Below are 72089 nucleotides of genomic sequence, written 5' to 3'. Positions count from 1 at the left end.
ACTGGACATCCTTTGATTTACGTTTGAAGTTTTGGGTTTTTAAATGTAATAAGGCCGCTTAATTATTTTTGATGGTTTTAATATGTATTACTAAGATAGGTATTATTTATTTTAACTATTGAAATTGGATAGCTTTAGGGCGCGTTTTCAAAAACAACAATTGATTTCAAAATAACACGACAACAAACAAAGCTTCCGCAATGAAAGTATTTTTCAAAATTAATCACTTTTCCTAAAAATGACTTAATCAAATCGGCTTCCTAGAAATATCCATGACGTTAAGGTGTGGCAATGGCGGTATGCATGTCTAGGATTGGATCCGAAGGGAGCTTGGTACTTAAGCAGTCCGTTGGACTCACCACCTCTTTTCCGGTTTCCTACCTGGTGCACAGCTTCCATTCACTTTAACCTATAATGAAATTATCTTTTAAAACACTAAGTAAGTTTTTCTGGACCAACAATATAAAATGTTTTGAACGCTTCGATGTGGCATGTCGGATCCGGTCATAACGTCTGGGCCGGGTTTAGGGTGCTACATTGCAAGCGAAAACATATCTCTCAGAAACTCTAGCAGCATTGTAAAAGAGTTTTCGGTCCACCCTCCCAAACATTTTAAGTGAAATAGACGAATGTAGAAGGACAATTTCAAATATTTTGATCCCTCATAAAGTTCTTCGTTCATTTCATTAAGTAAATTGTAGAACTTCGCTGCTTCTTCATTTGGCTCCTCATCAAGTGCACTTGTCCCCGTTTCAGTAAAAACATTTCCACCAATATTACAATCATCGAATGTAATAAAGTCAGGTGGAAACGGTTGCTCACCATGACTGTGCATATTAAATGCATCCTGCAACATACCTTCCATGTCATCTTGTCTAACATACTGATGGTAAGCAGTATCAGGATAAGTCAGATTAATCATTGAATAAGTTCCATTAGATGTACACTCTCCATAGAAAATCCATTTTTTATACCCCGAATAAAGCCATCAACAATTAGATGTTCGTAGACAACTTCACGAAAATGCCAATTGATGTTGCCACACCTCTTACACGGGGAAAGAATCATATTCTCTTGGCTTGCATTTTGAAATGCTAAATTTAGAAAAGTTTGAACTCCATTTCGATAGTCGTTGCTTACCCTTGACAAATTCATCCAACTCCTATCCATTTCGTTGTTCTTGAAGTCTAAAGTTGACAATAAATTGCATTTACTAAATAGATAATATAAATCAAGTATAAATTATCTAATGGGTGTTAACTAATTCAGGCAAGTTGCGGGATTTTCAGGTGTATATTTATGTATTACGTAAGTTAAGTAAGTTTTGTAAGTTATGTAAGTTATGATATGATATACATTTATGTAAGGTATGTAAGTTATGATATGATATATATTTATGTATTATGTAAGTTATGTAAGTTATGCTATGATATATATTTATGTATTCTGTAAGTTATTTAAGTTATTATATGATATATATTTATGTATTATGTGAGTTATGTAAGTTATTAAATGATATATACTTATGTATTCTGTAAGATTTGTAAGTTACATAAGTTATTATATAATATATATTTATGTATTATGTAAGGTATATAAGTTGTGTAAGTTATGATATGATATATATTTATGTAAGTTATTATATGATATATATATTTATTATATGATATATATATTTAACATTAAGATAAATATTATTATATGGTATATATATTTATTATATGATATATATATTTAACATTAAGATAAATATTATTTCCCTTTAAAAATTTATTTTAATTAAATAATATTTAAATAAATTAATCCAAATTATTTGTGATAATTTTTAATTAAATATAAAAAAACTAATTAAATATTGTTATTTAATATAAATAAACTAAAACAGTAGACATATATGGAAGTGTAAGAAGGAATGGAAAGTGTTGCAATTTGACAGTGGTTTGAGGGATGGGAGAAAAGAAAGAGCATTTTATTATTCGAAATATAAATAAATTATATTTAGAGCGGAATAACTTAGAAGATATTGAATTTTTTTTGTTTCTTTAATTTAAATTATTTTTTTCATAAAAGAGTTTGATTTGTAATAGATAACAGAAGAAAGAGCATTTTATTATTCAAGGCAAAATAGTTAATTTGATGGAAAAAAAATGCTTAAATATATTAAGTTCTAACATCTCCAAAAAACATTCTCTTTAATTTGTTTCTTCTATTTCAGTCATATACTTTTATCATTTTAATTTCATAATAAACAATAAGATTTATATGAATTTATTTATTTATTTTAAAAATTTTAATTTCCAGTAAACTTAAGAAATTAAATTTTCAAGTTATATAATAAAATTTCCAGTTATAATTAAAGTATATGTACCATATTTAGTATACAATATAATTTTACTTCATATAATTAAAAAATATTATTAAAAATAATAAATAATAAATATAATATATATTAGAGGCATTTGCTTGCTAAGTTACAACTATCTTAGTGTTATTTAAGTATAAAACTTTTTTTAATGTATTTTAAATTTTTGGGAAACATTTATTTTAATGTTTTTAGTGTATTTGATGTATTATATTTTTAAAATTTATTTTTATATAAAAAAGTAATCTAAAAAAATTAATACGAGCAGGCCAAGCTAGCCCGAACCCAGAAAACGAGCCTAAAATTTTGCATAAGCATGACCCTTGATCAAGTCTACTCACAAGGTGAATTTTTTTGTCGATTCCGAACCTGTACAAAGGGTGAAAGTGTTGTGGGTTAAAGATCTTTTAATTGCTAAGAGTGATCGTTGGAATGTCGAATTGGTCAAAGGGTTGTTGGTATCGTATGGTGCTAGGCAAGTGATGGCTATTCCCATCGCATATGATAAGCCAGAGGATGTGTGGTTTAATATTACACTTGTAGATGGGTGTACGAGGTTAATTGAGATATGTCACACCCCAAAATCAGCGAATCCAAAAAGATGAATAATGTATGTATATAAACTATTTGGCGCGTTGTGGTAGCATAATCCGTCACCCTGTTGGCCTGATAGCGAGTCAAAGTATTGGCACATATTGGTGTTAAAGTATCCGCCCGTTGGCGGTACCTAAGGATTTAATTATAGGGTATCTTCAAGTGAAGAAATAATTTACATGATAACGAGTACGCTTAAGGAAGACTACGTCTTAGAGTTTTGGTTAGGCACTAAGAGCCTACCAAGTGTGTGAGAATGCTACAGGAGACTTAATTGTCTTTAAGGCTATGTCATACACAAGTCATCGTGAAAAGTATAGTATACTCAGTTTGCGTGACATAACAACCCGTTTTCCATTGGTATAGGAAATAGTGATTTCTGGACTACAATTCTAACATGTCAGTTCGTAAATATTAATTATTTAATATTTACAAGGTCATTATAGTTCTATTAAAATTTTGGTTAAGAAATTTCAACATTTAGATAGTTAATTAAGTAAAAAAGACTAAATAGTAAAAATTTTAAAAAGTTAGTTTTAATAGTTAAATGTGTTAAATGGTTATTGAAATATGAGTGGATGGACTTGAATGGTAAATAACTCATATAAAAATTTAGTAGACAAATATGAACTAAGTTTGGTTAGTTATTAAGTTATATTATAAGGGCAAAATAGTAAATTAATAATTAAGAAAAACATAAACTAAAAGTAATACAAAATTTATCACCATCTTCACATTACCAGCAAAACAAGAAGGGAGAAAACATTTGAGTTGAAGAAAAAGGTTTGGCCAAGCTAGTTGATATGCATGTAAGTGATTTTTGGTCTCATTTTTAGTAATTTTTATGTTTTTGTAATCGTTTTAGCTTAATCTAGCTAACCCAAGGTTAAATTATAAAAATGTTAATGTTTTGGAAGATCCCATTGATGAGTTTGATGTGTTTTTTGAAGTTTAATGGTAGAATATTAAGCTTGGTTGTTAAATAGAATTATTTTGTAAAGTAATTTTGCAGAATTTTTAAGTTTAGGGATTTAATTGAAAATAATTGAATATGACATGTTTTTCTTGTGAGAATTTTAGCTTCTGAGGATTCATTTAGGATGGTTATGAACTAAATTCAATGGATATAAGGTTTAATTGTGAAAATAATCATATTTTGGTCTTAAAGATCAAATTGAATAAAATGTAAAAGTTGGGACCAATGTGAAAAATTAGTAAATAGGAAATCATATGCATTAAATTGAACATTATATGAAATTGGGGTTAATAAGTTAAAATAAACTATTTTATAGATCAAGAACAAGTAGATATTCGGGAAAAAGGAAAAGTTACATATTAGTCCCTGAACTTTCACTAATTCTGTAATTTAGCCCTGGTAACTTCATTTGGTTCATTTTTGGTATAGTTTGAAATGTTGTATTGATTGTGAAATTGGTTATTGAATTTTTGGTATAATTGGTTGGTAATAAAATGTTGAGAATTGAGTAAGTAATTGTTTTGAACGTTACTAAAAGATGTGATGTTTTGAGCTAGAGGAACGTAGAGTAGAGTACAATTGGCATGCTAATAGGTTATATTGCATGTAATATGGGATTGACTTGTGATGAGATAATGATTATTAACTTGTTACTGTCCACTGAATTTTTCGAAGTCCAGCATTTATTGTGAACTATCGTATTATATTTACAGTGATTATTGCGTGTTACCGGGGGCGGATGTAAAGCCTTTGGGCTTGGTAGTTGGTTCCCAGGCGTGTTTTCGGAGGGATGATAGCCTACGGGATAGGCACTTGGTGCCAAGGCGTGTTTTCTGTTGGATTGGCTTGTTTGAGCTTTCTGTCGTGTTTTAGGTGGATAATTGCGTACTTGTATCTGTTATATCATTCATCAGGTATTTTTCCAGTGGTAAATGACTTGATACTGAATTGTATAATGGATTGTATGATTTTTCGATATTATAATGACTTGATTCAGATTGGCTCTCCATCTTGAACTTGAAAAGATTCACAAAGTTTTTCATGTTTCGATCCTGAGGCTGTATAGGTCAGATCCTTCATATGTGATATCTTCCAACAAGATTTAATTACAGCAAGATATGTCGTATTTTGAAGAGTTGCTAAGAATTTTTTCTTACAAAGTAAAAGAACTTTGGAATAAATGAGTACCGCTATTAAAAGTTTTGTGGCATCAGCACGACATTGAGGAAGCTACCTAGGAAATTGAGGAATCAGTGAAACCATAATATCCAAATTTATTCTCAGGTAACAATCTCAGGAACGAAATTTCCTAAGGCAGGAGAGTTGTAACACCCTATTTATCAATGGTATCAAAAATAGTGGTTTCGGTACCACAATTTCAACGTATCAGTCTGTAAATATTAATTATTCAAAATTTACAAGGTCATTAGAGTTATATTAAAATTTTGGTTAAGAAATTTCAATGTTTAGATAGTTAATTAAGTAAAAAGGACTAAAAAGTAAATTTTAAAAAGTTAGTTCTAATAGTTAAATGTGTTAAATGGTTATTGAAATATGAGTGGATGGACTTGAATGGTAAGTAAACCATATAGAAAGTTAGTGGAAAAATATGGACTAAGTTTGGTTAGTTATTAAGTTATATTATAAGGGTAAAATAGTAATTTAATAATTAAAAAAACATAAACTAAAAGTAATACAAAATTTATCATCATCTTCATGCTACCAGTGAAACAAGAATGGAGAAAACATTTTAGTTGAAGAAAAAGGTTCAACCAAGCTAGTGGGTGTGCATGTAAGTGATTTTTGGTCCCGTTTTTAGTAATTTTTATGTTTTTGTAATCGTTTTAACTTAATCTAGCTAACCTTAGGGTTAAATTATGAAATTTTTAAATGTTTTGGAAGATGTCATTGGTGAGTTTGATGTGTTTATGAAGTTTAATGGTAGAATATTAAGCTTGTTTGTTAAATAGAATTATTTTGTAAAGTAATTTTGTATAATTTTTAAGTTTAGGGATTTAATTGAAAATAATGAAATATGACATGTTTTCTTGTGAAAATTTTAGCTTGTGAGGATTGATTTGGGAAGGTTATGAACTAAATTTAATGGGTATAAGGTTTAAATATGAAAATAATCATATTTTGGTCTTAAGGATCAAACTGAATAAAATGTAAAAGTTAGGGCCAATGTGAAAAACTAGTAAATAGGAAATCATATGCATTAAATTGAATATTATATGAAATTGGGGCTGATAAGTTGAAATAAACTATTTTATATATCACGAATAAGTAGATATTTGAGGAAAAGGGAAAATTGTTGATTAGTCCTTAAACTTTCACTAACTCTGCAATTTAGCCCTATTAAGTTTGTTTGATTTGGTTTGGTATAGTTTGAAATGTATTATTGATTGTGAAATTGGTTGTTGAATACTTTGGTATAATTGGTTGGCTATAAACTGTTGTGAATTGAGTAAGTAATTGTTTTGAACGTTGCTGAACGATGAGATGTTTTGAGCCAGATAAACGTAGGGTGGAGTATAATTGGCATGCCAATAGGTTATATTACACGTAGTATGGGATTGGCTTGTAATAAGATAATGACTATTGACTTGTTACTATCCACTAAATATATCAAAGTCCAACATTTGTTGCGAACTATCGTGTTCTATTTACAGTGGTTCTAGCGTGTTACCGAGGGTGGCTGTAAACCCTTTGGGTTTGGTAGTTAGTGCCCAGGCATGTTTTTAGTGGGATGATAGCCTATGGGCTAGGCACTTGGTGCCAAGGCATGTTTTCTATTGTATTGGCTCATTTGAGCTTTCTGGTTTGTTTCAAATGGATAACTGCATACTCATATCTGTTATATCATTCATTGAGCAAATTTCCAGTGATAAATGACTTGATACTGAATTTTATAATGGACTGTATGATTTTTCGATATTATCTTGACTTGATATTGAACGATCTTATGTGATTGAATATATTATGCAACTCTGTAACACCCAAAAATTTTAATTTTTGATTTTGTGTATGTGTGACACACAATTGAGTATTTGCTTCAGTGGTTAAGTGTTCTGGGTGTGTGTGAGAGGTCCCAAGTTCAAGCCTTACTTGGGAAAATTTTGGTATTTTTATATATAAAGCCTTAACCTTGTGCAAAAGGCTTAAGTTTAATTGTCGGTAAGTTTATATTAGAATGGGCCTGCTAGTTTGGTGGTTAAGTGGAGTGTTGGAGTGTTGGAGGTCCTACGTTCAATTCTCTGTGATGGCGTGGAGAGAGTATTTTTGCTCCAATTTCTGCTAACAGTTGTGTTGGGGCAAAATTTTGAGTAATTGTGTTTTAGTGGGTTAATAGGGAGTGATTTTAGGAGATAATTGAGGAGAGGTTATCAGAAAATAGTCTGATTATCTTTTTGTTGCAAAAATAATAACAATAGAGTTTCGATTTTTCTCTCCAATTCCCCAAACTTTTTCTGACATTTTCTTCTTTTTCTTCTTTTTTTCTCTCCTCTGTCGATTCTTTCCCCTAGTTGCTGCCGAAATTTCCATTATTTTTCCCCTTTCGTTTCTTTATTTTTTTTCAATTGATTCGGTTGTTCATTGTTGGTTGCGCGTGTTCGATAAGTAACGGTTTTGTCTATTGTTAATCGTTCTTGGTTAATATCTAAAAGGGGGATTCCTTTTTGGTGTTTAGGAGTTCATCAAATGGCTGGTGGTTTTGAATCGACGCTGTGACTGTGTGAAGTCTTGGTTACTCAAGCGAAGTAAGGGTTTTGTTAGGTTTTTAGTCGAGTTCCTTCGGAAATTGGTTGATTAAAAATGAATTAAGTGATTAATCTAGAGATATGTTGATCGATTTTTAGGTTCTGGAGGCTTAGGAGTGCTTACGCATCAGAAACGATACCAGATGTGTACCCAAAATGTAGAAAACAGGATTCGGCAAAAAGCCAAAATTGATTGCTGTCAAGAAATAAGAGAAATAAGAGAAAATGATGCAAAAAAAATTTGTAGAGAAAGGAAATAAGGGTGTTATAAACTTGGAAATCAACATTTTGCACTAAAATAGTTTTGGACAGCAGTAGTAGTCTAAATTTGAAAAATCATCAAAAATAGTGGAAATTGAGTTAGAGATTTAATAAAATATGAAATTAAAGTTTATTGAGTCTAGTTTTTCATGGAAGAAACAATGTAAGCAATGGAATTGTAAATTATGATATATAATAAATTTTGTGAGACAAGGTTAGAATGATTTCGGGTTCCCCTATTCTGACTTTGGAAAATCATAAAAAATTGTAAAAAAAAATTAATTATGGGCTTAAATTTATATTTTTAAAACCTTAATGAGTCTATTTTCAAGAGAAACAAACAAAAACATCATCCAAATTCCGTACTAAGAGATAAATAATTTTTAGTAAGGAAAGGTTGACGCTGTCAAACAATAGAATAGGGATAAATTTGAAGATTTTACTGTACTTATTTGATAAACTATAAATTCTGGAAATTTTATGGTAGAAAGTTATTTGAGTCTAGTTTCAAAAACATCAAGCGGATCTTAATTTGGAATTCTACAGCTCAAGATATAAATAATTTAGTAACAATGACTCAAGTAGACAGCTTTGAATGAACATATAAGTAAATAGTGAAAACATATATGAATATTTAGCTAGCATGGGTTATATTAAAAATGGATCACACGGCCAAGGCCAATTTGGGTCGAGTAGGTCACACGGGCAGATCACATGGATGTGTGAGCCCATTTTTACCGAAATGTTTCTAAGGTTGCACAGGTCGTCCAAGTCGACTGTGAACCTACTGTAAGGTTGGTAAGCGCTACTTAGACCCCTAAATGTGTGAAATTGACTGAATGATATCTGTCCTGAGCATGTTAATATCTGAACTGAATATATGTACTGAAATTGCATAATAGCATGTGACAAACTCGTATATATACATGTATAAACTCACCTACTGAATGACTGTGGTTGGCAAGATTTATTATTTGTTAATCTTGATAATGTAATTACTATGTTTATATGTTAAGTTTTATCATTTTAACTGTTAAACTTACTAAGCTTTATAAAAGCTTACTTGTGTCATTTTTCCTATTTCCTTGTAGATAACATTTTGTGGAATCGGACGATCTGATCAACTTGAAGATCACACTATCCAAAGATTTATCGGTAGATTTTGTCAAGTTTATCTTTAGGTTATATGGCATGTAATAGGTGTCTTGTATGTGTTTTGAATACTTATCCATTATGGTGCATTTTGTACTTGGACAATGTTGTGTTAACTTGGTTTTTGGCTCAATTGTATATGTCTTTAGCTTTTGGTTTGTAAAGGTCCATATATATATATAAGTTTTGGTCGTTTTGGTTTATGCTATTTGAGAAAGAATAGGTTATGGTGGAAGTAGATATGAATGGTATGGATGGATTGTAAGTTTGGCATGTGTTTAAAGTAAGTACTTGTGATCTTTGATTGTTTATTAGTTGGTGTATAAAGTGTGGTGCCATTGAGGGCATATTGGTTAGGCACTTAGGTTGAATGTTTTTGGCATGTTTTAAGCTTGTTTGAATGTGTTTTGAAGGCATGTAAAAGAATGATTTTGGTTTTGTAATAGCCCAAAATAGGGTTTAAAAGTTTTATGAGTATTTTAGGGATTATAGCTTTAATGTGTTCAGGAATTTTGTTAGCATGGTATTTAGAAATGTTTTTGTTTATGGTATTTGCAAAAACCAATCAATTTCTAAAAATGAGTTTTAAATATCTTTAATTTTGAAAATAGGACTGATTTGTAAAATAGTCAAAACTTAGAGTTTTTAAAAGAAAATAAGACCAAATTTTAAAATCCAAACTAAAAACTCTATTTATAGTTTTATTTTCACATTAGTTTTTCTCCATAACTTGTTCTTGCTGTCCCTTTGTTCTCCCAATTCTTCCATTCAATTTTTTTCTAAACCTAAATTTCTTTGATTCCTATCGTTTCCAAAATATTAAACCTCCATAAAATTCAAGAAAAACACCAAAAAAAAACCAGAGATTCCTCCACTGTCAATCTTGTGGATTTTTTGGGTTCTCGATCAAACGCTTGACTTTTCATCAACTAAGATAATGATTCAATTCCTAATTAATTTTAAATGATATCTGGTTTTTTAAACAGAATTTTTAGCCATTAAATCGTATCTTTGAAATTAAAGTCAAAAATTGGATCATTAATGGTGGATTTCGAGATTTTTGGTAAAAACATGGTTTCAAAGTGTTTTTCGACTTGTTTTAACATGATTATAAGTTTTCTAAACATACTTTAAAGTTTCATTAAGGATTTCTAAGGTTTTAATGAGTTTTCATGAAAAATGCGTATTGTACATCGAAAAATTTTGATACCATGAATTGAATAGTTTTACAAAGTTTAAAGGTTGAGAATCAATCATAGATAAATAATTAGATAAAAGAAATTCGTTTCAGGCAAAAAGATTAAGTATAGACCGAGATATTCAAATTTTAAGTTTTCTATGTTGAAGGTTTCAATTACATGAGAACATAGCTTAGGCTTATGTATTTGATTGTTTGTGGTGAGTCCTTAAATAATTCTTGAATTTATTGTTATGTGGCTTATTGTGTTGAAGGTTTCGATTCGCTAGGACAGTCTACGACTTAGGAAAAGCTAGTTTGAGCTTTCAATATTTTGGTGAAAGGAAATTAGGTGAGTGTTTGGAATAATTGCTTCTGAACATGATTCAATGCATTATTTGGGAATTTAGTTGTAGCCTAAGCCCCTACTCTAAATTTCAAGTGTAAGCTTCATTGTGCTCATGTTTATCTTGTGGAATACATGCTTGTGTTATTATGAAAATGTGAACTAAAATGAGATGTTATATATGTGTTATATGTTCATGATTATTGTTGTGAAAGAGTAAATGTAAGCATGTCATACATGATAAATGACAGTGATAATATTGATGCAAATGTGTTGTAATAGCAAATGGAAATCGATAAGTAATATATGTGTTTAAACATAAATATTTGGCTTTGTAATTCTCGAGACCATTGGATATAATTGGCATACCATAGGATTGTGAGTACTCACCTATATGTCTATGTGATTTGGGCGTTGAAGTCCTAGGACATGTTTGGAGAGATAAGGGAATGCGAGCTAAGCTCCATTCAACGGGACATGTTTGGTATGTTGGAGAGTGTTAGCTTTATGCTTCAGTTTTGGGACATGTTTGACTTTATGAGTCTATGTGGTGTGTTGGAGACCTGTGTATTCGATGAGTGGTAATAGTGCCCACTTTTACGTTTCATAGCTCAAGTGCCAAATTATCTATAAAATATGTTTGTATGTATTATGATGTATGCATGAAAATGTATACGATGACTTAATGTATAAACTATTAATCGTGCATGAGTAAGTGAAATATGAAAATAAGTTGAGATTATTCTAATTATGTTATGTATGTGTTCCACTAATGCTTGATGACATGTTTGCACAGTAGTTGTTCTAGGCGTTCACTGAGCTTGTTAGGCTCACCCATTCCCTTCTTAAACCATTGTAGATTATTTTGTATCGGTGTGAGCGGTGTGGTTCCAAGGGGTAATCCAAGCAGGTCCATTTCGCTTTTCTTAGGTGTTTATTATTTATTCAGTTATGTTTTGGGAATAAGGCAGTAGTAGACTTTGTGCTAGTTTTTTCTATGATGTTTTGGACATTCCATAGCTTATTTTCTCTTAGGAATTTGATATTTAAATTGTGTTTTGTTGATTACTACTCGGACTGATTTTTTATGTTGAAAATATTATTATGGTCATTTTGACATTTATTTGATAAGGTGATAGTAGCATGATGAATTGATATAAGTCAGAGTGATCATTATGCTTATTTATGTTCTATTTTTTTGGTCTGAAGTAGGGGTATCAATATTTGTTGACAAAATGATACCTCTGTGATTTTGAAATGTGCAGGAAGTCAGAATTGTAAATTGGTATCGATACCCTATCACGAGTATTGATACTCAGGGTAATTTTACCGATACTTTTTCAATTGTACCGATATTTTCTTATATTTTACATTCAGATGAAAAAAATGTTGATTTGGTATCAATTTTCCATACGGTGTTGATACCGTGTAACGCAAATATCGATACCCATGTTCTAATATTAATACCTACGTAGCCAGTTTCGAAATTTTGTTAAATGGACCTTATGCATGTTTAATTATTAGTATAAGACTATTTGATGTATGATTAGCATGTAACGATGATAACTAAAGAGTAAGAGTGACTTAAAACCTATAGGAATGATAATATGAAAGAAATTTCTTTTAGAATAAGCTTTTATTTGTTGTGTATGACATGAGGCAGTGGTGTGACATCCTAATATTCGAGCTCAACGACTGGGTCAGTTATAAGGTGTTATAGGTTTGGCTTGGTTACTAAGAAATGGTTAATTATTTGGCTTGTTTTAAAAGTCTTTTTAGGTGCACACGACCTAGGACACGGGCTGTCACACGATCGTGTGCCACACATGGTCAGTCCATATAGCCATGTGTCATCTTGATTTTCAGGAACAGGATAGTTCACATGATCATAGAGAGTTACACGGCCTGATGACAAAACCGTGTGACCCTGAGTTACACAGGGGCAGTTCGTTACACGGTTTGGGCACACGGTCATGTTCGTAAGCCACACGACCTGGGCTCTATCACACAGCCGTGTGACCCCTGTTTCTAAAACTTTCAAAATTTTCTTTTTTATTTCAGATTAGCCCCTAATTGTTACCAAACTATTTCTAAGGCATCGTAAGCTCGATTTAAGGTTCATAAATGTAATTATGCTATGAATGAAATTTTGACTTGAATATTGTTATTTAAATTAATAAATTTATGGTTTAATGATGTTAATTATTTTGATATGTGTCGTAATACTTTGTAACCTTAACCCGACAACAAAAACGGATTAGGGGTGTTACACTTGAGCACTATCCAAGTTGGTTCTCGTGACGAGATTAGTTAGGAGTTGGTTGGATTTGATTTGAACCTTCCCATGACTGGTCGAACAGTAATGAAGATCTTCACCGAATTTTCTTTACCTTCCCCTAGATTTTTTTGGGAAAACCAGGAGATTGGGTTAGGTAAGCATTGTCACTTGTCAATGTCCATAGTAGGGGGATGGGGAGTTTATATCTAGTGAAGAGGGAAGACATTTTGGATGGATTTTATTTCTACTCTACGTTAGAGTCTTTTCTAACCAAAATGTTCTCTTCTTCTTCATTAAGTTAAAGCTAAGATTCACTTATCTAGTGGATGATTCAACCTTCTAATAAGTCTTATAGCTCTGTATGTTACGACTATTGAAGAGTAATGATGTTAAAGGGTGTAAAAATAATAGAGTATGAGCGGAAAGCCCTGCTTGGGGGTCGCATATGGCTGAACGATAGTAAACTATTTGTAATGGAGATTCTAATGGAAATTTTATGATCTTTTAAGCATTTGATGCTGCTAATTTAGGATGGACGATCGAAATAGAAGCTTTAGATCGAGGTAAAGGTGAGTCTCTAGACTCGTCTCCTACGTGTTATGTTATCATGATTCTTTTTCTGATTGTCGTACATATAGATAAGCATATCTTCTTGAGGAGTCGTAGTATGTATACATGCTTGGGTGTTATCTGTAAAGCATTTGCATGTATGTACTAACGTATATGATGTGCTGTATGAAAATGACAATATGTGGTAAGCATGTATAGAAAATAATGTGTTGGGAAGTAAGATTATGTTAAGAGTACAAATGAAATCTATGTAGATGTGTCCATTAAGTTATTCGAGTGATGCACAACAAAGTATGGTTGGTGATAAGAGGGTTTGGGTGGAGTGTCAAAAAACTATGTGATACAATAATGGACCCTATGGTGGTGTTTTGATGACATCTATCGAGAAAGTAAACACGAAGGCCAGTATGGCAAAATGTAGTCTGTTGGGACTATAAACACGAGGTCTATCGGGACAACAAACACGAGAAAAATCCAGTGTGACAATTATGTGAAAAGAACATGGCAATGGCATATTCTGGAAATGGCAGATGAGTCGCAATTGTCTACAAGGGCAAACCTCAAGTGATGTTGAGTTTAGGCAAATTCATATCGTCAAACACAAAAGTTTATGTGAAGCTTCTGTGGCGAGTCACCTGTAAAGCCTTTGTGGCGATTTATTTGGAAAGCTTTTATGGCGAGTCTCCTATAAAGCCTTTGTGGTAATTTATTTGGGAAGCCTCTGTGGCAAGTCCCATGTAAAGCCTTTGTGGCGATCTATTTGGGAAACCTTTGTGGCGAGTCATTGTAAAGCCTTTGTGGCAGGGTACTTGAAAAGCCTATGTGGCAAAATGTTTGGAAAGCCTATCGGACGAATTCCGGTACGCTTAAGTGGTGAGATGTTAGTTTGCCTTTGTGGCGAGATTTGGATATGCCTTTGAGGTATTTCTTGAAAGAGTTTTAGGTAGTATACTCAACAATGAATCTGTTATAGTAATTCGCTAGTTTAAAAAGGGAGCTTGGCATATATGTAACTATGGATGGCGTAAGTGTCTGCCAAATCTAGAAGTTTTCACATTTTGTATCAAAGTCATCTGAGTTCTATTGGGTAACCTAAGATATTTCCTTCATCGAACCAAGTTCGTCGTCTAGATCGACTTAAAGGTACGATGTAACTGGCAATATGACAATCGCTAGAGCTGGTATAAGAACCCGTCGAGAGTAGAGTTTATATGCCTATCATTCCGAGAAATGTATCCAACCTCTATCTCTAGGCGATTGAGAAATAGGAGTCGCTATAATGTGGGAAGCCTGTGATCCGCCAATATAGTGGAGTGCATATAAGGTGGTCAAGTTAGAGGTTGGCGTCTAGTTATCTGCTAGGAACGAGAGACATATCCTCCAAAGTCTGAAAGGAAGTCCATAAATTCCTAAGTTGAGGAATTCAACAATACCATCTAAAGGTAATAATGGTTGGGAATCACTAAATTCTGTTGAATTTACAGACGTCTATTTTTTATGCAAGATTCTAGAATAGAACCAGTGTGCCAGGAGGGACCAAGCTAGCAATGCGCCAGGATGGCAGGGTGATATTATGCATACAAAGGGTTATTTTGGATATTAAGCGAACAATATTCTACACCATGATTATTAAGTGAATTTAACAAAGTTTTAAGTTGTAATATATTAAACTATTTTTTTAAAAAAAAATATTGTATTTAGTACATGTTGCTTTTAAGATCTTTTGACTTAGAAAGATTATAAACTAATAAAAAGTATGTTCAATTAGTTTTCGCCTAATGAAAAATTTTGTTAAGTATTTATGTTTGGTGGCATCATATATTTGGGTCCGGTAAATTAGATCAGATATAGGGTGTTACAAGATATGTCCTGGCTTTAAATTGTATGTCGCCTACCATGAACTTGGGAGTGGATTGCCCATGATTTGCTTTATTGAAATTGAATGTCCCTCCTAAAGTGAAAGATTTTTGGTGGCAGTGTCTGCGTCGTTTTCTTCCATGTAAGGAATGGCTGGTCGAGAAAGGCTAACCAATAGAATCAATGTGCATTAGATGTGGCGCGATCAAGAGCTTTGAACATGTATTAATGCAGCGTTTGATTGCTTTCGATGTTTGGAGCTATTTTCGGACTTGCTGTAGATGTTGGGACTATTGATACTTTCTTTTCTTCTATTCTGAACCTGTCTAATTCTTCGATTTTGCGGCGAGCGTTGACAGCAGCTTAGAGCCTATGGTTTCACCGCAATCTCCTCTGGAAAGGAGTCACGACCTTGCATTACACAATTATCTTGGTAGCAGACCAATTTTTGCAAGATTAGGCAACAACTCGAGATGCGTTTGGTAGAGTGTAGCAGCCCGTTGGTGCAGTTCAGCCTTCGATTGTAAATTTGATTCGACAAGGGCGAACTTTGCTCAAATATAATGTCGATGCAGCAGTGCCTGCACCGCAATGAGCTTCCTTCTTTGCTTCCATTCTACGAGATTATGCAAAGAACTTTGTACAAGGTGTTTCCGGTTTGTTTCCAGTTACCTATGAACTGCACATGGTTGAGCTTCTCGCTATCCGCAACACTCTCTAGTGGCTTAAGGAAAAAGGGTATTAGTAATGTGGTTATTGAATCAGATTGTAATGATGTTATTATGGCACTCAATTCATCTAGTTTAAACCTTTCTGAGTTTGGTCTAGTTCTTCATGTTTGTATTTTGTTGCGTGGACATTTTCAGCATTTGTCCTTCCAGTGGAACACAATGGACTGCTAATAAGGCAGTTCATGAGCTTGCTTAGGTAGCCTTGTTCTATGCTGATCATCAAACATGGGATATTCCTCCCCACTCTTTTCGTCCTATTTTAGATTCGGATCGTTATGCTTCTGCTTCTAGTAATTTTATGAGATATAAGTTTAGGTGTATGGGACAAACCTATCGACTTAAAATTTAGAAGTCTCACAATTATTGAATATATTTGTTTTGTTATTCATTTTATTAATAAATTTTACCTTAAAAAAGCTAAGATTTAACATTATAAATATATACATTAGTAAGACATTTACATTCAAATATCATTTAGAGAATCACCAGTAAAAAAATTAGCTTTTAGTATTATTTGGTAGGTTTTATTTCATCATAAAAAAGTTCTACTTTCATTGTTTGAATTTCATTATTTTATTATTATTTGATATTTAATAATAATTTTATTATTTAATACCAACAATATTTTGTTCTTATGAAGTTGAATAAAAGAACTGAAATTAAAATGCAGTTAATTGAATTAAAAATTAAACAAGTTGACATAAAAGAATCTCCCTTGATGGAAGATGATGATGAAAATAATAAATTGAATAATATCAAAGATTAAGAACCTGACCATGTTTTTGCAATATTATTAGTTTTTATTTTTTAATTAAAATTTATTTTTATTGTTTTGAAGAAGTTGAATGTTTGAATTTGGTCTTAATATAATTTGTTTTTAATTTTTTTAGGAAGTAGAAATTTTTATTTATAAAAAACAGGAAGTTGAATTTTTTATTTAATTTATATCATATTTTTATTTTTTTACATTTTAACTTAATTATGGTTATAACATTTAATTTAAAAATTAATTTTTTTATTACCTCCCTAACTTTACTCATAATTTATATTATTTTTTAATATAATGTTTTCAATAATTAAAATATATAATTTTATGATAAATTCTGTGGAACGCGAGAGTAGCGACGAAGGAGAACCTGCAACACGTTCGACAAATAAGGTTCGTATCAGGGAGACAGAGAGAGATCTGGATGTGGCAATGGATTTAGCTCCGATTACAAAGAAACCTTTGTCATGGAAGGATCGTTTAATAGGGACTGGCCTTGCCAAAGGGCAGACAACAACTTCGAATGTTTTTTTTTTTTTATGAAGGGGAATTCGAGTTATTTGAAACATACGTCGTGCGTTCTTCAATTAATGGTATTCCATCGATTAGTTTCTTTGAATGGGTAAACTAGATCCTAATTAACAACATGGCTCATACATTGGTAGTTAAGCTTCTGGGAAGAAGCATTGTGTATATTGCGCTTCATAATAAAGTCCATTCTTTGTGGAAATCGTCTTAACCGTTTTGCTTTATGGATGTTGAAAATGGTTACTTCTTGGCTAAATTTCAGAACCCAGAGGACTTTAAGAAGGTCCTATGTCAAGGACCTTGGATTGTTTATGGGAAGTACCTAACCTTACAACCTTGATCTATGGATTTTAACACACCACAACCTTACCTCCGTATGGTCATGGCGTGGATTCGGCTTCCTAGATTGCCAGGGCACATGTACCAATGGAGAATCCTGTAGGAAATAAGAGGATTAGTAGGGAAAGTAGCGAAACTTGATTTCAATATGGATAATGGGGTTAGGGGATGGTTCGCAAGGATGGCGGTATAAGTAAATCTGGAGAAAACATTGATCTTTCAAGTTCTGGTCAACGGAATACTGCAGAGTGTTGAATACGAGTATCTACCCACCATTTGTTTTTCGTGTGGCCATTATGGCCACATAAAAGAAATTTGTCCTAAAAGAGTGAATAAACCAAAAGAATTTAAAGAAAGTGTTGCGCATGGAGAAGGAAAACAAACAAGAAAAAAAAACTTCAAACACGGATGACTCACCAAAGAATTCAGATGATTATGGCCCTTGGATGCTAGTGGAAAGGAGACGTAGATGACCGCCAAGGACAACCAAGATAAGTGGCAGACAGGACCTTGGACCTACAAACAATTCAAGGTTTCATGCTTTGGAAACCCTAATTGGAGATGAGGGTATCCAAAAACAAGGTTTTAGACTAGGGACTGAAATGGGCCAAAGGAAGACAGGCCCAGATGTTTCACTCATAATGAAAAAGGTAGGACCGTCACATATAGGTTTGGGTCAGCAAGGGAATATTGTGAGTAGCCCATGGCATAGAGAATTGACTCGAAGCAGGTCTATTGAAGATAGTGGGTTAGGAATTACTATGGGCCATAGAGGAGCGAGCCCTGTTGATTTGGATATATGGGAAGAAGCGGGTGCAGCCAACCGAAGCTTGGGGCAATGTGGACTAAATGGAAAGAGTCCCCTAGTTATAGGGTTGGATCACATAAGCCCGTTGAAGGGATAGGACCCGAAGAAAGACCTAAAGAAGAGATTGGTGGAGGTGGCTGGAGAGGGCCAGTCCAGTCAAAGAAGGCTTAAACATGTTACAGTTAGGGTTAGAGGGAAAAGGGAGACCTACTTGGTACACGGTGGCGGCGCCTTGACAGAAGAAAGAATCTTTCCCAGTTCATTGGAGTCTGATGTTGAAGAGAAAAGGAGATCGAACCGAGAGGGGCATGCACGAAGTACAGTGCTTGTTGGGGAGAGGGGAGAAGAGAAGACGAAAGAAAAACACTTTGCAGGGGTCGTAGTGGAAGCTCGCTCTCATTCTAGTTAGCAATCGAGACCTGATGGACTGTAGGAGGTGATGATGTCCACAATGAAAGACATATTGGATTCAGGTTGGCATTCGGTGGTGGCATTTAAGGGAAACATTAGCCCCGATTCTTCAACGGGTTTACCCGTAGGTAGGCTTGGGGTTGTGGGTCATCGCATAGTGCAAGGAATTTCACGCTCTGGATGAGGTAAGTCTAGAGGGAATAGGCAGGGCAAGAACATTAATAAAATTATTAGGGACAAGGGTAGTCCTTTCAATGCCTCTTCCTCAAGAGTCCCCTAGGTTCTTCTGGAACTTTTACAAAGTCAGTTCCTATAAGGTTTGGTAACTGAAGTATCTAAGGAGTTGGGCGCGAGCCTAAATGTTCAAGAAAGTGAACGATAGTAGGAATTGAAAGTATATTATAGGATTATTTTTTTTCTAATGAATTCCAATTTATCTTTATTCACTTGGAACTGTCAAGAGTGCGCAAGTGCAAAGTTTTCGCACATTTTTAGAGAGTACAGTATGGAATACAAGCCCGATGTCGTTAGTTTGCTAAAAAAAGAGTCAGTGGCTGTAGAACATATGAGATAATTGCAAACTTAGGATTCCAGAATTCACATTGGGTTGAAGCACGAGGATTTTCAGGTGGAATTTGGATAGGTTGGAAGGATACGGCTCGTCTTGAAATTGTTCAAAACCACCCTCAATTTATTTTGACAAGGGTATTTATAGGGACTCCCGTATAGGTTGTTACGATTGCTTTCGTATATGGAAGTTCGAATAAAACTAGAAGACGATTGCTTTGAAAGCATTAAAAGAAACCATCCTTAATACTTCTACTCCCCTAGATGGCAATAAGGGACTTTAATGTTATCCTTTCCAAGAGTGAAAAAAAATGAGGCAGTATTGTTGGGAGACGTTGCCCTTATTTTGGAGAAATTTTTTAGTCCAATGAGCTACAAGACTTGAGGTTTAGAGGGTTGTCATTTACCTGGAAGAAAGATGGGACCTTTGAAAGACTAGTTTGAGCTTTGGGGAATTTGGCTTGGATTCAAACTTTTCCAAGGTGTCACATCTTGTAAGAATCGAGTCAGACCATTGACCTCTTTTTACTAACCTCTGTCCAGAGATTAACTTACTAAGAGGATGTTCTTTCCGCTTTCTGGCCGGATGCACCCAGCATCAAAGGTTTTTAAACATCATAAAAGATTTGTGGAACTATTGCGGAGACATGTCTGACACTTTAGATAAACTCACTGTGGCCCTCAAAGAATGGAATAAGAATGTGTATGGGCATATTAGAGTTTATAAATGGAAATTAGTACAATCCTTGAGTCAAATTTAGAAGTAAATGGAAAGGTCGTTCAAACACGTCATTAAAAAGGGAGATGGATATGAGAGAGGAACTTGAAGAGGTTTTAAATCATGAAGAGTTACTATGGAAGCAAAAATCAAAGTGTGATTAGCTCAAGTTAGGAGATAGGAACACAATTTTTTTCTATAGTCGTACAATGTATAGAAGGAAAGTTAATTGCATTAATGCCCTATGTAGTAGGAATGGTGAGTGGTTGTATGATTCAAACGAAATTCAATCTGAAGCATTAGGCTATTTTCAAAAACTATATAGGGAGTTGCCAAGTAAGACGGGGGAGTTACCTCCTAGCCGCTTTCCCCGATTAGAGTAGAATAGCATTGGATTGCTAGGGAAAGAAGTCCCAAATGATGAAATTAAAATGACACTTTTCAATATGACACCATTAAAAGCACCTAAAAGTGATGGATACCATGTGGTCTTATTCCAGAATCAATGGGATAGTATTGGGGGTACAATTTGCGAATAACTTAAAGTTTTTAAAGGTAGGCCTATTGATCAAGATTTAAATGACACACTCATTGTTCTTATTCTAAAGATTGGCTAACCTAAGGAGATCTCATAATTCTGACCTATTAATCTTTATTTCATACTCTATAAACTGATTATGAAAGTTATAGAAAATAGTTTCAAGGTAGTATTCCTTAAGATAATTGCATAAGAGCAAGTTGGTTTCATCACAAGACGAAATATCTCTGACAATATCATCATTGCTAAGGAGCTAATTCATTCCATGCGAGGGAAAAACAAGAAATGAATGACTATTAAAATTGACTTAGAAAAAACGTATGATAGAGTTAGATGGTAGTTCATAGATAGCTCTATCCAAGCAGTAGAAATACCATATTTTTTACGCAAGGTAATCATGTCTGCCATTTCAACATCCACTATACAAGTTTTATGGAATGAAGTTCCTACAACAAAATTTAAACCTGCAAGAGGAGTGTGTAAAGGATGTTCTCTATCACCTTACTTATTCGTTTTATGTATGGAACGACTAGGGCACAGTATCAAATCGGTTGAAATCTCCGGTGAATAGAACCCTACTAAGCTAACTAAAATAGGGCCAACTTTATCACATTTATTCTTTGTAGATGATTTGGTGATCTTTTCAACAACAGATATAAAACATGGCTTGTTGATAAAGGACATTCTGGTTCGTTTCTATAGCATTTCAAGACACCGTATAAATGCACAGAAAACTAATATGTTCTTCTCTAGAGGGGTTGATGACACTTTAAGCAATCGATTAAGCGAGCTTCTAGGATTTCAGTAGGTTCAAGAGTCAGGATCATACCTATAAGTTTCGCTTCTACACAAATGGGTTACTAACTCTACCTTAGGGTTTGTAATAGAGAAAGTCAGAGCTAAATTATGTAATTGGGATGCAAAACAGTTGTCTATGGCAGACAAAATTACATTAGCTCAATCAATCCTTCTCTCTATTCCGAACTATTTTATGCAGTCCATGCGAATTTTGAAAGGGGTTTGTAACAACCCTCACCCGTATTCAAAGTCGGAATAGAGTTACGGAGTATTAGCGGACTTACAACACATTTAAACATTCAATTCACATATAATTTTACATTTCATGCAAACATTAATCAAACTCAAGCATATTGTCCCTGTAACGAGCCTACAAGGCCCTAAACATACATTGTGAGTAGTTCGGGACTAAATCGATAGCTCAAGAAATTTTTACTAAACTTAGAAAATTTTCCTCAAAATAGGGGACATAAGCCCTTGTAGCCCGGCTGTGTGTCTCACACGGCCACCAGACACGCCCGTGTCACAAGCCGTGTGGGCATTCGAAATGGGAGCACATTACCGTGTCCCAGCCCGTGTCCTACCCCATGTAACTCTCTGACTTAGGTCACACGGCCAACAAACACACTCGTGTGCCCTAAAAATGGCCATACACGCCTGTGTACTAGACCGTGTGCTAGGCTGTGCTAAACCTGTAGGGTATACTGACTTATGCCACACAGCCAAGTCACACGCTCGTGTGTGAGGCCGTGTGAAACATACTGACTTGATTTCAAATTCAACATTAGGGACACACGGCCTTGTAACACGATCGTGTGTCATACACGGCTGAGACACATGCCCGTGTCTCTGCCCGTGTGGACAAAAATGCGCTATTTACCAAGCCATTTTTCCACTTCAAACTTGCATGTACTTATACAACCTAAAACAACCACAACCAAGGCTAAAATGTTCCATTTCAATATCAACAACTAACATACTTAATATACCATAATTTGCCTACTCAAATCATGCTAATTCATATTTCCAAAGCATTAATGTGTACCACATCAACTAAGTATTTCTTAGCCTAAAACCACAAGCACAACCATTCTCAATTCATCAACCATTAGCTACTTTAAATGTTGCATTCAACAAGCCATTCTCAAGCAAACATGAACCACATCACTAGAAGACATTAATACATATATATACATCACATAATTGCAAAAATAAGCCAACTTACATGGCTAACACAAAACCAAACACTTATTATCTACGAGCCAACACAAATGACCAAAACCATGCTATATATACCAAAATGACTCAAAGTCCCTATACATGCCATATACTTAAAATACCAAAGTTCATAGGTACCGAGTGATAGGTGGATAGTGTGAAGCAATCTCCAACGATCCCCGAATCTGAGCTAGCTTGATAACACTATAAAACACGAGAAAAATAAACAAAGTAAGTTATAAAGCTTAGTAAGCTCTTATGACATAAATTCAATATAATCATAAACACATAATTCAACAATTGATCATAAGTATAAGAATTCACATCAACTAACAAACCTTTCAATTACTCATTCACAAAACTATATACTTTCTTCACTATTTCTTCAATTCAAAGCTAATATGGATTATGAACATACCCGTACCATCTCGTTCTAATCTCATACATGTTCTCATCTTTCATTTACCCGTTGAACCATTCAGAATAGAAGTCGGACGCTCAAGGGTCTCACACGATAAGTACCTATACCATGGTCCGTAGCCAAATCAAGGTAGCTTATCTCCGATATACTGATATCATGGCCCAAAGCCAAATCAGCGATATGCATGGCCCGAAGCCAAATCGGTATAACTCGCACTTGAAGTGCTATATCAAGGCCCGAATCCAACTCAATGTATCCTCTAATGACATGTCACTAACATCCTAAACTATTCCTAAGGTTCAATTGGGATTTCAAATATCGAATCGTCGTCGAATCACAATCATTTATATCCACAGTCTCGTATTCAAAATTTATAATATCAAAGCATATGAAATACATTTGTATTGAAATTTATCACATACGAACTTACCTCGAATGTGGAAACGACGAAATAAATCGATTAGTCGATAACTTTAGTTTTCCCCCGATCTAGATCTGAATTCCGTATTTCTTAATCTAAATATATTCAAAATTAACTTATTTAATCATCTATCTATTCAATCCAATCCAAAATATAAATTAGGGTTATTTTACACTTTTGCCCCTAAACTTTCATATTTTTACAATTTAGTCCTTATTACACAAAATCACAAATTCATGAAATTTCTTCAATACCCATGATAGCTGAATTACCATAATGCCCCTAGCAACCCATATTTATGAAATTTTCACACATTTAACCATACATTTTCACATTTTCACAAATAAATCCCTATTTTGCATTTTCACTAAAAATTATTTAACAAAACTTGTATATTTCACAACAAACATTCATAATCTATCATCAAACATCAAAACATGTGCTTATTCATCAATGGAAACATTCAAAATCTTTAATTTTTTTGCAAAATAGTCTTTGGGCTAGCTAGACCTAGTTGCAATGATCTCAAAAACATAAAAATCATTAAAAATTGAGCAAGGAAACACTTACATACATGGACTGTTATGGTCGAAAGCTTCAAACCCTTTCCATGGAGTTTTCAAGGTTAATTTTTGATCAAATATGGACAAACAAAGATGATGGCTTTGTTTTTTAGTTAATTTACTTAAGTCATTTTAAAAATTACCATATTAACCTTGTTTAAAACATTAAAAATCACTTAATATATACCCATAATTGATCATAATTAAAATGGTATATTTACCACATAAAGACTTCCAGTATTCAATTTCATAGGCATCTGATACCTTTAGCTAATAGAACAGCACTTTTACACTTACGCGATTCAGTCCTTTTTATCAAATTAATCAACCAAATGATAAAATTTCTTAACGAAACTTTCACACAATCACATTATAATGCTGTAGACATTAAAATAGTAATAAAATAATATTTTTACTTCATATTTGTGGTCCCAAAACCACTGTTTTGATTTGACTAAAAATAAGCTATTACAGGGTTTGTGAAGAGATTGAGTGATTGGCAAGGCAATCTATGTGAGGGTCTAATTCGTGGAAAAGGAAAGTAGTGTCAGTTGATTGGAATTCTGTATGCCAACCTTGAGTATGTGGCAGCTTGGGCCTTCGATATTTAGAAGACCAAAATGTTTTATTCCTTCTAAAATTATTGGTTTAATCTCGTCTTCAAAGAAGAAGCCCTATCGGTTAGTGTGTTGTGCTCAAAATATGAAGTGAAAGAGAGGATCCCTGATAGCATTGTACAAGGGAATTGTGCAACCGCTTGGAGAGGGATTGCAAAGGTATGGTCCTTGTTGAAAGAGAATATGTGTTGGTCAATTGGAACAAAAATCTCAGTCCACTGTTAGGAGGATTCTTGGATCCCTAAAGTAGGACCGTTAAAAACATACATACCTACCATTGACAGACCAATCATAGATTTCTCTCTCAAAGATATGGTAACAGATGATGGAGCATGGAAAAAACCTGTTGAGAAACAAACGAGAAAGATCAACCAAAGTTGTAATAGACCCAGGGGGTAGATAAAATAATCATTCCTTAGCAGAATCTGCTAGGGAAAAAAGGAAAGAACGCAATTTGATTTGATCCTCAGTTACGCCTTGAGGTTTCATGCTGAGACAAATCATATGAAAATTTTTCAGATGTTTGTGGGGATTTTTGTTTTGCAATCCACGAAAATTTGACAATAACTAGATTAAACCTGACTTCAGTTCAAAATCAGTATCCATAGTAGGATATGCAATGCACAATGGCAGTTGTTCTGTAGGAGCTTCGGCCAATTGTTGAATCGTTTAAGCCATAGGTTGATGTGCTAGATTTGGGTTTTCGTTAACCCTAACGTTAAGCACTTCTTCTGGTAGATCGACTCCTACTATTTCGCTTTCAAGTGTTTGAGTAAGGTTTTTGTTAACCCTAGACTCAAGTTCATCGTCTACTTCTATTTTCGGCAGTGGGTTACTCTGAGTCCTTACCGCCCTTGACTTTTTTTTTGTAACTTCGTTTCCTTGCGATTGGCTTTCGCAGTCTTCTCTATTTCTGAATCAAATGCTAGAATACCTAGAGTAGATCTGGTCATAAGAAATAAAAGAAACAAGATTAGTACGTTACCAGTCCCTGGCAACGGCGTCAAAATTTGATACATCGTTGAGAGCACCAAAAATATCCTATCCCTATAAAATAATAAAAAGAATAGTATAAGGGAAGTAGGGTCAAATATTCAGGGATTGGATTTTCACAAGTTCCTGTTCCTCAAGATCCCGGACAGAGTCGTACCCAAGAAAACCTGCATACCTGGGAAAAAATAAAAAAAAAATAAAATTAAAAGTTTGATTGAATTGAAAATGCGAAAATTAAAATTAAAATTGTAGAGATAAACAAAGTTAAGGAAAAAAAGTTTTTTATGGAGAGATCCCAGCCTCCAGTTGTCTCGATCTGCCTTGGGTTCAATCCTAGGCTTTTCGGTGATCCTTCTCGAATAGAATAAACTAGTTATAGTGGAAGAGAACGCCTACGACCACCATTTCCACTTAGATTTTAGACTTACGATTTATAGGGACCTGATTCTAGCCAACCGTCACTTTTGTGGAATCATCTTACGCTAGATGATCAATTCTCAATGGCGAATGCCACGCCATTTTGTCTCTTAGGCTCAACAACCACCGACGTAGTAAGCTAACGAATCGACTGTGCAACCTTCCCAAAACATACAAAGTGGTCGTTCTTTGCACAAGTTGAAAAGATCACCTTTGAAGGAACATGGACGGAAGTGTCTGCCCCGTAATGCAGAGAAATAATGAATACTTGTTGAAAAGGCTAAGTGCGGATTCTAAGCCTCATAAACCCTTTTTGGGGAATTTCGACAACTTTTGGCTAGATAAATTTAGTGGCTCATGCTTTTTGGGGAAAAAGAAATAAACGTAATGAAAATGGAATTTTTATTGAATAATATGAAAGGAACAAATGCTAAGCTTTTTGGGAGAGGGAGTGTTTACAAAAAAGATGAGTGAGATTTGTGTCACTCCGTCCCCTATTTATAATACTAGGAAACCTAATCTATTCCTAATTGAATTCTAAAAGATAAATAAAAATAAATAAAGATAAAAGCTAAAATTAAATCTAAATAATAATCTTTAACAATTATCCTAATATAATTAAAATTTAAATAGAGTCTTATGTTTATAAAATCTCTTCTTTGCACTTTTGCCCCCAAGTCTTCCACACTTTGCATTTTTAGCACCACTTATTTCCTATTTCACATGTTGTCCCATTTTATCTTTAAATTCACGCTTTTTGCCCCTAAATTTTCCTTTTGTCTTTCAATTTAGTCCCTACAAGATAAAAAACCATAAATAGCTTAAATTAGTAGGATCATACTTAAAATAAATATGTAATTAATATATAAAAATATGTCATTCTAGAGTATTATCAGACGATGGAGCATGGAATCTTAAGGCTTTTAGCGAACATCTGCCAGAAGAAATCGTTAAAAAGATTGCAAACATTCCTCCTCCGTATCCACTTGTTGGCCTAGATAAAATCTTCCAAGTACATACTATGAATAAGGGCTTTTCAGTTAAGAATGCATATCGAATGTTAAAAGAAGACACATGGAATGTCCAAGATGCTAGATGGAGAGTCCTTTGAAAGTACTAGGGACTGCATCGAGTACGCTTCTTCCTATGGCTTGTTTGTAAACAACGATTGCTTTCTAATCTGGAATGTGTACATAGGGGTTTTGGACAAAATATATCATGCTTAGTCTACCAACATGAGACAAAAGACATTTTGCATGTCCTTAGGGATTGCCCGATTGCTAAAGATGTTTGGAAGTACTTTGTGCAGGAAGAATACCAACCCTAGTTTTTCTCAAGCAACCTTTCAAATTGAGTTAGGGTAAACTTGGCGAACTCAATGTGGATAATGAGGAATGGAGTTCCTTGGCCTACTCTTTTTGGTTTCTTGGCATGGCGCATATGGAAGAACAGAAACCATTTTGTTTTCCAAGGTCTATCTTGGAACTTTTTAGAAACTATTAAGATATCCGTATGTTAGGCGAAACAATTCAGCAAGGCACATGGCTGGGATCAAAATAGAGAACACAATTTTGTTTATAGATATTCCTTAGGAAATAGTGGAATGGTAGGGTAGTTTCATGTTAGTGTTAGGAAATTAGTTTAGATAAGGTTTTTTTTTTTACCAAAAAATATAATTTTATTTTAATATAATATAATAATTATTTTTTAGCAAAAACTATAAGAGTTGAAATCATTGCTAAAATTTTGATCTTATAAATTTAAAATTTTCAAAAATATATTATTATTATGTTATATATTGTTAAAAAATATAAAATATAAAATTATTAAATATATTTAACATAAAAGATAAAATAAGTCTAATTCCATAAATTTTAAAATATAAAATTTGAATCTCAATTTTTTTTTTTACTATTATTCCATCAAGTCATTTACTCTATTTCAATTTAAAGATGTCTATTTTCACTTTCACATTTTTTCAATAAATATGGATGATAATAATAAAAATATTAATTAAAATAACATATTAAAAATTACTTTAAATATAATTCTATCAAAGTAAAAATATTTCTCGATGTTTATGATAAACCCTCAAAGTTTAAATAAGAGGATAAAAGTGTTTCATCACGTTAAAACTCACGTTCTCTTACAATGACAATAATGTCAATACCAATTGAGTTAAGACTTAATCAATTACAAAATGTTTATTTTTTGAAGTATAGAAATGCAAATTTTAGAATACCTGTTGTATTTTACTCATATTTTGATAATTAATTACTTATATTAATTATTTAAAATTAAAATATTTCATTAAAAATAACAATAATTAAAGCATATATTCATTTAAATAAAAAAACGTAATAAAGCATCTTTTAATTTGGATATTACGGTGATTTATTCTGCTTATCACAGGATGTATAAAATGATGAAATATTGGATTTAATAATATTTCATTATTAAAATAAGAAAAACGAATTAGATTAGCAAAAACTTAGAAAAAATTTCATCCGGAATCAAAATGATCGATCATGAAAAACCCAGTGATTTTCTCGAAAGCCCAGTAAGTTACTAAACCCAAAGATCAGATATATATACGTACATATATGGATGCTAAAAACGCTATGATTGGGCCTTATCTCAGTTATGTAAAACGGCGTCGACGTCAATTTACCATCCGAACCAAATCCTGGAACGAAGATTTTGGAGGAGAAGGGCGGTTTAAGGACAAAATGGGAAAAGACAAGTATAACAAAATCAAAAAGAAAAGTCTAGAACCCGCGCAAAACCAAATTCCAAGACCTTCCCGTTACCCTCTCTCTCTATCATATATATTTCGTCTCTTACTGCTCTTTCTTTCAAGATAAAATCCAAAGCGAAATTCAGAAAGAATTTTCCCAGTGTCATCTTAAATCGTTCTCTCCATTTATTCTTCTTAATTTCCCGATCGTTTGATCTGAAAGTGATGGCGGACGTGCATATGGGATCAGAGTCGGAGACGTTCGCATTCCAGGCGGAGATCAACCAGCTCTTGAGCTTGATCATCAACACTTTCTACAGTAACAAAGAGATCTTCCTTCGTGAGCTCATCAGCAATGCTTCTGATGTAAGTCCATGTCCTTAATGTCTCCTAATTGTTTCTACTTTCCTGTTTCTGCTTCTTTGCTCTGAGAGAATAAAACAGAGGAACATAATGTTTTCTTTGGATTTGCTTGTTTTTATCGTAGCTTTTAGTTAAATTGGTTCTTACGTATTACCATTTCTTGTTTGGTTATTTTCTTTACTTCAAATCTGGATATGGAGAAAATGGCAATATTTGGAACTAATTTGTATCATGGTTATTTGTAGATGTTAAACAAAAGCTTTCTTCTTTTTTCTGTCTTTTTTGGCTAGCAAGAAAGAACTATTTGTTATTTTCTCTTGTTTGCTTTTTCCGGTTAGAGAAGGATTGATATGTTTGATTTAGAGTATGAAATGCTTTTGGTTTTGGTTTCTCATAGGCATTGGATAAGATCAGATTTGAGGGCTTAACAGACAAGAGCAAGCTTGATGCTCAGCCGGAGCTCTTTATCAGAATCATCCCTGATAAAGCAAATAAAACTCTCTCTATTGTCGATAGTGGTGTTGGCATGACCAAAGCGGGTACGTACTTAATTAGTTAACAATCTTTTCAATTAGAAAGTATAATTTATTTTTCACCTATTCGAATTTGGGATTGTAACTTGGTATTTTTGTTCAGATCTGGTGAATAATTTGGGGACAATTGCAAGGTCTGAAACAAAGGAGTTCATGGAGGCATTGCAGGCGGGAGCTGATGTCAGCATGATTGGTCAGTTTGGGGTAGGGTTTTACTCGGCTTACCTGGTAGCAGAGAAGGTGATTGTCACAACAAAGCACAATGATGATGAGCAATATATTTGGGAGTCTCAGGCTGGTGGGTCTTTTATTGTCACCCGGGATTTGGGTGGTGAACCTCTCGGCAGAGGCACTAAGATTACCCTCTTCCTTAAAGAAGATCAGGTGAGTTATAATTTGTTGCTAATTTGGTGGTGCATTTAATAATTCTTTGCATATGACTCTTGTTATTGATGTCTTATTTTTGTTTATATATTCTAGTTGGAGTACTTGGAGGAGAGGAGGATAAAGGATCTTGTGAAGAAGCATTCGGAGTTTATCAGCTATCTAATTTACCTATGGACTGAGAAGACAACTGAGAAGGAGGTCAGTGATGATGAAGATGAGGAGACGAATAAGGAAGAGGAAGGGGAAGGGGACGTGGAGGAGGTAGACGAGGACAAAGAAAAGAAGTCAAAAAAAAGAAGGTTAAGGAGGTAAGCCATGAGTGGCAACTTATTAACAAACAGAAACCAATTTGGTTGAGAAAGCCGAAGGAGATTACAAAGGAGGAATATGCCTCGTTCTATAAAAGTATCACAAACGATTGGGAGGACCACCTTGCCATGAAGCACTTTTTTGTCGAGGGACAGCTAGAGTTTAAGGCTATCCTCTTTGTACCCAGGAGAGCCCCGTTTGATCTTTATGACACAAGGAAGAAGTTGAACAATATTAAGCTCTACGTTAAGAGGGTGTTTATCATGGACAACTGTGAAGAACTCATTCCTGAATATCTGTCTTTTGTCAAAGGCGTTGTGGATTCTGATGATCTTCCTTTGAATATCTCTCGTGAAATGCTGTAGCAGAACAAGATTCTTAAAGTGATTCGAAAGAATCTAGTGAAGAAATGCATTGAAATGTTCTTTGAGATTGCTGAAAACAAAGATGACTACAAGAAGTTCTACGATGCTTTCTCCAAGAACATCAAGCTGGGTATTCATGAAGATAGCCAAAACAGGGCCAAGCTTGCTGACTTGTGTTGAAGTTAGTTCCCATTCAGCCCATGCAGATTCAAGCACGTGAAAATTAATGCACTTATGTTATCGGGGTAAAGTATGTGCAAGAATTCATACACACAAGTTACCCGGGTAAAATACATGCAACTGAAGGGGTTGATGCTTCTTTTCCGTCTCAGTTACATTTTGTTACCGTTTAACTATGCTTTTGTAATCTAGTTCATTTTGAACTTAGTTTAGTTTATGTTTGATGTAATTTGATGGTGATAGAGCTGATCACCAGCTTTGTTTATGTTTGCAAGCAAAATCACCTAGTCCCTATGTAATTAGTGGAGTTAGGTAGTGTTTAGGTAAAGGATTTGTTAATCTTTTGACCAGCCAAATGACTGGTATATGTAATGGCTTTAAGCCAATGTTTCAATGAATGAAAATTATCAGATTTTCTTCCATATGCTCCATCTTTCTTTGCCTTCTAAAAACTTCTAAGTTCTGTTCTTCATTCTTGACAGTAGCTAAAAGCTTGAACTTCAAGCATTTTTCCTTCATATTTTATCCGGGTATAATACGTTGCTGCCGGTGCTCTGTTTGAAATTCTTACTTTACTCGGTTAAAGTGTGTCAAAAACCCAACAATTGGTATCAAGAGCTTTCATCTTAGAGGACCTGTTGTTGAAAATTAAATGGCTTCATCAGGCTTTTCTCCTGCTGCACCACCAGTCTTTAATGGTGAAGGGTTCCACATATGGCAGGTTAAGATGAGGACTTACCTGCAGGCCTTCGATCTGTGGGAAGTTGTCAATACAGATGCTGAGCCAGCTCCACTCAGAGCCAACCCAACAGTGGCTCAAATCAGACAACATGCAGATGAGAGGACCAAAAGGCACAAGGCCATGTCATGCATTCAGAACTGTGTTTCTGATGTTATCTTCACTAGAATCATGGCTTGTGAGACTCCCAAGCAGGCCTGGGACAAGCTCAAGGAGGAGTTCCAAGGCACTGAAAGAACTAGGCAGCAGCAGTTACTAAACTTGAGAAGAGATTTTGAAAATCTCAAGATGAAGGAAGAAGAGACAGTGAAGCAGTACTCAGACAGGATAATGGCTGTGGTCAACAGCATAAGATTGCTAGGAGAACAGTTCAATGAGGCAAGAATTGTGGAGAAGGTGCTCTCAACATTGCCTGAAAGATATGAGGCAAAGATCTCATCCTTAGAGGATTCGAGAGACTTGGCAACCATCTCTCTAACAGAGCTCATTAATGCTCTTTATGTTCAGGAACAAAGGAGAGCCAGTAGAATGGAGGAGCACCAGAAGGGAGCTTTTCAAGCCAAAGCTAAAGCAACCTCAAGTACCACTGCCTATAAGGGCAAGAAGAACTGGAAAAATAGGCCTAAGCCTGATGCTGCAAGAGGAGGAGATCGACTCTGTAGATTTTGCAAAAGACCTGGTCATCCAGAGGCCAGATGTTGGTTCAGACCAGATGCTGTGTGTCAACACTGCAAAAAGAAAGGCCATGTTGAAAGGGTCTGCAAAGAAAAAGGCAGACCTGGACAAAACCAACAACACAAGGCTGAAGCTCGGGTAGCTGAAGAAGGCAGTGATAATGAGGAGCAGGTCTTTGCAGTCTCCTGCTCAGCTGCTCAGAAGAAAGACTCAAATGGTTGGCTTCTTGACAATGGCTGCACCAACCATATGTCACTAGATGCAACTATTTTCAAGTCCTTAGACAGAAGCTGTAAAACACAAGTTAAAGTTGGCAATGGCCACTTTATCAAGGCAGAAGGAAAGGGAGATGTGGTTATTCACACTCCAACAGGTAACAAAATCATTTCAAATGTTTTGTTAGTTCCTGAAATTGACAGAAACCTGTTAAGTATAGCTCAGTTAGTTGAAAAAGGCTATACAGTGGTGTTCAAAGGAAATGAATGTCAGATTAGTGATCCAAGTGGATCCATGCTCATGTCAATAGCCATGACAGAAAAGAGCTTTGTTGTGGACTGGAATAAAGGCTTTGATAATGCCTATGCTGTTTCTTCTGAAGACTCCAAGCTTTGGCACCAAAGGCTTGGGCATGCTAACTTTAAGTCTATGGCTCGGATGGTCAGTAAGGAAATGGTTGAAAACTTCACCAAGACAGTTCAGAATGAAGATGTTTGTGAAGTCTGTCACATGGGAAAGCAAGCTAGGCTTCCATTTCCTGCAAACACCATCTGGAGAGCATCAAGCAAGCTGGAACTAGTGCACACTGATGTTTGTGGCCCCATGAGAACTGAGTCACTTAGTGGCAACAAGTACTTTATTCTCTTCATTGATGATTTTACCAGATACTGCTCGGTTTATTTTTTGAAGCATAAGTCTGAGGTTGCTCAAGTGTTTATGAAGTTCAAAGCTGCAGTAGAAACAGAAGTAGGCTGCAAGATAAAGACCATTAGGTCAGATAATGGAACTGAATACACTTCAGCTCAGTTCCAAGCTTTGTGCAAAGACGCTGGCATCAAACACCAGCTAACAAATGTCTACACACCCCAACAAAATGGGGTTAGTGAAAGGAAAAACAGGAGATTGATGGATATGGCCAGATGTTTATTGTTTGAGAAGAATTTGCCCAAGACCATGTGGGCTGAAGCTGTCAACACTGCTGTCTACATTCAGAATAGGCTTCCAACCAAAGCACTTGCTCACAAGACACCTTTTGAAGCCTGGTTCGGGTTCAAGCCATCATTGGCTCATATGAAAGTCTTTGGTTGCCTATGTTACAGCCAAGTACCAACTGTTAAGAGGGACAAGTTGTCCAAAAGGGCTGTTCCTGGTATTTTAACCAGGTATAGTATGGTAAAAAAAGATTATAGGATCTTGGATCCTTTAACCAACAAAATCCAAGTGAGCAGAGATGTAGTGTTTGATGAGAATGCTTGTTGGAATTGGGACAAGAATGAACCTGAAGCTGTCTCTGAAGAACTTGTGGTTGATCAAACAAAGTCTGAAGAAAATAGTCCTGATATGGACATTGATGACATGCCAGTCAGAGGCACTAGACCTTTGGCTGAAATTTATGAAAGGGCTCAAGTTGCCATAGTGGAGCCATGCAGTTTTGAAGAAGCTGAAGCTGATGAAGGCTAGAAACAGGCGATGGTTGATGAAATTGCCATGATTGAGAAGAACCAGACATGGGAATGGGTTCCTAGACCAGCCAAGAGGAAGGTTATTGGAGTAAAGTGGGTCTATCGAGCCAAGCAAAATGCTGATGGGAGCTTGAACAAACTGAAGGCCAGGCTTGTAGTCAAAGGATTCAGCCAGAAATATGGTCTGGACTACCTGGAAACATTTGCACCAGTGGCCAGGCTAGACACCATTAGATTGCTGATTGCCTTGGCAGCTTAGATGCAGTGGAAAATCTACCAGCTTGATGTGAAGTCTGCATTTCTTAATGGCTTCCTTGAAGAAGAGATCTACATTGATCAGCCACAAGGATTTGTTGTGTCTGGCAAAGAACAAATGGTGTACAGGCTTAAGAAGGCATTATATGGCCTGAAACAGGCTCCCAGAGCCTGGTATGCTCGAATTGACAGCTACTTGGTCAGTTTGGGATTTAACAGAAGTGTTAATGAGCCAACACTATATGTCAAGAAGAATAAAGCTGAAATACAGCTTATTGTATCCCTCTATGTCGATGACCTTTTGGTGACTGGAGGAGATCAAAATATATTGGTTGAATTCAAAGCCAAAATGATGAACATGTTTGAAATGTCTGACTTGGGGCTAATGAAATACTTTTTGGGAATGGAGGTGCGCCAAATAGAAGGAAAAATCTTCTTGGGACAGAGAACATTTGCCTTGAAGGTTTTGTCCAAGTTCTCGATGGAGAATTGTAAGCCAACAAGCACTCCTATTGCTGTTGGAATGAAGCTGTCAAGCCAAGGAGATCATGAACCAGTCAATGAGTCTACTTATAGGAGCCTAGTTGGCTGCTTGTTATATTTGACAGCAACTAGGCTAGATATCTTGTTTGCTGTAAGTATGTTATCAAGGTTTATGCATTGCTGTAATGTCCAGCACTTTCAAGCAGCAAAGACAGTGCTAAGGTACATCAAAGGCACTCTTGACTATGGTGTGTTATTCAACAAAGCTGAAACCTTGAAGTTGAAAGGCTATACTGATAGTGACTGGGCTGGTTCAAGTGATGATATGAAAAGCACCTCTGGATATGCTTTTACCCTTGGCTCAACCATGTTTTGTTGGAGCTCAAGGAAACAATCGATGGTGGCTCAACCAACAGCAGAAGCTGAATATGCTGCAGCTACAAATGCTGTGAACCAAGCCATTTGGCTAAGAAAAATTCTAGCTGATCTTAACCTATATCAAAGGGAGGCAACAGAGATCTTTTGTGACAACAAGTCTGCTGTTGCAATTGCAAAGAATCCTGTTTTCCATGGCAGAACGAAGCACTTCAGCATCAAGTTACATGTGATAAGGGAGATGGAACAAGCTCGAGAGGTGGAGCTGATTCATTGCAATTCAGAGGAACAAATTGCTGATATCTTCACAAAGGCCCTTGGTGTGTCAAGGTTTATAAAACTGAGAAAGCAGCTAGGTGTTACAAGCATGGAAACTAAGGAGGAGTGTTGAAGTTAGTTCCCATTCAGCCCATGCAGATTCAAGCACGTGAAAATTAATGCACTTATGTTATCGGGGTAAAGTATGTGCAAGAATTCATACACACAAGTTACCCGGGTAAAATACATGCAACTGAAGGGGTTGATGCTTCTTTTCCGTCTCAGTTACATTTTGTTACCGTTTAACTATGCTTTTGTAATCTGGTTCATTTTGAACTTAGTTTAGTTTATGTTTGATGTAATTTGATGGTGATAGAGCTGATCACCAGCTTTGTTTATGTTTGCAAGCAAAATCACCTAGTCCCTATGTAATTAGTGGAGTTAGGTAGTGTTTAGGTAAAGGATTTGTTAATCTTTTGACCAGCCAAATGACTGGTATATGTAATGGCTTTAAGCCAATGTTTCAATGAATGAAAATTATCAGATTTTCTTCCATATGCTCCATCTTTCTTTGCCTTCTAAAAACTTCTAAGTTCTGTTCTTCATTCTTGACAATAGTTAAAAGCTTGAACTCCAAGCATTTTTCCTTCATATTTTATCCAGGTATAATACGTTACTGCCGGTGCTCTGTTTGAAATTCTTACTTTACCCGATTAAAGTGTGTCAAAAACCCAACAACTTGCTAAGGTACTATTCTACGAAGAGTGGTGACAAGATGACCAGCTTAAAGGACTACGTTACTAGGATGAAGGAAGGTAAAAAAGATATCTACTACATTACTGGTGAAAGCAAGAAAGCAGTTGAGAACTCACCTTTCCTTGAGAGACTCAAGAAAAAAGGGTACGAAGTGCTGTTCATGGTCGATGCTATTGACGAGTATGCTGTAGGGCAATTGAAGGAGTACGATGGAAAGAAACTGGTCTCCGCAACTAAAGAAGGGCTAAAGCTCGATGAGGAGTCGGAAGATGAGAAGAAGAAAAGAGAAGAGAGAAGAAGTCGTTTGAGAACCTTTGTAAGACGATTAAAGAGATTCTAGGAGACAAGGTTGAGAAGGTGGTTGTGTCTGATAGAATCGTCGACTCTCCCTGCTGCTTGGTCACCGGAGAATACGGATGGACGGCCAATATGGAGAGGATCATGAAAGCCCAGGCTCTGAGAGATAACAGCATGAGCGCTTACGTGTCGAGCAAGAAAACAATGGAAATCAACCCAGACAATGGCATAATGGAGGAGCTAAGGAAGAGAGCAGAAGTTGACAAAAATGACAAATCAGTCAAGGACTTGGTACTTTTACTATACGAGACTGCTCTTTTGACTTCTGGATTCAGCCTGGATGATCCCAACACATTTGCAGGAAGAATTCACAGAATGTTGAAGTTGGGTTTGAGCATTGATGAGGATGAAATTGCTGTTGACGACGTTGACATGCCATCTTTGGAGGAAGAGACCAACGAGGAAAGCAAGATGGAAGAGGTCGATTGAGTAGTTAAATGACATATATAGTACATGGAACACCCCCCCAAAAAAAATATAGTCGGTAAATATGCGTGTCCAATAGTTTTATGTTTCGAGTGTAAGTTTATCGGTGGTCATTGTGGGCGGTTTGTATTGGTAATGTTACTACCTAGTTTTGTATTGGTGGGTATGTAAATGCAACATCTCAGTTTACAATACGAAGTTATGTTTGGCTTCCTTTTTTTTCTTACCATTAGACAAGTAACATTAGGCCTCTCGATTCTTGCTTGGCTGATGGTTCGGTTCCGGGATTAAGTATACTCATATTTTATTTTTATTTAAATTTGATCCGAATTAAAACATGAATTTAAAATTTTATCTAAATTTATTTATATTTGTAAAAATTAAACTAAATTTATTTTATGCTGTCTATATAATTTTTTTATTTTTTACAAAATATTTATATGATTATATTTTAATATTTAAAATTTTAATTTTTTTATTTATCAAAAATCTTTATATATTATCTTAACATGATTTTTTATGTGTTTTAAATAACATAATATATAAAAATAATATATTATATTATATTATAAATTTAAAAAAGGATCAAATTAAATTAGACTCAAGTTTTAAATGTTTAAGTCTATCTTGGATTGATGTTTTAAATAAATTTAATATTTTTGTTTAAATTTATTTTTTAAATTTAATGTTTTTGCTTAAATTTTGATTTTGGAGTGGTATAAATTTTAAATTTCGGGCGGGATAGTCTAATTATCAGGTATAAACTGAAATAAGAATCTTTCTCTGGTCATTGGTTGTAAAATTCTTGGCTGTTTCAGATGATCACTGTGCAGAGTTTGCCTATTCTCCAATTTCCTAGACAAGGAAAGAAAACTCAGGATAACAGCCCTTATCGATTGCGAAATTCATTATCAAGCCGTAACTTGTCGTATCAGCTTTTAGCTCTTGATTCTGTTTCAATAGTCCAATTATTAGGATCATGCACTGGTTCCAGGAATTTAGAATTGGGTTCTTGCATTCACGCCGTAGTACTGAAGTCTAGGTTGCAAACAAGTGTCTTTGTTAACAACTCTCTTCTGGATATGTACACGAAATGTGGATGTATTGAAGAAGCCAAAAATCTGTTTGATAATATGCCTGAGAGAACCGTGGCATCATGGACATCGATGATTTCAGGTTACTGCTACAACGGGTTGCCTGACGAAGGGGTTTCCACTTTTGTTCAGATGCTGGAGAATGAGTACCCCAACGAATTCACGCTAGCAGCTGCTTTACAAGCTGTTGCACAACATTTCAATCCTAGTTTCATCTGTATTTTACACGGTTACATAGTCAAGAGTGGACTTCTCGAAGATAACTTTCTGCAGAACTCTTTGATTAGTGCGTATGCAAAATCTGGTATTCTAGAAGATGCGATTAAGCTCCTTGAGAGATTTAGTTCCAGGGATGTTGTTTCTTGGACTAGTGTTATTTCAGGTTCTGTGCTACATGGATTCATGCAAGAAGCGCTTCTAGCATTCTTCAGGATGCAAGAAGACGGCGTTATGCCGAATGAGGTGACAATTTTGAGCATTATACATGCATGTTCCTTCATTGGACGACTGCAGATAATACAATGTGTTCATGGGTTGGTTTCAAAACTGGGGTGGTGTCGACAGGAACTTGTATTGAATTCTATGGCTGAGATGTACTTAACTAACGGGTACTTCAGAGAAGGAATACAACTTTTTTCAGGATATTGTTTTTATGGTGAAGAACAATATCTTAACCCGGCGACAATGGCTACTCTCCTGCAGTTTTGTGGTCATTCCAATAATTTGAAGCTGGGGAAAGAACTCCTTGGTTACCTAATCAAGCATAGATTTTCTTCTTGTGTTGTAGAAAATTCCCTGATCGACATGTATGCAGAAAATGAGCAAAACGATTCAGTCATTCGAGTCTTTGCAAGGATGAATGAGAGAGACATTGTTTCCTGGAATTCATTGATTACGTGTCTCATAAAAAATGGTGAATTCCATGAAGCCTTAGAGTTATTTAAACATATGCACTGCAACGGTAGAGGAGAGATGCGTCCAGATTTCATCAGCACATTGGCATCCATTCAAGCTTGTTCAAACTTGTCTTCACTCATGCCAGGGCAAATTATTCATGGTTACGTAACAAAAGCTGGATTAATATCTGATATCTTCATTCAAAATGCTTTGATAAACATGTATGGAAGATCAGGCAGGTTGAGTTTAGCACAGAAAATCTTCAAGGAAATGCCCGCAAAAGATCCAAGTCCATGGAATACATTAATTGCTGCATACGGAATCAATGGAAATGGGAGGCTTGCTCTACAGGCTTTCTCCAAGCTGAAAACATCCAGTCCGTACAAGCCTAATGCTATCACCTTCACCAACATCCTTTCTGCATGCTCCCATACAGGACTGGTTGAAGAAGGCTACGAAATCTTCAACCGCATGCAGAAAGAGTGGGGAGTGGAACCAGGTATGGAACATTTTGTTTGCATGGTGGATCTGTTAGGGAGGTCGGGAAAACTTGAGGAAGCGGAAGCCTTTATAAAGGAAATGCCTATTACACCAAGCAATGATGTATGGTATGCTTTATTGGGTGCATGTGGGTTCCATGGAAATATCTGCATAGCTGAAAGAGTAGCAGAGAAGCTGTCTATCCAGGATCCCGAAGGCATAGTTTGGAGGGTAGCATTATCAAACATTCATGCTAGCAGGGGCCAGTGGGAAGATGTTGTCAAGGTTAGGGCTCAGCTTAGACAAGGTATGAAAAAGGATGGCGGATGGAGCACTGTTGAGGTAGAAGGAGTGATGTTCAAGTTCATGGTAAATGATACAAGACACCTAGAGAGTAAATCTATCTATGCTGCTGTAAATGGAATCATGAAACATGTAAAAGAATGCGTTATAAATTGATTGTATGCGGTTCAACAGCAGCATTCATGAAACATGTAGAATTATATGTTTGATGAGAGCAGGATTCCATAATGTTACAAGCTTGAATGAAAATTTCAGTACTACAGTGCAACAAACACCACAAAATGTGTATGATCAAATAGCAAAGAAAACATTGGTCCTAAATTCCTTTCGGATGAACCGAAGAGTAGCAATATTTTATAAGCATCAAATAACTAAATTGAAAAGCATAACACAAACTTCTATCAACTTCAACAACCACCTAGACTGACAAAACTATCTGTCATGAAAAAGCATCCGTCTCAAGGAAGACCTGCACCACCTGCAGGTCCAGCACCACCATAACCACCACCTCCTCGACCAAAGGCAGGCCTTGTTCCAGGGCCCTGCGAGTTCACATGTAAGAAATTATATCAGCCTTTATATTATTAGAAACATAACCTCATCTATCATCAATGGGTACACATGTTTTCAAGCAATCATATAAACATTTCATCCTTCAAAGTGAAATAACTAGCATCTAACAGGCGCAAATCTTCCAAGAGCAGCCACAAAAGTAACATTAACATCACAATGAAACTAATCTTAAGCCACCAACAAGCAATCACAACTAACCATGACTATGCGTACTTCTGATCAAATTTGAGATGAATAGAGTTCAGAAGAGGCAAAAAAAAAAAAAAAATGGTTCCAAAATGGACAAAGAAACTCAGATAACTAAGATAAACACCATAAATCATTATGTACAATCCAACACTTCGCATGCATTTGAACCATCAGCTATTCATACGTAATAAGTTAAAAATTTATAAAAGCAACATTACCCTGAATGAAGGCTGATAGTCAGCCGGAGCTCCTCCCTTGTCACCAAAATCACCTCCTCCTCTTGGACCTCCACGGTAGCCATCTCTGTCACCAAATCTCCTCTCGCCGTCACCAAAGCGAGGAGGACCACTGATTCATAACCAACAAAACCCACAATTACAAAGAGAGAAATTTTCATCAAATTCTATATGGAAAAGAAAAGCCTAACTTTTTCATTAAATAAAAGAGCAAAGAACTCCAAAACTATTACCGTGGGCGGTCACCAGGAGGGCCCATGGGACGACCAGCGGGCTTAGCTTGTTTCTTCAAAGTAGCGGGAACAATCTCAGAAGGAAGATTCAGATATGTCCTAAGGAACTCAATGCCATCATTGGTAAGGTACCAGTAATAATGCATCCATGCAAAAGTTTCACGCACGTATTCTTTTGACTTGAAGCTTTGCATCAGCTTTATTACTTGAAGATTGGGAACATCAATTTCTGGGTGCTTCGCCAAGTTGTAATCTTTCTTTGCATAGCAAACACCCTCTAGAAAACAAAACATAAAATCCCAGATTTTAAATCCAAATATCCAAATGAAATACAAAATTCGAAATCGATATGGGAATTATTTTTTTATTTGGTTACCTTGAAAGAGGTACTTGGAGATCTCGCGGCGGTTCTTCTCTGGAATGATCTAGGAAGCAACAAAACAAACGTATTAAAGACATTATTTTGCAAACATTCTAAAAAAGCAAAGGAAAGAAGTAGAAAGCGAGAGATAGTACCATGGCTGCTATGAGATAGGAGGAAGAGGAGGCGGCGAAGATAGTCTGCTAAAATGGAAATTTTCCTTTTGCTTTATTCCATAACAACAGAAAAAAAAAACCCTAGCATAGGCTATTTTCCTTCTTTTATTATATTAATTTTTCGGCGTTGGGTTTTATTTTGGGCTATTAATTAGCTTTTATTATCAGGCCTAAAATTGGAATTTGGGCTCAATGTTGGAGAACCACCACTATGATCTAGCCTTATGTATGATAATGATGATATAAAAAGATCATGACACACCCATAATGTCCATAAAAAATTATGTAAAAATGAGATATGACATACCTATAATGTCATTAAAAAATCGATGTAAAATATATTTTGATTGAAATGATATGGTTGAGTCTCATCATCAAAGGTGAGTATTTATTTAAAATTTATATAAAGAAATATAAAGATAAAAATATTTTTATAATAATATTTGTTATTTAGAATAAATTTTAAATTTATATATAAATTTTAATCTAATATATAATGTGATACACTAATTTTAATTTGGTGTAATTATGTATATGAGATCTTAATTTTGACTCAATTTTCACATTCTACTGCTATTTATGTAGCATTACTTTTTATTATGTTACATGGATAGTTTATTAAACTAAAACATAAACGAATAAATTTAAATTAAATATACACATTTTTATTATTGTAGTAAAGGGGAAAATAGTTTAAATTTATGTGAAAATAATTTAAATAATTTCTCCAAAAAGTAATATAATTTAAATTTATATGCATATAATTAAAATTTACTATTTTATTTTTTAATTTAATAAAATTCCATATCATCAATTTTCATGTGATTTAAAGAAAATAGTGTCACATAAATAAGTTGATAGTTTTTTTTTAAAGTTAGGAAAGTGAAGATTATTTATAAATTTACAACATCAGTCAAGATAGGTTGGTGAACACATAAAAAGGGTAATCAAGGTTTTAGTACATGTTAATGGGTGAACCAAGACTAATTAGTAACTTTGTTTCCATCCCTTCTAGTAACAACCTTACAAACATTAAAGGAAGACACAAGCTTTTTACAACCATCAAGGATCAATTTAAGCTTAGAGAAGTCTTATTCGAACTATTGAGCCCTTTGATGATGTGTAGTCCGTCATCTTCAAAGATGATATTTGATAGCCCTAATCAGTTTCTAAAGCCATATAAGCAGCCTTAGCTTCAACTAAATCTTCGCAATTAACATAGGATAATTTGAGAGTAGTACATCCTGAGATGAAGCCTTGATGGTCATGAAAGACAATCCCAACTCCTCCGCATTTTTGAGATGTGTTAAATTTAGTGTCAAAGTTCACGTTGATGATATAGCTTCTTGAAGCTTTCCAAGAACATCTCGTGGCTCTTTGTTGATTGACCTTGTAACACCCCTTACCCGTATCCGAAGCCGGAACAAGGTTCGAGGCGTTACCGGATTTAAACATCCACAAGCATGCAAAACTGGGCCATAAAATTTTTGTTCAAATTAAAACTTTTCAAATACATGTATATCGTCCCTTATACGGGCCTTCGAGGCCTAAAACATACATCGGGGTGGTTTGGGACTAAACCGAGAACTTTTGTTAAACTTTGGACAACTTAGCAATTTTCTTGCTTTGGAGAGTCACACACCCGTGTGTGTTGAACCGTGTGATCACACACGCCTGTTTGGCTTGTGGCACGCCCGTGTCCTCAACCCGTGTAACTCTCTATTTGTGACATCAGCAAAACAATTTGAACCACATGGCCAGGCCATACGCCCGTGTGTTAGGCCTTGTCCTCCACACGGTTGAGGCACATGGTCGTGTCTCTACCCGTGTGGCTAACACTTAGGCTATTTTCCAAGCCTTCATGTTTCCCATAAACCCTTACAACTATATATACATCAAACTCACAACTCATGGCATCATTTTAGTGATTAAACACCGGTTATAAGACACATTCAACATTAGCTCGTCATTATACATATGTTCCACCTACTTATGATAAACATGTCTAGCTACATTATTACACATTCATTTGACCTTGTCATCTCATTAATCACTTGTACCATTAAAATATGGTTAATAACTTATACATCAAACATCCATGTTCAAGGCACTATCATCTTATTACCATATTACACGTTTAATTCATGGTCATGACCACCTCGATTGGTCATAAAACATGCATTCAACACCCATGACATTACCAACCATGCATGGCAAACAAACATATTTATATAATCACATCATATGCATTAAAATGTAACATGATTAGCTAGACTTACAAACCATAATCAATATGAGCCACCTCTCATGGCTATATACAATAGCTCGATATAGGCTAATACATTTAGCCTAATCATAATAACACATGTCATAGAACTAGGTCCCTATACATGCCACTCACTTGATATTTCTAACATATGTATCAATACTCCAGAGGTATTGGCTTGATAGTGTGATGCTGCCTCCGACGATCTCCAACACCGAGCCGACCTGACAACACTAAAAGAAATGGAAAGGAGGGAGTAAGCTGTACGCTTAACAAGCTCGCATGAAAAATAATAAGCAATGTATTAACATGTTATTTTTCAATTCCTCTCTATTTATTCAAAGTCCAGTTAAGCTATTTTCTAGAGTCATAGTCACTAAATTATTTATATCTAGAGCTACAGGATTCCAAATTGAGAACCACTAATTTTCCCAAAAACTAGACTCACATATCTTCTTACCAAAAATTTTTTAGAATTTTTGGTCTAGCCAATAAGTATAGTTTATTCTTTAAATTTACCCCTGTTTTACTATCTGATAGTTCCAACCTCTCTTCACTACAAATTAATTATCTCATAGTACGCGACTCGGATGATGCTCCCATCTATTTCCCTTGAAAATAGACTCATTAATGATTTTAAGCATTTAATTTATAACCCATGATTATTTTTGTAAAAATTCTAGTGATTTTCCCAATTCGGAACAGGGGATTCCAAACTCATTCTGACTCTATCTCACAAGAATTCAAATATCTCATAATATGAAATTCTTTTTCTTACAATGTTTCCTTTATATGAAAATAGACTCAATAAGCTTTTATTTAATATCTTATTCAACTTCTAATTCGATTTCCACCATTTTTTGTGATTTTTCAAAGTCACATAACTGCTGTTGTCTAAAACTGTTTTATTACTAAATTTCACTCTTTCATGTTTTCTTTGTAGTAACTTTCATTGTAACATTTACTCCATATCAATCTTACCAAAGTTCGATCACATATCGAGCACATTGTTCATAAGTTTACACATACAAACCTTCACTTATTCACCACATAGTCATGTTCATATGTATTTTCACTTAGTAAATTTCCCGTTGAACTCATCGGAATAATAACAGATACCCGGTGGCCCGTACATATTAACACCCTTGTAACTGAAGCTCTCTGGTACGCATAGTAGCCTACACTTAGTACTACACATGTGACCTAACAATCTGGTACACGTAGTAGCCTGCACTTAGTACTACACACGTGACCTAACCATCGGAAACACATAGTAGCCTGCACTTAGTACTACACACGTGATCGAAGCTATCGGGTACGCATAGTAGCCTGCACTTAGTACTACACATGCGACCTAACAATCTGTAGCACGTAGTAGCCTGCACTTGGTACTACACACGTGACCTAAAACTGTCTTAAACACAAAGTAGCTTGCACATAGTACTACACATGTGTTCTCAAAACGGATCATTCATATCTTTTCTATTCCGAAGGCCCAATCGGGAAATTCTTCACTTTTCAACATTTTACTAATTCATTCTTAGTCAATTTCAATTCGTAATTTACATCAAATGATCATTCTATAGGCAGCTACATATCATATAATAATAAAAGATAATAATATAAAAAAAGAATCGATATATTATTTACTTACAAACTTACCTTCCTTTTCACTCTTTCACAAGTTATCCAACTTAATAAAACATCATGTTATATCAAATTCTCAATATATTCAGCTATTATATAGCAAGCCATCAATAATTGAACCATTCAACATTTCATGTGCTACTAGTCATATATCATTGTTCTTACAATTTTTATATACCATTCTTTTATCACTTTTCAATATATTAAATCATGCCATTCGTGCAATAATAATATAGAATTTTCAATTCAAACATAGCATTGCAATATTATTGACACACGAACTTACCTCGAATGCGAGCACGGCTATATATTTCGATTTAGTCCATAATCTCATTCATTTCCAATCTATGCCCGAATCTTATTTTCTTTGATCTATAATATCACATTTAGCTTACTAATTAGTCACATTATTCTTATGGGTCCAAAAATCATATTTTTACAAATTTGCATTTTGACCCCTAAACTTTCATATATTTTTACTTTTCCCCCAAGGCTTGTAAGATGATTTTATCCAATTTCCTTGCATTTTAAGCCTAGCTGAATCATTTTCATAACTATAGCAGCCCATAATTTCCACTAAATCACACTTTGATGACAAATTTTGTAACTTTTGCAAAACGGTCCTTTTTGACAATTTCACTGAAAATTACTTAGTAAAAGTCGTTTATTACACATCGAGCATTCATTTTCTACCATTAGACATCAAAACACATGTATGTCATCCATGGGTAAATTTTTAAACACAAACCCTAGCTCAAAATATGGGTAGAAATGAGTAGATCTTGTTACGAGGATTTCAAAAACGTAAAAATCATTAAAAACGAGGCTAGAACAGACTTACAATCGAGCTTGGAAGCTTGAAAAACCCTAGATATGTCTTCTCCATGCAAGTTTCAGCCATGGGGTAGAAGATGGACAAAAATTGGCTTTAATTTTGTTTTTAATTCATTTTAATTACTAGATTACCAAAATGCCCCTAACTTAAAAATATTCTATTCCAAACATTTCATGTCCATTTTTGTCCAAAAAATTATCCAATGGTCTAATTACCATTTAAGGGCCTCCAATTTAAAATTTCATAACAATTAGACACCTTTAACATGTAGAACTCAACTTTTGCACTTTTTACAATTTAGTCCTTTTGACCAAATTGAGTGCCCAAACGTCAAAATTTTCGAACGAAATTTTCATGAAATCATCCCGTGAAATTGTAGACCATAAAAATATAATAAAAACAAATTTTAATGTGTCAGATTTGTGGTCCCGAAACCACTATTCTGACTAGGCCCTAATTCGGGATGTTACAGACCTCGATTATTTTCTAGGCTTCTTTATATTCATCAAAGTAAGCATTGAATTGAGAAAAAAATTGATATTGGAATCCATAGGAACCATTAAAAAGTGGTAAGTTTATCAAAATCAACTTTACCAAGAATAAAAGCACATTTCTCAATCCAATTCGAGCTGTTGAAAATTGACTCTTTTGTTAAAGCATAAAAAAAATCCACATCTTGTTAAAGCTTTCTAGGCAAATGGACATTCTTTAAGGGCATGAACAGAGCCTTCATAGGTAAAATTACATCTACCACACAATGTATTAGCTCCCACAATTCTAGAGTTGATTTTCATTCTCGTGGGTAAGATGTTACTACAGAACCTCCAAATGAAGATCTTTATCTTATGAGCTGCTTTTGTTTTCCAAATAAACTTTCATACACATATTTGTCGCTCATGTTTAGTCTCCCTTTTAAGTAAGTAATGATATCCACTTCCTATGAAACATTTATCATTCTTGGAAAAGTGCCAAATAATTTTATCTCTTGTATATTGGCCATTTAGAAGGATATCTTGGATAATAGTAGCTTCAATAATAAAGAATTTTGATTTAAGCAAGTTCTCATTCCAATTTTGTAATACCCTTAACTCGATCCGAATAACTGGATCTGGATCTTGGGTATTTATCAAACAAATACAAACACAAACTTGTTCTGCTTATATAAATTACAATCAATTATGACTTACTTAATTACAAAATTTCTAACTTGAATACATAAGCATATGCAAGAAGTAAATGCAACTACAACATGTGGTAATTAAAAATACAATGATATTCGAATTGAAATCTTAATCTATAATAGAAGCCCCAAGTATGGAATTCTCAGTGACAATTTAGACTTTGAATACACTACCAAACTTGCTCTGTATGCATAATAACTCAATACATCCTTTCTTTTGATGTAGTCTTGGTATCGTTCCTCCTGGCGTATACTCACATTCAACTAGAAACAAATGTATAAACTCATGTAACCTCATAAGAACTTAGTGAGAGAAAAGTCTTTTACCTATGCAATAATTGCTCATTATGACTGGTGAATCGTTATATGATGATCTTATTGTTCTTTTCCTTCAACTTGTCTCCGACGAATGTTTTTCTCAAATTTTGTTCTTCATTCACTACAGATTAACATGCCTTACTCTGAAATCATTATTTACCCATCAACATCTTTGATACATCACTTACATTCTTAAATTTGATCTTTCATAAATCTTTATCCATTTCCTTTCCAGAAGGTCTATACAACTGAAACACAGTTACTCTTGCATACATAACTCTAAGCCATCGTTTTATCACAACTCATGAATGGTCATGTACACATATAGAAAATACTTCCTTCAAATATCAAATTTGGAATCCTTAATCAGAAATCACTTTTTTTATGTTAAACCTATCACCTCTCTATATTTCTTCAATTCATTATTCATAATTGAACCATGGTCTTGTATGATACTTTACCATAGCCCATAGAGACACGGTGCCTTACTGATCTTTCTAATCACACTTATGAACCATATTGAACTAGTCGAAATAATTTAATATAGAATGTGTCATAAGAATTGTTCCTTTAGGGTACACTATTGAAAGCCTTACTATGTACGCCACAAGGGCACTATTTTCAAAATTTGCCATGTAATTCGTTCCTTTAGAGTGCCCCATAAGGGTTTATCTCTCAAATTATCACCATAAAAGTTATCATTGTAGGATTTGCCACAAAAGCTATCATTGTAGGGTTTGCCACAAAGGCTATCCCTTCATAATTCATCACAAAGGCTTTTCTTTCATATTTCGTTACAACGATTTTTTTTCATGTTTCGCCACAAAATATTTCTTTCATGATTCACCACAAAGAATTTTCTTTTATATTTTGCCACAAAGGCTTTTCTTTCATGATTATCACTATAAGGCCATTCGCTCAAGAGTTTGCCATAATGGCAGTTATTAAGAGTGCGTCACAAAGGCATTCCTTACGGAGTTTTCCACAAAGGCTTTTCCTTTTCAGATGTGTTTACAATCTGTATTTTTCTAAACTCACATTATGTGAAGTGTGCCCGTCATCGTCTTGGGACATACAAAGAACCTTATTGGGTAATCACCATCCTTTGGTTTCTTTAGAGGGTACCGTGGCCATAGACTTTTCCTTCAGTGGTTCATATAAGAGATCATGTTTTTAGTCCCGATGGACCCCTTTAGACTCCAACGTGGTGAATAGACACAGACTCACTTGATAGGCTCTTCATGAAGTGACATCATCTAAGATTCGACACTTTTGTTCACTACATCACCTAAACTATTTTGCAACTCATCGTATATATTCCAGATTTACCCATACAACCATATTTCAGCATGAGGTACTTATCACATACTCAAACTTGTCAACGTCCATATAAATTATACATGTAAAACCCAGTAAACATTCATACAATAGCATGATCAACATACTATAGTTATCTAGATTTGGTTTCATAGTCTGATCAAATTCCACATAAGTTTCTCGTATGAATAGCAGATTCAGCTTAAGGACTCACCTGATTCTCATCTACTGCAATTCAAAACTCCAGATCCAGACTTCCATCATGCAATCAACAACAACTACTTCTACAAAATATGGAAATCCATCAAGATCTATTCATATTCCACTTTCCCCCATAATTTCTAACATTGAAAATCCCCAAGCAAGGCCTTATATCTTTTTTTTTACTGATCTACCAAATCTAACAGACTTACCCTTTCACAACAAAACATGCAAAGTCATAAATCTTACCTTGACATGGAGTAATCACTAGTAAAAATCCAGATCTACATCTTCTACTTGAAGGAGGAAGAAATGTTGTAAGTTCTCTAAGATTCAGATATTAATACTTCTTGAAGAATGAAGAAGAAAAAATCCTCCTTTTTCTATCCTAAATATACATATATAACCTAAGCCCTTATTGGAACTTGACATGTGTCACAACTTTCTAAACTACCTTTATAAATGGTTTAAAATTATGAAAACCCAATATTTTTATATTTTTGGTTCATCTATCTAATTAGCTTCTAACCAAATCATCTATGATGTAACTAGCACAATAACTCAATGAACTGGGCATACAATACCTTCGGCGATAACCCCTACCTACAAGGTTTTTACCAATCTCTTCTTCTTTACTACTTAATGCATTCTGAGAACAATCCTTGCATAATATTCTAATATCTGCTATGCACTTGGTCTATACAATAAAATAATAATTGGGCGGATATGTTGCGCCTCACAAATTACTCTCAACCTACTCACCAGAACTTAGAACCTGCCAGAATGAGGGTGTTACAAATTCAATCTATTTGTTTCCATTAGCACAATAACTGTAGCATCTTGGGATAAATTGGGACATAATGAGGTGACGGTCATATTATTTGAACATGGAAGTGATAACTCTTGAAAAGAGTTATATGTTAGGCCTCTAGATGGAATTAATTATTTGAAATTAAGTAAATACATCTGCATTTTTAGGATAATTTTAGAGCATTGATTAACAAAGCTTGGATTGCGCTACATTGGCCATTATTTGTTTCTTTTATCACTTGGGGAGGAAAGGTATGGTTCTGTGTGAACACAGGTGCAGGTAGAAGAAGAGGATGAAGAGGATGTATAAAGAAAATAAGGGAAGTGAAACATTGTCATGGCAATTGGTAAGATTGATTGGCAACAAAATTGCCATAGCAATTCTAGGAAGATGACTGAGCACTCTATCCATGTCACTCACAGCCAGCTGGATGTGTACTAGAAAAACCAACCTGAAAAGATGAATGAAAAATGTGTGCTGAGGTGAGACGGATCTACCCAATAAAAGATGGAGAGAAAAGAAGAAAAAAGATTAGAGGAGAATCAGCGTGAGAAAGAGAATGGTGATAACAATTCTCTCTCTTTCTGGGCAAAGAAGAACTCCATTGGAGAATTCCAAAGAAAGAAAAGGTAGAAACTTAGAAGAGAACAGAATACAGATGTGAGGAAGGGGAAGAGAAATCTATCCTGAATTCATGTACAATCGGAAGATAAAAGATAAGATGGAATGTGGAATTAACTTCCTACAGTTCTTTTTTATTTTTCTCGATTGAATTAACTTCATGTAGTTCTTCCTTTATTTTTCTAGATTGACTTTTCTGTGGTTCGAAATTAATTGAGAAATGTTGATGAATGATTCTATTTTGATGTGTACTTTTCCACCCATGAACTAAATCTTTTCTGGGTTAGAGTTGTTTGGGTGAATGTTTTATCATTTTTAATGCCTAGGATTTGATATTGTCTATATCATTGTTATATTCAATTCATGCTTATTTTAAATACATGTATGCAAGCTCTAGACATATTTGAACGTATGTTGTGTTCTTAGGTGTTTTTAATTTTGAAAAGGTTAAGAATACTGGATCTTGAATCGTTTGATGCAAGTGAATACTCGACAGAATATTCGTAACACTTTATACATAAATGCTGCAAGTTGTACAGAGAGGAATTTCATTGTAGTTATCAATCCTAAATTCTGTAGACATACATGAACTTAGATTTTTAGCTTAAGATCTAGCTATCGAAAGAGGCAAGTCACAGTAGCAAATCTTTACGCAGTAGAGTAGACAATGTTTTGCCGTAGCATTATCTTGATATGAACATTTGTCTTGCATAATTCCAACCTTATTCATTCAACAATAGAAATACTCTTGATATTCTCTGTGAATTTCCACATCATTTTATTTACCATATCACTTCTTTGTTCTTTATCATTTATTTTCAGTAATTCATTATTCTAGTTTCTTATTCATTCTGAGATTATTTCTTGATATTGTGGTATAATTAACTGTATTTTAATAACATACTCAATTTCTTACCAATTTCCAATCCCTGTGGAGACAATACTTACTTATCACTTTATTACTTGAATGACATGTACACTTGCACAATTGCATTAGTTATTTTACTCGCAACAGGAAGCCAATTATCATTTCGTAAGTTTACAAATCTTCTATTACCAATATGCCCTTTGATGCAATGGATAATAATAGATTTTTCACTCCAAATGCATATTAAATGAGCAACAATCAGTTTCCAAGTTGGAGTTCATAAAAGAATCATTTGGGAAATACTTAACCTTCAGGACTTTGAAGAATAATGTGTTAGGGTTCTAAATTAATCTCCAGCCTTGTTTAGCTAGAAGTGCAAGATTGAACAAATGGAGATCACAAAATCTTATTCCTCCTAAGGCTTTAGGCTTACAAACTTTTTTCCACTTGAGCCAATGCATACCTCTTCCCTCATTTTTGCTTAGCCATTAATGTCTTCTAGCAACATTGGTAATGTCATCAAAAAGAGTTTTAGGTAGAAGGAAGCATTGTATTACATACATGGGTGTAGCTTGAAGAATGATTTGATGAAAATTTCCTATCCTCCAAAAGAAAGAAGTTTCTTAAAACAACTCTTACCTCGATCTTTGACTTTATCTATAATTTCTTTGAAAGCTATTTTCTTCCTTGCCTTTAATAATGTCGGAAGTTCGAGATACTTATCTAGACTAAAAATAGTTTGAATATTGAACATGTTTTGTATATCTTGATATTCTTCTAGGCTGGTTGGGATAAAGAAAAGTGGACTTCTTATAATTTATTAGTTGACCTGAACTTTCTTCGTACACTTTGAGAAGTTCCTTGAGTTTCTCTCCACTCGCCTTGATAGATTTTGCAAAAAAAAAAGAGACTATTTCCTACAAAGAAAATATGGTTAACACGAAGATAATTCTTACTTGCTTGAACTCCTAAACTAAGCTTGGACTCATGATTCTTTTTAACTGAGCCAAGAGAGCTTTTGCACAAATAACAAACAAAAACGAGGGAAAAATCCCTTATCGAAGGCCTCTAGAGGGAGAGGAGGAATTAGAAACATAATTTTTCACAATAATAGAATACAACACTAATAGAGATACAATTCATAATTAACTTGTCCTACCAATTTGAAAATCCCATTTTTTCCATAACCGCCTCAACAAAGTTCCACTCCATTGTATGTTAATTTTAAAGCTTATAAAAATTTAACAAAAGAACCTTTGTAGTAGAAGAGTCTGTATATAATTTTTTTTATGAATTTAACCTTCCTTCAAGAAATGATGCTATTGATCTTAATGATGTAGAAATTTATCAAGTAGATCCTAGCATAGCATTACATGAAGAACAAGATCTAGAAGAGATGGTTCAAGAATGCAAAATTGATGATCTCTAAGAACCAACTCAAGTTGAGAAGGAAACTAACCACCCAAGGGAGCTATCATACGTTAAAGATGATCATATTATTAGTGATCCATCTAAAGGGGTAATTACTAGATCTTCAATTTGAAATACTTATAATTATGTTGCTTTCATTTCTTGTATAGAACCTAAGAATATTGATGATGCTTTGAATGATGATTTTTGGGAATTAACTATGCAAGAAGATTTGAACCAATTTAAAAGAAACCAAGTATGGACTCTAGTTGAAAGACTTAGTGATCACCCAACCATAGGAACCAAATGGGTATATAGAAGCACACTTGATGAGAGTGGTAATTTAGTTAGAAATAAGGCTAGACTAGTTGCCTAAGGATATAACCAAGAGGAATGCATAGATTATGATAAAACTTATGCACTAGTAGCTAGGTTAGAAGTAATTAGAATGCTTTTAGCTTTTACATGCTTTCATAAATTTAAGCTTTTTCAAATGGATGTTAAATGTGAATTTTTTAATGATTTTATAAATGAGGAGGTTTATGTAGAACAACTTTCTAATTTTGAAAATCCACTTTTTCCTAATCATTTCAAATTTTCCAAAGCTTTATATGGTTTAAAACAACCTTCTAGATCTTGGTATAAAAGGCATTCAAAATTCTTAATTGAAAATAAATTTAATAAAGGCAAAGTTGATACCATCTTGTTTATAAAGACCAAAGGAAAAGACATTTTAGTAGTGCCAATATATGTTGATGATATTATATTTGGTGCTACTAATGAATTACTTTGTTAAGAATCTCCTAAGATTATGCAAGGTAAGTTTGAAATGAGCATGATGGGAAAGATCAATTTCTTCTTGGGGCTCCAAATCAAGCAAACTAAAACTGATCACTAATTAAGTTAAATACATCAAGGAAATGCTCAAGAATTTCAAAATGGAGGACTTGAAGCCTAAATAAACTCTAATAAGCACTTCAACAAAGCTTGAAAAAGATGAAGGAGGTAAATGTGTTGACACTAAACTTTATAGGTCAATGTTTGGTTCATTACTCTATCTTACTGCTAGTAGACTAGATGTAATGTTTAGTGTATGTTTGTGCTCTAGATATCAATCATCTCCTAGGGCGTCACATTTACAAGCCATTAAGAGGATCTTTAGGTACCTTAAGGACACTCCAAACTTAGGACTTTGGTATCCAAATGATTCTTTTTTAGTTTTCACACTTACTCTTATGTAAATTTTGAAGTATGCAAATTAGATAGAAAAAATACTTCTAGTACATGTCAATTATTAGGAAATATTTTTGTTTCTTGGAAAACCAAGAAACAAAATAGTGTTGCTTTATCCACCACCGAGGTGGAATAGTTGTTGTGCTCAAATCCTTTGGGAGAAGCAACAGTTAGAAGACTGTGGAATCTGCATGGATCACATTCCAATCAAATGTGATAACACTTGTGCTATATGCTTAACCAAAAATCTCATCCAACACTTTAGAACAAAACACATAGAAATTAACCACCACTTCGTTAGAGACCATATGCAAAAAAGAGACATAGTTCTAGGGTTTGTATATACTTTGCATCAATTTGCCGATATTTTCACTAAACCTTTAGATAAAGAAAGATTTTGGACAATTAGAGGTGAACTTAGACTAATGAACATGCCATGATTGGATTTTGTTAATTTTTAAAATTCTTTTTGAGCCATACATGTTTATTTTTTGTACATCTTTATTGTTATTTGATTCTTGTATATGTTCTTGAATTTTGTACTTAAATGTTGTCATATGCTTAATTATTTGATTTTTATTGTATATATTGATTTACTATTTATTTTTAATGCAAGCATGTTTAAAATAGGCAATTTGGACCAAATATACTATTTACCAAGTCTTTATGCCCAAATGGTTCATTTTATGTCACTTAGTAAATTGGCCACTTTTTGCTCCTTATGCCTTTTCAAAAAGTCATTTAGTGATTTTTAATTTTAAACATGTTTGTATGTTTTTATGTGCTTGTTTGTCTATATTTTATGTTTATATGCATGATAGAATAATTACCAAGGTTGTTTGCCTTTGTTTCTTTATGATTTGTTGCTCTTTTTCTTGATTTTTAAAGCCTATCTCATACCATGTTCTTATGGTCTCAAGACAGCCCAAAAAACCAAAAATCACCTTTAAAGAAGGGTGTCTTGAGACAAAGGATCGATTGTCTCAAGATAGGGTCAAAGCAAAATAGTCATTTGGTGCCTCTTGTCTCAAGACAAAACTCTAATTGTCTCAAGACAATTTGTTGATTATCTCGAGACATGGGTCTTGTGTCTTGAGACAATAGGTCATTTTTAACCCCCACTACAGTTCATTTTTTGTCATTTTCCCAACACTCTTCAAAAGTTTTCCCACACTTTTTGACACCTCTCTTCTCCGAATTCTAAAATCTTGAATTTTCACTCTTTTTTTTTCTTAAATTTCTTGCGTCAAAACACTATACATAGCCTTCTAACACAAAATTCTTCATCATTTTGAACAATTGAATCATCAAATTGTCCATTCCCATTTTTAGGTATAAAACTTAACTTTTCTTTTTCAATTTTTTGTTAAAATTAGTTGTTTTTTTTTTACAAATTTATAATATATCCATGCTTTATTATGACTTTTTAATGATTAGTCTTAACGAAAAACTACATGTTCCTAATTTCTCATGCATTTTTTGAATTGAAAAAAATGCAAAATTCAAACCTATGTTGGTTCTTTTCAAATTTGTTTTGCATTATGTTCATTAAGATATATTACTTAGTTCATTTCTCTCATTGCTTTTCAAAAACAACATTTTTCATACTTTTTACTAATTTTGATTTTATTTTAAAAAGTTTATTTTTCATTTGATTAAAATTAATTGAGTCTATTAGGGTTATTTGATATGAGTTTCAAGACCCAATTTTAGACCCATGAATGTGATGGGCTTACGCTATCTCAAGGCCAAAGGCTAAGCAAATCAAACCAATATTTGATCAAAGACAATATGTGAGGAGGAATCTTTTTGAGGAAAGGGGAAATTGTACATGTACGGAATGAGTGAAATTTATTAAACTCACTTCAACCAAGTTGACAATTTTCAAGTTGAAAAGATTGGTCAACTTGTGATAAATTTTTGGATGGGATCCAGACATTTTTGGGCTTAGGTATCTGCATAGCATTTGAATATATATATATCTTAGCTTTGAAACGCACTTTGAATCATTCAATTTTGAGTTTGAGAGCTCAAGTTATGATCATTTTAATGAAGATTACACAAGCAAAATTTTTGGATGAAATTATTACGGAAATTATGAGTTTCAAGCTTTTTATTCAAGTTTAAATCATACTGGGTTCAAGTTTTCAGGATGAAACTTTATTACATACTAGCCCAATATTGTATTTAATAAGTTTTATTATTTTATTATGTATATCAAAATTTTTGGATAACTTTTAAGTAATTTAAGTTATTTAGGAGTTTTATGTCAACAAGAAAATTTAGTTTAAAACTACATGTTGTTTAAATTAACTAGAGTTTTAGTATACTTGAGAGTTTTATTTAGATGTACTTAGCTAGCCTATATAAAGGTCTATTCATTGTACATATTGAATTCATTTATTTCATTACTTTGAGTTAATAAAATTCTCTTTGAGTTTTCTTTTTAAGAATTTCTCTTTGAGTTTTCTTTTAGAAAAGTTTTAACAATCTTTTTAGATTGTGGGGATCATCTCCATGTTTTTTTTCGCCAAGCTTCCTTTCCTGGAGGGGAAATTAGAGTCGTTTGAAGGGGGTTGTGGATTTATTGAGTTTCCATGGCTCCTTAGGAATTCTACACGCCATCTTCATATTTTTTTCATCTATCTTTTTTATTTTCTTCTTTATTTTATTTTGTTCCTATTTAATTATTCAAATATTTGATTTATTTAATTGTTTTCTTTCTATCTTAATTATCTATTTTAATTGCTTCTTTTATTTTGTTTAGATCTGACTTGGATTTGTTTGCATTTCATGTTATGCCAAAATCCAAATTTCTTTCCATTTGTTTAGAGCCCTAAGTCAAATCCGTGTCTTGGAAAAACTTATGATCCTGTTCCTCATTCATTCTTTATGCAGGTGGATTGTTCATTCCATGTCATCAAGTCTCTTTTTTCCTTTTTCCATCCCGTTTGTCTCAAAACCATCCAACACTGAAGCTAAGGTAAGCTACAGGGGAACCTTGTCTCGATGCAAAATCTTATTTTCCTCAAGACAACAATGCATCAAGGCTATGGTTTGCTTCAAAGGAGCCCTGTCTCAAGACCAGCCTATTGTGTCTCTAGACATATTGCTGTGGGTTGTACTAAATGCAAAAAATAAAAGCTTTACTAATAGAAACTCCCTTCAATGGCTCCGAAGGTCCATAATTTAATGTGCGGCTATAAATATCATTCAAGGTCATTCATCTGAAGACAAGATACAAGTATACAAAGATCAAGAGCTAAATTCCAATTAAATCTCATTATTATTCTTATCTTTACTTGTACACACTTGTCGGTTTAGTTGTTATTCATTCTTTCAAGTGTTGTGTTGTATTGTGAGAGTGTTTACTTGTTATATATCAACTTTGTATAGGTGATAATCCTATCTCATTTTCATTTCTCATTTTTGTGACGATTTACTTAAGATTTTGGGTAGAAATCCTTAAGAATAAGTGACCCTATCTTACCCATTGAAAAGATAGAGATTGTAAAGGTTAAACCTTTTCCTTGAAGGGTTCAAATTAGTAAATTTGGGGAATCCTTAGTTGTGGTAAGATAAGGTAATGATGGTAGGTAATTGGGGCCGAACCACTATAAATTCCCGTGTCCTCTTTGATTGCCATCTTTGCTTTAATTTTTTAAAATACCAATTCACCCTCTCTTGGTGTATATTGAAATTAACATAAAGAATAACTTTTGTTTCTTCTCCATTTTTGTAGCTCAAAATCAAGGATTGGTAAGGTTTTCCTCTTAATTTTTGTTGGAATTTTGTTAAAGAATAGTAAATAATAGAAGCCCACTTGTTAGATTATTGAATTGATGAGGTTTTGATGTGGAAATATGTTGAATCTTAAGGTTAGAGAGAGACAAGATGAGGATTTTGGATGAAAATTTTATATAGTGATAACTTGAGGTCCCTAGAATGTAAATATGAAGTCAAATTAAATTCGTTCAAGATGATTATGAAATAAGGGAATGTCAAACATTAGGGAATTAAGGCACTTAATTGAATAAAGAGCATTTATATTTGATTGTTAGTAATTTTGAATTCAATTGTGAAATTGATATTATTTTTATAATTGTATTATCAAACATAGTTAAATATAATGCCAAAACGTTAAAAGTGAAAGGAAAAGAGAAGGAAAACATGGAATAGATATCATGGTTTGTGCTACTATAATTCGCTTTCAATCACTTGTTTCATTAAATAGCTAGTTGATATAATCAAGTATGAAATAAAAACCAATGTAATTGCATCTATACTTGAAATCTTGATATGATTGACATGGTATTGTCCTTACATGAGATTGTGTTAAAAATTATGATATTATGATGATAATCGATGATATATATTTTGAATAATTTGTATGAATAGAACTTGTAAGTGGTTGTGAGCAAAATTATGATGTCATGATAATGTGTTACATATATTTGAATTATATTATATGATACAATGATGATATTATGATGATGAACGTTGATAAATGTTATAATGATTAATTAATAATGATAATGTTCTATTAGACAGTGTCAAAAGAGTTACAAGTATAGTTAGCTGCCACATGGTTTGATATATCAGAGATTGTTATGGCTTGACGTGTCATGGTTTACTCTGTAACACCCTATACCCGGCCTGGACGTTATTACCAAATCTGGCGATGTCACATGGGAGTGTTTTTGAAAACGCATAGACCTTAAAACTGTTCCAGTTATTACCTTTTACTTAGTTCAGGAAAACGTGGACTATTTGATTTGCTTAAAAGCATTTCCTTCACGCTGAATCTTTTGAAACCTAATAATTTTTGAAAAAATTTTTATTTACGAAAAATCTTACTTTATTTTAGGAAAACTATACTTTGTTGCGTTGCAGCTTATAAATCCATAATCAACAATTTAAAATCCCAAATTAAAACCAAACAGTCCCAAAGTCCATTATACATAAAAACCCAACAAGAAATAAATGATGTAATTGCAAAAATCATCAATAAGCAGTTCGGTAGTGGTGGTCACCATTGAGCCCTCCGCTGCATCGATCCATCAAGACTGGGGACTACCTACACAGATTAAATAGAAAAGGGTGAGTTTTTGCAAACTCAGTGTGTAATCCCTACAGAAAATATACATAGTAGCAGAAGTTAGTCATATATCTGAATACCAAATAATTCGGGCCTGAGCCCTTTACAGAATCGGTGTGAACCTTAGTCCACTCAGATACAGAATCAGATACGAACTGGGCATTAGCTAATCTCAGATATAACATGCATAACAGAGTAGAATAACAGAATCATGCCCACTAGCCCTGCACACCAACTCCGTCCAACCCAACACACCATGTGGGGATAAAATCAGCCCACCCATCCCAACACACTATGCTGTACCGAAAAACGACACATAGTCAGATAATTACAGCTGAGCTACTAAATATCAGGCTTAAGAGCCTTATAGAATACCTCCTCCAAAACATCAAACCAGCCCCAATGCAATGCAACATACACATATGACATGCTAATATGCAATTTATCAGATCATACAATCAGTCAGATACACATGTTAAGAGTATCATGCTTAATACATACATCACATAATCAGATCACAGAATCAGGGGTCTAAGCAATGCTTACTAACCCTACGGTAGGTCACAGTCGACTCGGGTGACCCGTGCAACCTTATAGAGTATTTTAGAAAAATGGCCTCACACGCTGCCCATGTAGGCCCACGCGCCCGTGTGGCCCACGCGCCCGTGTGGCCCACACGGCCCAAATTGGCCTTGGTCATGTGGATCACACGGCCTGGCCTAGAATCCCACACGCCCATGTGGTTCAACCGTGTGGGCCCACACGCCCGTGTGGTCCACACGGCCCAATTGATCGAGCCCGTGTCTTGCACATGGCCTCTCCGCTCGTCACATGGCTGTGTCATGCGCCCGTGTCACACACGTACAGCCTAGTTCGTCGACCACACGGCCGTGTACTGCATATAGCCTACTATACGGGTGACTACACTCTAGTATAGTGTCGACAGTTTCATTTTTTGGCTTTTGCCGAACCCTGTTTTCTGCGTTTCGGGTACACACCTGGTATTGATTGATGCTAAAATGATCCCCAAGCACTCTAGAACCTAAACATCATCATATCAACGCTCATAATCAAACCTAATACACGATTAATCTAAATCATGAAACCGAAAATAGTTCAATTCACAAACTATCACTTACCCCTACACTCTGAACTTTGTGATTATGATTCCACAAGATAAGGGTCTCGTTCTTCGTGATTTGTTGCTGCCAAAACTAGAGATTAGCCCAACAAAATCAACATATCAACTTAGAACGGCACTATACGAAAGCCCTCTCTTAAAGCAACTGAAATCTTACCACAAAAATACGTAATCCAAAAGCCGAATGCAGCGAATTTGTTAGGGAGATGAAAGAATAGGGAAGCAAAAGAGAAAATTGACAGAATATGGAAGAACAGATTTGACATTCGACTTGGGAGAGAAAACAATTCAAATTCAAAAAAAAAAAGAGAAAAGAAAATATGGTAAGATGCTACAGATCCCTTGAAACTCTCCCCCACTAACTACATAATCTCCACCACTTAGAATTTCGGTCCAATTGAATTTCTGACAGACCACCAAACAAAAATAAACTCCCTTACTCGCGTAGGGATTAGAACTCCAGACCTCCAACACACCAACACACATCTTAACTACCAAACCAGCGGCTCATTCTGGTATAAACTTGCCAACAATTAAACTTAAGTCTACTGGCAGAGTTAAGGCTGTATTTAGAAAAATTCCAAAAATTTGCCAAAGACATGGCTTAAACCCAAGACTTCTCAAACACTCCCAGAACACATAACCACTCATGCAGACAGATATTTGTGTGAATTAATAGCAAAAGCAGGACATAAAATTTGGGGCGTTACAACTCTACCCCCTAAAAGAAAATTTCAGACTCGAAATTTTGCATGATTAGAAAAGCTGAGGATACTGCTGACGCATCGAATCCTCCGGCTCCCAAGTGGCCTCCTCAATGCTATGATTCCGCTACAGCACCTTTACTAAGGGAATGGAATTCTTACGCAAAACTTTAATGTCATGATCCAGAATATGAACCGGCTCCTCCTCAAACGTCAGATCTGGTCTAAGCTCAATGTCCTCCACCCGAACAATATGCATAGGGTTTGAGCGATAGCGTCTCAATATTGAGACATGGAAAACATCATGAATGCAATTTAACTTTGGAGGTAGCTCCAATTGATATGCGACTTGTCCCACTCGTCTTAAAATCTGATACGGTCTAATAAACCGAGGGCTCAGCTTGCCATTGCAACTGAACCTCAAAATCTTGAGAAAAATGAAGTCCCCTACAGAATACTCTATCTCTCGACATTTTAGATCCGCATATGACTTCTGCCTATCAGAAGCCGCTTTCAGTCAATCTTGAATTAAGAGGACCTTGTCCTTAGTCTCAGAAACCAACTCCGAACAGCGAATACATCGCTTACTCAACTCAGTTCAGCATAAGGAAGTGCGACACTTACAACCATACAGTGCCATGTAAGGTGCCATCTGTACACTAGATTGGTAGCTGTTATTGTAAGCGAACTCTGCTAATGGTAGATAGTCCTCCCAACTGCCTCGAATGTCAATTATGCAACTCCTTAATATGTCCTCCTGTATCTGAATCACCCTGTCCGACTAACCATTTGTCTGAGGATGAAAAGCAGTACTGAAGTCTAATCTTGAACCCAAAGCCTCATGAAGTTTCTTCCAGAATCGAGGCGTAAATGATCGGAGACAGGTACCCCATGCAGTCTCACTATTTTGGAAATGTAGAGTTTAGCCAATTTTTGCAGAGAGAAGTCCGTCCTGACCGGAATAAAGTGAGTAGACTTGGTCAATCGATCCACGATGACCCAGACATAATCCTTCTTAGTGGGTGTTAGAGACAATCTACTAACGAAGTCTATCGTTACTCGTTCCCATTTCCATAACGATATCTTTACCAGCTGCAGCAAATCCGAAGGTAACTGATGATCAGCTTTAACCGGCTGGCAAGTCAAACAGCGGGTAACGAAGTTAGTAACTTCACGCTTCAACACTGGCCACCAGTACAACTCTCGTAGTCTCGGTACATTTTATTTTAGCCGGGATGCATAGCATAAAGGCTACTATACGCCTCCCTCAGAATCGACTGCCTCAAATCCTCATCATTCGGTACACAAATATGACCGCGGAAACACAATACCCCATCCTTATTAATCCCAAAACCCGTAGTAACACCACTTTCAACCTGACGGAAATGCAACTCAAGAGACTTATCCTCGAACTATTTATCTCTGATCTGATCAATCCATGTTGGTTTCAATTGAAGTTCAACTAGCAGACCCCCATCGTCAAAAAGACTAAGTTGAGTGAACATCGCTCTCAGATCGGTTATGGCTCTATGGCTCAACGCATTGGCCACCACATTGGACTTACCAGGATGATATTTGATGGTGCAGTCATAATCTTTATGCAGTTCAATTCATCTACTTTGCCTAAGATTCAACTCCTTCTGGGTGAGGAGATATTTGAGGCTTTTGTGATCAGTGTAAATAATACACTTCTCATCGAACAGGTAATGCCTCCAGATTTTCAGAGTGAAGACAACCGCTGCCAACTCCAAATCGTGCGTCAGATAGTTAGCCTCATGAGTCTTGAGTTGTCGAGATGCATAAGCAACTACCTTTCCATCTTGCATCAGAACACAACGTAGACCCACATGTGACGCATCGCTGTGTATCATAAAGTTTTTACCAGGCTCAAGCTATATCAAAATAGGTGCTTGAGTCAGAACAGTCTTAAGCTTATCAAAACTCTTTTACAGTGCATCAGTCCAAATGAAAGGAACTCCCTTATGCTGCAGTTTGGTCAACAGAGCTGCGATCGAGGAGAACCCCTCTACGAATCGTCGATAATATTCTGCCAGCCCTAGAAAGCTACGAATTTTAGACACATTCTTTGGCTGTTTCTAGTCCAACACAGCCTCAATCTTATGAGTATCAACATCCCCTCAGCAGACACCACATGTCCTAAAAGGGTCACTTCTTGGAGCCAGAACTCACACTTACTGAACTTCACAAATAACTATTTCTCACGGAGAGTCTGTAGAACCACTCTGAGATGCTCATCGTGCTTATCCTCTGCCTTAGAATACACCAAAATGTTGTCGATAAATACCACCACAAACTAGTCCAGATAAGGCTGAAACACACGGTTCATCAAGCCCATAAATGCTACTGGTGCATTAGTCAAACCAAAGGGCATAACTAGGAACTCGTAATGCCCATATCGAGTCCTAAATGTTGTCTTATGCACGTCAACCTCCTTTACTCTCAACTGATGATATCTCGATCGAAGATCTATCTTAGAAAACACAGAAGCTCATCTGAATTGGTTGAATAAGTCATCTATTCTCGAAAGTGGGTATTTATTCTTGATCATTAGCTTGTTCAGCTGTTGATAACCGATGCACATCCTCATTGTCCCATCTTTTTTCTTTACAAATATAACAGGTGCTCCCTATGGAGACACACTAGGAAAAATGAAGCCATGATCTAACAGTTCCTGAATCTGAGCCTTAAGCTCTGCAAGCTCCTTCAGTACCATTCGGTGAGGGGAGATAGACACCAGAGCTATACCAGGAATCAACTAAATCCCAAACTCTACCTCTCAGCTTGGAGGCAACCCTGGTAGCTTCTCAAGAAACATATCTGGAAAGTCCCTCACGGTTCTGATGTCCTTAATCGATGAGTCCCCAAAATCAGAAATGCTGACGTAGGTCAAAAATGCCTCACACCCTTTCCTCACTAACTTTTCTGCCGCCAACGCAGATATCACATTAGTCAGATAATCACGTCGTTCCCCAATCTTGACTACCTCATTGTCCTCCTCAGTTCTCAAGACAAGCTTTCTCGTCGCATAATTTAGACTCACCTGGTGTTTAACCAGCCAGTCCATTCCAAAAATCAAATCAAATTCCTTAAACAGAAGCTCTATTAGATCAGCTGGAAACACTGTCCCTTGGACCTCTAACGGAATGTCCCTATACAATCTACTAACCCGAACAGGTTGCCCCAAAGGACTTAACATAGTTGCCTCACTATCAGTACTCTCAACTAGAGTCCCCAAGGTTTCAAACACAGTACTAGTTACATATGAGTGGGTAGAGCCTATGTCTATCAATGCAAGATAAGGTACATCAAATATTAAAAACGTACCCGTAATGACATCTGAAGCATCTCTGTCCTCACGACGACGAGCAGCATAGACCAAGACAAGTTGCCTCACCTCAGTCGGTCCAACACCTCTTCCCGGTGCTCTCTGTCCTCGGCCCATGCCATTACGACCCCTGGCCTAACCTCGGCCCCTTGATGGCTGTTGACGGTGGTTGTACAGTCCCAGTAACTAGAGTTTACATCTGACTAGTTCTCAATGGACAATCTCTAACACGATGCTCAGTCGACCCACATCTTAGACATGCCTCAGTAGTTCTCTAACACTCGCCCAGATGGCATTTACCACAGTGCTTACAAAGTGCCACCGCAGTAGGTGCAGTAGGAGGCCGAACTCTCACTGGCCCATCAGTCCTGGCATTTTTCTTAGGCCTCAACCCAGAACTCAAGGGCTCTAAATCCCTCTTACTCTTCCCCCTGTCTTGATTTTGGCGCTCCATGCGCTTTACCTCTCCGGCGATCTTCGCCTTCTCTACTAGAGCAGAAAAATCACGCTCCCTCTGTGGAGCTATTAGAACTCACAAACTGTCCTTGAGACCATCCTCAAATCAGACACAGCGCTCATACTTAGTAGCCACTATGCCTCACGCATAACGACTCAACCTCAGGAACTCGGCCTCATACTCAGCCACCGAACAATCCCCCTCTGTGAGATTAAGGAACTCCTGCCTCCTAGCGTCAATATAATTGGCCCCCACTTATTTACCCTGGAAGGCCGTTTTAAAGAAATCCCATGTCAGTCAGTTGGGCTGGGTGCGCTCCTTAAGTGTCAACCACTACGCCTCATTACGAAGTAGAGATACAATCCCCTTAAGCTTCTGCTCAGCAGTAAAATCCAAGTCATCCATAATTCTCTCCGTGGCCTCCATCCAATACTCAGCCACGTTAGGGGCGACTCCAACGACACCCCTGAATAATTTAGCCACATTGGACCGGAGTCGTTCCGTAACCGCCCCATGGCCCCTAGATCCAGTGTTGGGCCCAACGCCCTCTCTAAAATCTATAGCATGGCTTGGAACAGTACGTCATCCCTAGCTGCACAATCTCGAGACCCAATCTCTGTCACAGGTGATACTGGTGTTTTACTAGTATCTAAGTTAGGCAGATTCCCAGATGATGAGGACTCCACTTGAGCCCCTCTACGGCCTCTGCTACAGCCTCTAGTACTCCATCCACAAGTACCACATGTGCTCATCATAAATTTCAGAATCTATATGGTATTAATAGTTTTATGCATTAGTTAACAGTTCCAATATTTTATTAACAAATATTTTATGCAGTACAGTATCAGAATGTTCAGAGTTGGTTATCGTGAGCAATAGTCTCAATACAATTTTCAGTTTACACTACCTAGAGTGTTTTCAGTGTAATATACTACTTAAAGTAGTTTCAGTATATTCTAATCATACTTTCAGACAATTCTAAACAGTTTTTCAGAAACTTACAAGATCAACACCAGAGATTCAGTGTACCACATACTTATTCCAAAAATATTTCAAATTATTTCCAAATCATTTCTTTAAAACCCAAATCCATAGCTGAGTTTTACAACCTGGCTCTGATACCACTAAATGTAACACCTCATACTCGGTCTGGATGTTATGGCCGAATCTGACGATGCCACATCGGAGTGTTTTTGAAAATGCATAAACCTTAAACCATTCCGGTTATTATCTTTTATTTAGTTTAAGAAAACATGGACTAATAGATTTGCTTAAAAACATTTCCTTTACGCGGAAGCTTTTAAAACCCAATAATTTTCGAAAACATTTTTATTTACAAAAAATCTTAGTTTATTTTAGGAAAACTGTACTTTGTTGCGTTGCAGTTTATAAATCCATAATCAATATTTAAAAATCCCAAATTAAAACCAAACAGTCCCAAAGTCCATCATATATAAAATACCAACAAGAAATAAACGATGTAACCACAAAAATTGTAAATAAGCAGTTCAGAAGTAGTGATCACCGTTGAGCCCTCCACTGTACTGATCCATCAAGACTGGGGACTACCTACATAGATTAAACAGAAAAGGGTGAGTTTTCGCAAACTCAGTGTGTAATCCCCATAGAAAATATACACAGTAGTAGAAGTCAGTCATATATCCGAATAACATATAATTCAGGCCTGAGCCCTTTATATAATCGGTGTGAACCTTAATTCACTCAGATACAGAATCAGATACGAACTGGGCCTTAACCCGTCTCAGATATAACATGTATAACAGAGTAGAATAACAAAATCATACCTACCAGCCCTGCACACCAAGTCCGTCCAACCCAGCACACCATGTAGGGATAAAATCTGCCCATCCATCCTAACACACCATGCTATACTGAAATGCGGCACATAGTCAAATAATTGCAGTTGAGCTACCAAATATCAGGCTGAAGAGCCTTACAAAATACTTCCTCCAAAACATCAACCCAACCCCGATGCAATGCACATACACATATGACATGCTAATATGCAATTTACCAGATCGTACAATCGGTCAAATACACACGCTAAGAGTATCATGCTTAATACATACATCACATAATCAAATTACAGAATCAGGGCTCTAAGTAATGTTTATTGACCCTATGGTAGGTCACAGTCGACTCGAGCAACCCGTGCAACCTTACAAATTATTTCAGAAAAATGGGCTCACACCCCATGTGGCTTACCCGTGTGGGCCCACGCGCCTGTGTGGCCTACATGGCTAAAATTTACCTTGGCCGTGTGGATCATATAGCCTAGCCTAGAATCCCACAAGCTCATGTGGTTCACTCGTGTGTCCCACACGGCCCAATTATAAATAAATTTTTTAAACATGTCGCGAATATCACGTATCAAGTTTTTGGCGCCGTTGCCGGGGAACTAAGATATTAGGAACATTCGATTTTTTTTACTTTAGCCATTTTACTTTATTTGCAATTTAATTTTTTATTTTCTTTTCTAATTTTCTCTTTTATTCGCTTCTGGCAGGTTTTTTTATAGTGTTTGACTAGAAGAAACCCGTCGGGACCATTACTTTTTGATAGTGAGATCGATCGCACAGCTCGCAGAAACCAAAGAAAAATAAGGCGTAGCTTAAGATACACAGAGGAAGAGCAAGAGGGCGATATTCAAACCACAACCGAGGAGATGGCTAAAAATCAGGAAAATTCGCTACCTCCTGCGATTGCCGCTGATCCAGTAAATCAGAATCATGCTCCAAGAACTATGTATGATTATGCTAAACTGAATTTAACAGGAACTGAGTCAAGTATAGTTAAGCCTGCTATTGCTGCAAATAATTTTGAACTGAAACCTAACACGATTCAAATGATACAGCAATTTGTTCAGTTTGATGGCTTGCAGGATGAGGATCCAAATACTCACTTGACGAATTTTATGGAACTTTGCGACACATTTAAAATCAATGACGTCTCTGATGATGCCATTCGTCTTCAATTATTTCCCTTTTCATTAAGGAATAAGGCTAAACAGTGGTTGAACTCGTTACCATGAGGGTCAATCACTACTTGGGAACAAATGAAAGAAAAGTTTTTACTAAAATATTTTTTACCGGCTAAAACAGCTACATTAAGGAATGATATCTCTTCTTTTGTGCAGATGGATCTAGAAACACTCTACGATGCATGGGAGAGATATAAGGATCTGTTGAGAAGGTGCCTTCACCATGGGCTACCGCTCTGGCTACAGATTCAAACTTTTCACAATGGCCTGAATCCTTCAACTAGACAGATGGTTGACGCAGTTGCTGGTGGGACTATCAATAATAAGACACTTGAGGATGCTTGTGAATTTATAGAAGAGATGTCACTTAATAATTATTAGTGGCAAGTCATTAGGATAAAGCCAACGAAAGTAGCCGGCATTTTTAACGTCGATTCGGTCACCATGATCTCTAATCAGGTAGAACTTTTGAATAGAAAAATTGATGGTTTTCTTAGTTCTTCATAGGTTTACCCAGTAATGCAATGCAATGCAAGTGGAGGAGGGATGAGCAATTCAGAATACTTACCTTATGGCCATATCATGGAAAACGAGCAATTAAATTATATGGGTAATAATCCTCATCCTCAAAATAATCCTTATAGTAACACTTACAATGCAGGATGGAGGAACCACCCAAATTTCTCACGGGGAGGCCAAGGGAATCAGAGACCACCACCACCTCTAGGCTTCCAACAACCACCTTACCAACAGGAAAAGAAGCTAAACCTTGAGGAGATGCTAACAAAGTTTATCTCAGTGTCAGAAACTCACTTTCAGGATACCGAAATAGCACTTAAAAATCAACAGACGTCGATCCAAGGGCTCGAAACTCAGATAGGCCAACTCATCAAATTGATTTTTGAATGACCACAAGGTAGCCTGTCGAGTAACACCGAATCTAACTGATAAACCGTAATTTATACATATTTCTATCTCGTGCTTAGCATATTTTATGGATGATTTTTCCTTAAAATTGGTGAATTCGATGCTCCTAATGCCTTAATTTCATGTTTTATACTTAAGTGAGCATAGGAGAGTGAGGGGAACGAGAAACGGGCCAAAATGGAGAAAATGGGCCAATGTACAAAATCAACACGTCCTGGACTTCCTCACACGGGCAGAACACACGGCCGTGTCCGTTTGGAAAGGTTAAAGCATGATTTACACGGGTAGATCACACGCCCGTTCCCATTTAACAGCCTTGACCACGGCCTTAAGCAATCACACACGGGCGTGTCACACGGGCGTGTCCCTGCGGAGCCCAAGTTTAGTCTAATTCGAAAAAGGCCAATTTTGAGGGCTCTTAGGCATTTCAAAGCCTATTTAAACACTTGAAGAGGCACTTAGACGGGGGAACGCACAGGAGGAAGCAAGGAATTGTTCAAGAAAAGCCGATCGATCCATCTCAGAAGTGGGATTCACCATCAAGACTGAAGATCTCCCTTCAAATTCCCTCAGGAGTTTTGGGTTTTCTTATGTTTTGTTATTTTTATTCTTTTGATATGTTTTCTTTCATTAGTATGAAATAAAACCCCTAAATACCTAAGGAGGATGAAATCTAAGATGAATCTTGTTATTATTATCTGAATTGTATGATAAATATTTGACTTGTTCTTAATTATGTGTTCTTAATTCTTGTTTTGATATTCCAGGATATTGATTCAAGTTAAGATCTTATTCAGAGGAGGAATAGACCTTGTATAAGAGTAAATTTGTCATAATTAAGCGGAATTGGTTGCGCGCTTAGAGATAGAGTGACAAGATTTTTCTGGATTAGGGTGAAACCTAATAAGGGGATCTATAGATCGAATTAATGCAACCCTAGTGCTTTAATTAGAAAGAGATTTCAATTATTCAAACTAGGGTTAGACGTTGTTAGTCTCGAGAGAGATAATAATATAACTTAGGGATCTCTACAGAACAAGTTGAATGAATAAATCGTTCGATTCAGAGTCAAATAACAAGTGAAGTCTAGGTGGATTTTCCTTAGGTATTGTTGTAATCAATCAAGTTTTCCAAGAAGTATTTTCCTCAAATTTCTTTTCTGTGATTTCTTAGTTTAGTTAATTAGTTAGATAAACAAAACTTTTTTATTTTTTAGGCTAGATAATAAAAAGAAAGTTGATACTAGTAGTTTTAGTTCCTTTGGGTTCGATAATCCGGTCTTGCTAAAGCTATACTACTATTTGATAGTTACACTTGCCTTCATCGTGATAATAGTTAGAAAAGAAAATAAAAATTTAAATTGCAATAAAAGTAAAATGGCTAAAGTAATAAAAATCGAGTGCTCCTAATATCTTAGTTCCCCGACAATGGCGCCAAAAACTTGATACGTGATATTGTGACATGTTTTTCTAGTTTATGACCAGGAGAAACCCGTCAGGATCATTACTGTTTGATAGTGAGATCGATCGCACAGTTCGCAGAAACCGAAAAGAAATAAGGCGAAGCTTACGTTACACAGAAGAACAAAAGGAATATACTTCAACCACAACCGAGAAAATGGCTAAAAACCAAGAAAATCCGCTACCTCCTGCGATTGCTGTTAATCAAAATCCTGCTCCGTGTACTATGTATGATTATGCTAAACCTCCTTCAACAGGAACTAAATCGAGCATAGTTAGACCTGCTCTAGCTTCAAATACTTTTGAACTGAAACCTAACACAATTAGAATGATACAACAATTTGTTCAGTTTGATGGTTTGCAGGACCAACTCTCACTTAGCAAACTTTTTAGAACTATGTGATACATTTAAAATTAATGGCATTTCTGATGATGCCATTTTCCTTTGGTTATTCCCTTTTTCATTGAGAAACAAAGCTAAACAGTGGTTGAATTTATTACTGTAGGGGTCAATCACTACTTGGGAACAAATGACCGAAAAGTTCTTATTAAAATATTTTTCGCCGGCTAAAACGACTAAATTACGTAATGATATCTCTTCTTTTATGCAGATGGATTTAGAAACACTCTACGATGTATTGGAGAGATATAAGGACCTTTTTCGAAGATGCCCTCACCATGGGTTGCCACTTTGGCTACATGTTCAAACGTTTCATAATGGCATGAATCCTTCAACTCGGTAGATGATTGCTGCAGCTGCTGGCGGAATCATCAATAATAAAACACCTGAAGATGCTTATGAGTTTATAGAGGAGATGTCACTGAATAACTATTAGTGGCAAGTCATGAGGACAAAGCTAACGAAAACAGCCGGTGTTTATAACGTCGATTCGATCACCATGCTCTCTAATCATGTAGAACTCTTGAATAAGAAAATTGATGGTTTTCTTAGTTCTTCACAGGTTCACCTAGTAATGCAGTGCGAAGCAAATGGAGGTGGATCGAGCAATTCAGAATACCCACCTTATGGCCACAACACGGAGAACGAGCAGTTAAATTACATGGGTAATAATCCTCGATCTCAAAATAGTTAGGCAATTTTTCAATTCAATCTTGATTCTAACCCTTTCTTTCAGCTTGTAACCACACCCTCTAACCAAAGCACGTTACAACCCTCTAAACACCTTTTGATTGATGTTTCATCTCAATTTATAGTGGTAGAGATTTGATTTTCATGTAAGCCTATGGTAATGACTTTTCATTATTGACTATTGAGTACTTTATTTATTGTTCTTAAACACCTCGAGTGATTTGAGTGAATCTTTAGTGAGGATGTGAAACTCTGTGATATTTTGAATCAAAGGTAATTACTTAGATGAGGGGAGACACCTATGTTTTCATAATAAAATGCTCAACTTGGAATGTTTGAAACTTTGATGTTCTTTTAGTTAAATTTTCAATGTATGATTACCTATGGATTATTTTGAGATATTATCGGTAGAAATTATAAGTTGAGAAGAATTTATTTTGATTATGAGTTGAAGATTTTGCTTGAGGACAAGGAAATGCTTAAGTGTGGGGGTATTTGATACACTGTAATTTATACATATTTCTATCCCATGCTTAGCACATTTTATGGAT

General features: G+C 35.3%; 2 protein-coding genes, 2 non-coding genes and 1 pseudogene across 4 annotated transcripts; 2 read left to right on the top strand and 3 right to left on the bottom strand.

Annotated features, from left to right (window-relative positions):
* Window positions 1-29067: 29067 nt before the first annotated feature.
* LOC107947800 (heat shock protein 83-like) lies at window positions 29068-37079 on the top strand (annotated as a pseudogene).
* Window positions 37080-37883: 804 nt separating this feature from the next.
* On the top strand, window positions 37884-39995 carry LOC107947784 (pentatricopeptide repeat-containing protein DOT4, chloroplastic). The gene has a single exon (XM_016882309.2). The coding sequence runs from the start codon at window positions 37884-37886 to the stop codon at window positions 39993-39995; it is 2112 nt and encodes a 703-aa protein (XP_016737798.1).
* A 23-nt stretch (window positions 39996-40018) lies between these two features.
* LOC121204605 (40S ribosomal protein S10-1) lies at window positions 40019-41733 on the bottom strand. The gene is made up of 5 exons (XM_041074750.1): window positions 41587-41733; window positions 41447-41495; window positions 41071-41347; window positions 40820-40949; window positions 40019-40381 (listed from the first exon to the last, which is right to left on the bottom strand). The coding sequence occupies exons 1-5, from the start codon at window positions 41587-41589 to the stop codon at window positions 40298-40300; spliced, it is 543 nt and encodes a 180-aa protein (XP_040930684.1). The 5' UTR covers window positions 41590-41733; the 3' UTR covers window positions 40019-40297.
* Window positions 41734-68184: 26451 nt separating this feature from the next.
* LOC121205870 (small nucleolar RNA R71) lies at window positions 68185-68291 on the bottom strand. The gene has a single exon (XR_005900943.1). It is a non-coding gene; the product is annotated as a small nucleolar RNA R71 (small nucleolar RNA).
* Window positions 68292-71026: 2735 nt separating this feature from the next.
* On the bottom strand, window positions 71027-71133 carry LOC121205248 (small nucleolar RNA R71). Its single transcript, XR_005900333.1, has one exon. It is a non-coding gene; the product is annotated as a small nucleolar RNA R71 (small nucleolar RNA).
* Window positions 71134-72089: the final 956 nt, after the last annotated feature.

This window comes from Gossypium hirsutum, chromosome A08 (assembly GCF_007990345.1).
Source record: "Gossypium hirsutum isolate 1008001.06 chromosome A08, Gossypium_hirsutum_v2.1, whole genome shotgun sequence".
NCBI lineage: Eukaryota > Viridiplantae > Streptophyta > Magnoliopsida > Malvales > Malvaceae > Gossypium > Gossypium hirsutum.
The sequence above is the reverse complement of the archived record's forward strand: the minus strand, read 5'-3'. Positions and strand labels throughout refer to the sequence as shown.

What these genes read in the sequence shown, in the direction of transcription:
- LOC107947784 (XM_016882309.2), top strand. Translation starts at nt 37,884, where the DNA reads ATGATCACTGTGCAGAGTTTGCCTATTCTCCAATTTCCTAGACAAGGA.
- LOC121204605 (XM_041074750.1), bottom strand. An exon ending in CCTCCTGGTGACCGCCCACG is followed by an intron (nt 40,950 to 41,070) that starts GTAATAGTTTTG and finishes GTTATGAATCAG; the next exon opens with TGGTCCTCCTCGCTTTGGTG. An exon ending in ACTATCAGCCTTCATTCAGG is followed by an intron (nt 40,382 to 40,819) that starts GTAATGTTGCTT and finishes GTGAACTCGCAG; the next exon opens with GGCCCTGGAACAAGGCCTGC.